The 71,928-nt window shown below is 35.2% G+C and overlaps 1 protein-coding gene across 1 annotated transcript; it reads left to right on the forward strand.

Annotated features, from left to right (window-relative positions):
• Positions 1–15,665: 15,665 nt before the first annotated feature.
• On the forward strand, positions 15,666–59,749 carry LOC145292900 (uncharacterized). Its single transcript, XM_080139035.1, has 5 exons — positions 15,666–15,768; positions 23,500–23,586; positions 38,985–39,111; positions 50,272–50,444; positions 59,478–59,749. The coding sequence occupies exons 1-5, from the start codon at positions 15,726–15,728 to the stop codon at positions 59,633–59,635; spliced, it is 588 nt and encodes a 195-aa protein (XP_079995161.1). The 5' UTR covers positions 15,666–15,725; the 3' UTR covers positions 59,636–59,749.
• The last annotated feature ends 12,179 nt before the right edge of the window (positions 59,750–71,928 follow it).

Genomic DNA, 71,928 nt, shown 5'->3' on the forward strand with positions numbered 1-71,928 from the left:
GTTATGATCACTGATGATGGTTTCCCACTCAGTTTTCTTGAAGTATCTTATTTTGAGAAATGGCTCTTCAATTGCGAGAAATGGCTCTTCAAGAGTGAGAGTTTATAGAGGTGTCTACTAATGTCACAACGTGATCAGTATTCTCGACTGAGCTATGAGCATTTGTATCACAGTTCTTAGGAAGTGTGGTCAGAAGTAGGTCTAGAAGTGAGGTTTGCTTCTCCTCCCTATCTGGGAGACGGGTTGGGAACGTGACCGTCTATCTTATAGAATAGGATATAGAGAAGCCCCCCACTAGAGAAACCAAGCTAATTACCGCGGTAGACATTAAAATCAAATACTAATAAGTAATTGGACGATAGATTGCAATGTAACTGTAGATATCATACCAAAGTAGATTAACGACACCGTTAGCTTCTTTACATTACCAACAATACTAATACTTCAGTCAGTAGTTACGGATGCTTACGTTCGCTTGAACATATGCTACATCTATATAGAAATACCAGGCGTTGTTTGTATACAGAGCTAGCGCCCTTGGTGGTGATTTATTTCAAGCTATATATATATATATATATATATATATATATATATATATATATATATATATATATATATATATATATATATGCATGTCCTCGGCGTTTCCTGGTCCTAAAACACACACACACACATACACACACATATTGTATAATACCGTAAACATCAAGTCCAAATAAATATTAGTTCTAATATTTATAAGACGATACCAAGCAGATAAAGAAAGCTCAGTGTGCGAGATAGAGCAATAATATAAAGGGAAATTGTGAAATAAATTATCTAGAATTACAACAAAATTTATTGTTTTACAAGGAGTACAATTATTCTTTATAAATTTTTTTCCTTAATCCATGGATTTTCAATGAATGGCTCATCTCATCAGAGGAAATGTTGTTAGCAAAATAGGTGTGGGTAATTATAAATTTTGCTTATTAGCAAATAAACTGAACATTAAATTTGAAATGACAGTGTCAAAAAATACTCCATGAATGAGGATATAAGAATAGTTATAAAATCTAAAGCAAGAAATACTGGTGTATTCCAATATGAATTGCGTTTTGCAAAGCAAAATTTTATCTTCCAGCCTGGAATATCCCTAAATAAAAAACGAAATTGAAACGAAGGCTTACATTAATTTTATAAGCTGCTTACCATAATAAAATGGAAAATCAAATAATAAATTGCCGATTAGATTATTTATCTAAAGGAATTAAATTATAAACAAAATATATACATACATCAAAATTAAGTTATTATATTAAAAATAAGAATAATAAGAATGACAAATAAAATGGAAAATCAAATAATAAATTGCCGATTAGATTATTTATCGTTGTATATATAAAAGAAATTAAATTATAAACAAAATATATACATACATTAAAATTAAGTTATTATATTAAAAATAAGAATAACAAGAATGACAAGATATAATGCCGATGATAATAAAATTTACTGCAGAACAATGTAATTATTCTGTAGTAATAAATAATAAAATTAATAGTATAATATAAAAATAATTAAACATTAAATATAATATATATATGCATGTAATAATATCAATAATAATTATTTGATAATCATTAATAAAAGAAGGAATAAAATTTAGGAAACGAGAAGCAATATAGATTTATTTACAATTGCATATTTATGAAATATTAAAGTATTGCACTATACAAGAATTCAATAAAGATAGTACTTAAATGTTTCATAGATATAATTTTAGGTTAACATTTTCCAGAAGTAAAGCAACAAATATCGCCTAAACATGTCTCTAGTTACTTGTAACTGGCTGACCGAAACATGCTCATGAATGTGTAGCGACATATTTTAATGCTTATGTAAAACAAATAAAACGTGTATATATATTTTCTGTATGTGTTAGTTTTACATATATATATATATATATATATATATATATATATATATATATATATATATATATATATATATATATATATATATACATATATATTTATATATATATATAATCACGTGCAGATGGCTGGATTGTAACGATGCTTTGATCCGAGATAAAGCGCGCGCAAAAAAAAAAAAAGAAAAAAAAAAAGGTACTCGTTTCCAAGGAAAATATTCCGATGGTGCATACAGGAATAGGCCGATTATTTGGGCGAGTATTATGCGCTAATAGACTCCGTTTATTTGACGAATGAACTCTTTATTGCATTCTTGACAGTTTAGGCGTTAAGGCAAATTAAGTTTTCACTTTAACAAAAGGAAGCGTCGGCCTTTTTAGTCTTCTTATCTGTTGACAGATGCAGCTACTTTGATACGGCTGAAAAAGTACCATCCCTCTCTTTATCTATCTCTTTGCATCCCTACTCTCTCTATATATCTATATATATATATATAGTGTCTGTAGGTATTTAATTATTACAGTAAAAAAATAATTATGACAGGCCCTTTAAGAAATTTATTTCTTACTGTTGAGCACTTTCAGTTGAATTAAAGTCGGTCAACTTATCTCTTATGCATAGATCATCGTATAACGGTTAGATCACTCTCTGACTGACGAAATGAACATTTAAAATTAAAATGTTTAAAATTCAACGCTGTATCACGCGGTTAATGGTAGCCGAAAAGATACGGTCTCCGCTAATCGAGCCAGAGATGTCTCGTGTTGCGGGGTTCGAATCGTTCAGCTGGTGTTAATCGTGACACTCTGCACTGAAGAATCTCTAAAGGATGAAACACTAGTGTCTGTAGGTATTTAATTATTATAGTAAAAAAATAATTATATATATATATATATATATATATATATATATATATATATATTACAATAAAAAAATGCGAGCGTGAAAAGTAATATGGTTAAGCTTAAACATGGAAAAGTTAAGGACGAGTTGTTAAAACTAGAAAAGAAAAGGACAAGATATTCTAGTAAAAAGTATAAATAAATTTATAACCTAAAATATTGCAGCATTAAGAATTGATTATATAATGTTATAAATTGAATTAAAAAAATTCTTAATGCTGCAATATTTTAAGTTATAAATTCATTGTATTTTTAGAAGAATATCTTGTCCTTTTCTTTTTTAGTTTTAACAACTCGTCCTTTACTTTTCCATGTTTAAGCTTAACCATATTACTTTTAATGCTCGCATTTTTCTATTGTAATCCATGATTTTTCCAGGCTTCCAATAAATTCACTTGTTCTTTGTTTAATTTCAGTCTTATTATCTCCCTTTCATGCTTTTGATAGGTATAGTAGTCACTGAAGCGACGCGGTTGTTATGGAAACCAGGCATAAAAATGTCGCTCACCTTCTTACGTTTTCTTACGCTTTTGAACACCAATAAATTTATCATAACTTTTGTTTCACTGAACGAAAATTGAAAATTTTTTTCACAATATAGCCGAGAAGGTGATCTATAAACTGTAATAATTGTTTGAAATTTGGTTGAAAAATTAGTAAGCGGTGAAGCTTTAAAGCAGTTCTTAATAACTAAGACTGCCACACTTAATCATATATACCGTGTTTGAATGATATATATATATATATATATATATATATATATATATATATATATATATACAGGGTGTCCACAAAATCTGGCTACTTAATGTAGTCAGACTTTGTGGACACCCTGTAGATTATGCAGCCAGACTTTGTGGACACCATGTAGATTATGTAGCCAGACTTTGTGGACACCCTTTAGATTACGTATCCAGACGTTGTGGACACCCTTTAGATTATGCAGCCAGACTTTGTGGACACCCTGTGTGTATATATATATATATATATATATATATATATATATATACACACACACACATATTTATAATATTGTTGAGACGATTAATCGGAATCAAGATCAGGAATCGGGAAAATTGAATCTTTAGAGGGGATCAGTATCGAATCGGCTATTTTCCGATGCTCAAAACGATTTTTTAATTGACTTTTATACTTGATTTCGTTTAAAGCAAAATCTTCCACTGCTGGTATTAATAATTAAATAATAAATATTTATTAATTTAAAACTATCAATAAACTAAAATGAGAAAATATCTGCTTATTTCACGTGTTTTTATGGTAATCGTGAAAAATAACGACTATAGTTAAACATTTAGAGATTTATAAAAATCGGAATCGGAATTGGTAATTGTATCGGAATCGGGAAAAGTATTGGAATCGTCCCATCACTAATTTATAAGATTTTAATTCATATCAATTATTTTTGTGTACAGATACTAGTATTTCGTGCTTATGTAATTTCCAGTGTAGGAAGTGATAATTACTGCTGTTCAAAGAATTCAAATCAAAAGTCTGATATTGTCAAATTAGATGAACGTGGAGGCCATTCCAAATCGAAATTTCGAGAGATTTTCGATCCTGAAACATTATAGTTAACAACTGCTTTTTGGCTCTAGCTGTATGTGCAGTTGCTCTATCTTGTTGCCACCAATTCTCTGACATCTTTGCTAACTAAGGTGGGACAAAATTCACTAGCATATCTCTATATGTCTCAGCAGTTACAGTCACAGCATATTCATTCGGATCTTCAACGAAGAAGGACCCAATAATCCTTTCTGAAGTTACTCCACACTATACTGTGACTTTAATTGGGTGCATTGGACTCGCATGAACTTGGCGTGAATTTCCGGTACTCCAAAATCTGACATTCTGTTTACTGACATAACCAAATGGAAACAAGCCTCATCCCTCATGATCAACTTGTGAATAAATTCATTGTCATTTCTTGCAGTTTCCTGAAACCTGACAGGAGTCACCACTTATCAAGGCCTACAGGCCACTCGAGGATAAGGGTTAAAGAGTGTACAGTATCAGAATCATAGTAATCGTTAGTAGTGGAAATTCGGTAAATTTGTCTGGTGGTTGTAAAGATTGCACTAATTGAACCTTGTAGGATACATATGCAAGTCTCTTTGAATCCGCTGGAGAGAACTTCGTGAGACGGGAAGTTCTTGAGAACGTCTTCGAATGGATGTGGTTGGTTCTCTTCAATGTTACGCCCCACATCTTCAGTATTTTTTTTAGGTGTACGTACGTATAAACGACTTCATACACGTCTAGACTAATCATTTGAAGAGCATTGCTTTTGAAAACGCGTCACTAAGTTCATAATGGCAGGCCTACTAGGAGGATGTCGAACATTGAAATGACGCATATAAGATCTTTGCGTTGCAACAATTGATCATCCATTTTCAAAGTAGAACTCACTTGTCTTTATTGTCCTTCTAATGTAAAGTTATTCATAGCAAAAATTTCCGAACATTCTATTTTATTATTCTGAAATGAGAATTAAAATATATTGATAGTAAAAAAAAATTATTGAATTAAAAAAAATGTAGTTCACCGTATATATATATATATATATATATATATATATATATATATATATATATATATATATATATATATATATATTAACAAGAATAAAAAAGCATTGGAAATGCAAAAGGATATAGGGATGGTATGCCAAAAAGTATACAAACAAGATAGCTATGAATGGCTAGGCACATGGAAATAGAATTGCATCCAAAGTATAGCCCTATAGCTGTTCTCCAATCTTCATTCCGTGCCATCATTACGGTTGTAAAAAGCTATAGGGCTATACTTTGGATGCAATTCTATTTCCATGTGCCTAGCCATTCATAGCTATCTTGTTTGTATACTTTTTGGCATACCATCCCTATATCCTTTTGCATTTCCAATACTTTTTTTATTCTTGTTAATTAGTATTTTTACTTACAGTCTTATTTTTAAACTTACATTCATGATAGTATTGTCTTTTTTAGGAGGCGGCTCATTGCCGTCTCCATTAGTAGCAGGTCGCTTCCTGCTGGGTTTTAGGTCTTTGGGTTTTGGGCCTTAGGAATTGCCTCTTGGTCCTCCATCGGTTCTATATTACATAGAGAGTGCTACCGCCTCTCTGATAAAACAGTTAGAGTATTATAAAGTTCTAAAATGTTCATACCTTCACTATTAAATTTTTCTTGGTTCATTCTTTGGCGTTTTGGCAAAGATTTGGCAGTTTTTGATATTTATATTTATAATAGTTTGTGCATGAGGCAGCTTTTTTCCCCTTGGGATCCCTGTTATACCGTGCTTTTGAGTCAGCACGTGAGGCAGCCTTCGTTTTTCTGGTTCTTTGTTATAAAGAGCACGTGAGGCAGCTTTTTTCCCCTCGGAATCCCTGTTATACCGTGCTTTTGAGTTAGCACGTGAGGCAGCCTTCTTTTTTTCTGGTTCTTTGTTATAAAGAGCACGTGAGGCAGCCTTCTTTTTTTCTGGTTCTTTGTTATAAAGAGCACGTGAGGCAGCTTTTTTCTCCTCAGAATCCCTGTTATACTGTGCTTTTGAGTCAGCACGTGAGGCAGCCTTCTTTTTTTCTGGTTCTTTGTTATAAAGAGCACGTGACGCAGTTTTTTCCCCTCGGGATCCCTGTTATACCGTGCTTTTGAGTCAGCACGTGAGGCAGCCTTCTTTGCCTCAGTATTTGCATGATACTTAATTTTTATTATTTCAGCATTTTTCTGATAGTATTCTTTTTGCTCAGATAATACCTTGACTTTGTTTTTTTCATAGTCTATATTTCTCTGAGCTTTTTTACTACGTGCTGACTTTGGCATTTTTTATTAAATGTAAACATATAACACTTATGTGTATCTTACTATGATATCACTTATCTTATAGCAGGACAACTCTCGTAGAATTGAGATACTGCCCCGTCACCAATAGTTAAAGTGTGGAACGGTATATACACCAATAGTGTAGTTGTTATCTTTATATGAAGTCCTAATCAGTGACAGTGTGAGGGTACTTGGTTAATTTATTGTAGTTTATTTTAGAAAACTTACTTGTTTTTATTAGTAGATTGTGTATAGTAGCTACAATATCTAGTTATTTTTGTGGCTAGGGCTTGGATTTTGATTCTTTTTGGTCAGCTTCCAGTGAGTTCTTAGAAGATGACTTTCTTGCAGTTTCTTTTGCGGTTAATTTAACTTATTTCCTTTGGCGTTTGGTGAGTTCTTAGAAGAACTGGTCTGATCTACTTTTCTTAGCGAGCGAAGAGATTCAGCTGCATTTAACAATGGTTGCTATAGTGTATTTTTGCGCATGCGTGAGAATTTCAAGTTTCCTCCTTATTTTTCAATTGTTTGACAGTAGTCATGTGTCTTTCTGCCAAGAGCGACAGTCGTCAGTGTTAGCCGTGATCGTCTAGAGGTTAGGACCCCACGTTGTGGTCGTGCTAACCTAGGTTCGAATCCTGGTCACAGCATTGACATTTTGTACATATTTTACAGTCCAAAATCTGAAGAATTATTTGTTTTTATAACATTGTTTTTTAACGTCGTACTTGCTGAAAGGTTACTCTTATAACAATTTTGATCAACTGAGATAAAGATTTCGTGGTTTCATTAACGCTGGTGTGTTACTGTTTAAAGAAAAAACCTTAACGTTCACCTCAAATATTCAGCGTCCAAGAAATATAGGCCACTGGTAAACTGGAACGTCTGTGAGCATCCGGTGTATTATTTGGAGCTGTCCCTTTTGAGAGAAGTTCCGTGTTCGAAGTGGTCTATCTACATTGGGTATATAGTGTTTAAAACTTGTTATTACACGTAATCTTATTTAATTAGGGAGTTAGCTAAAAAGCGATGGGTCACTGCACTTCTCCGTGTAAAGAGCAGTCGATTGATGCTTGAACTGTTGTCAGAGACCGTTCGTACACCGAGATACATCGTCTCAAAAGAAAGAAGAAAGAAGAAGAAGAAAGAAGAAAGAAGAACAATTGGCCATTTTTGTACCCTTTTTTTTGCTCTCTTTTGACATTTTAACCGACGTTCTGACACTCGCTGGATTCGTAAAACGCTTCTCTGTAAGAATATGTGCTTTTTAAAACTTATAAGTTGATTTTAGTTGAGATTTGGATAGTTTTGTTTTGTAGGCGTATATAGGCGTGTACGGGCCATCCCTATATAGAGAGTGCTACCGCCTCTCTGATATATATGCATATATATATATATATGATATATATATATATATATGATATATATATGATATATATATATATGATATATATATATGTGTGTGTATGTGTGTGTGTATGTGTGTGTGTGACTCGAAAATGGGTACTCTGATTTTATTTTCACACAAATTTACTTTGTGTCTATATATCATTCAAACACTACTATGTTTGAATATATGGTCAAGTGGCAGTTTTAGTAATTTAGAACTGCTTTAAAGCTTCACCGCTCACTCATTTGTTGACCAAATTTCAAACAATTATTACAGTTTATCGACCACCTTCTCAGCTATATTGTGAAACGACGTTTTCAATTTTTGTTCAGTAAAACAAAAGTTATGATGAATTATCTGATCGTAAAAATATGTAAGGAGGTGAGCGGCGCCTTTTATGACTGGTTTCCGTAGCAACCACGTTGCTTCAGCGACTATCGTTGCTACTAATTCGAAAAGAGAAATAACAAGTGAAACAGAGAGAATGAAAGCATGAAAGTGAGATAATTGGGGGAATTTTATTGAAAGCAGACGAGTACCGTATATTGTTATTACATATGTTATGTTTATGGGGCAAAAATAAATAGAACTAAAATTAAACAAAGAACAAGTGAATTTACAAGAAGCCTGGAAAAATCATGGATTACAATAGAAAAATGCGAGCATGAAAAGCAATATGGTTAAGCTTAAAAATGGAAAAATAAAGTACTAGTTGTTAAAACTGGAAAAGAAAAGGGGCAAGATATTCTTGTAAAGATTATAATAAATTTATAACTTTAAATATTGCAGCATTAAGAATTTTTGTTTAATCAATTTATAAAATTATATAATCAATTCTTAACGCTGCAATGTTTTAAGTTCAAAAGTGTGAAAATTAAAAAAATGGAATTTGCCAGATAAAGATCGAACGACAGCATTACTAATATACATGCATAACATAATAGCTATTTGTTCATGTTTTAATTTTTAGCGTTGCAGCAAAAATGTCTTCATAGGTTACGCATTAACGTCAAAGGAAAAAAATATATCGTAACCTAAACGTTTTGGTTTCGATTCTCGGTTGTGACGCACGAGTCATTTTTTTTTAACATCTTAAATCATTACTATATATTGAGTCCAATATAATATAATAATAAATACGAAATTTGCATTAGTCAAAATATCATATTTAATCGTATATTACGACCGGTCAATGCTGAGCAGCCCGCTGGTCAAGTATATGTTCTGTTTTATGATTTTTTTTTTCTCTCTCACATTTACTCCTCCATCTCTCATTTATCTCTTCTCTTCTCTAAATCCTTTTTGAATAATTACGTCATTCGCACACTACTTCTTTTATATAAGTTATTCGTTTTTGTGACGTCATGCAATGTGCATCACATACTTTTAGCAATATACTAAACCATCCGTGACCCATTGGTCAGTATTTGTTATATATCTTGTACCTCCTCGACGTGCATAGTCGTCTGGCAGCAAAATCCCACCTCCTCACTGTATAGGTCCTTAGCTGTTGTAACGCCATCTACTCTAATAACTTCTTTCCTCTGATTGCTCGACTTTGGAATTCCCTTGCTCTGACTTTACTGACATGCAGAAGTTTAAATATAATGCAAATGGAAATCTTGCTCATGATTCAAATAGTAGCCCCTAATGTCACTTTGATCTTAACCAAAAGGCCAAGCCCCTAATGTCCAAATAGTAATATGCCTTGTTTGGGACAAAAAACAAAAAAATAAAAAAAAAACAAAAACAAACAAAAACAAATATCTTATTAAATGTATAATTTTTTTTATAGATATTCACCAATTTTCAAGTAAATGTATTTTTTGTAAAAAAGCAAAACTTTTACTTTCAATCGACTGTTTCTCTTCTCTCCCCTTTTCTCTTTCCCCCTTTCTCATCTTCCTCCCCTTCTCTCTCAATTACGCCATTTGCTTCATTCCACCATTTCTCTTATTCCTCCTTTTATTCACATGATTCATCTCTTGTGACGTCATCAAGTGTGCACGGCGATAAACAAGCAAGATAGATGACACGATTCACAGGATTTTTGTTAGGCCACCAGTAAAACCTCATAGTGGATCTCTTCTCCACTTCCTCTGGTCTTATGGAAGATCAAATTTTGTTACGTCATCCGCTGCGCAAGGTTATTCTAATCTCTATGCTTTAATCGATGATGTAATCTTTCAATGATGTCATCCACTGTCAACTGTTATGCTCTCCTCGGTTTCAATGGATGACGTTACAAAACGATGACATCATTCAGTGTGCACCGGAACAAGATATATCCATAGAGTTTTAATAGTTTACTAGTGAACGACCTGTGATTCTTCGGGCCATAAGTCGTCTAGATAAAACATCAGTCACCCTTCAATTGAACACTTTTAATGAGTATAAAAATAGCCATGATTGAATTCCTCGGAATTCCCCGGTGAAGACACCACAGGTCAAATATTACCCATGAACTCTGACGTTGATGTATCGTCACTGGATCTGACCATCGTCGTATTACAGGACGTTGTAGTTGAATAGAATGTCGTTTCTCTGTCGATAATGACCGCTGGTGTAGGATCGCGAACTCCTTCAACGTTGTAAAAACGACTTAAAGCCCGGATTCAGATGTGGTTAGCAGAGTTTGGCATCAATCTACGAGTACAAAAAATAATTGAAACTACAAGACATCTTTTTTATACATTCAAAATGAAAAAATATAATAAAATAAAATAAATATATAAATAAATAAAAAAGCATCAGTTTCGGCTGAATCCACACAAAACAGCTGTGAAAAGTCAATAATGATAGAAAAACTGAGGAGTGAGAGCACTAATCAGACATCGATTGGAACAGTGCAGAGAAGACTGGGACCTTGGGGAGGCTTACTGTCACCTAGATCCCAGTGAAGATCAATGGTCGTTGCCAGCGAGAAACCAATAGTAAGTGGCTGTTACGATAACGCAAATTCATTTGCAAAGGCTATCGAAAGGGTAGAGAGTACTGGAAATGTGGCGTGACAACAACAACAATAATAATAATAATAATAATAATAATAATAATAATAATAATAATAATAATAATAATAATAATATAGTGAGTGAATGCAGTAAACTGGCCCCCAAACAATACAAGAACAGACACGACCAAGTGAGAAGGGCAGTACACTGGGAATTATGCAAACAACTGCATCTCGAACGCACGGGCAAGTGGTACAAACATAAGCCGCCAACAGTAGTTGAAAACGAGAATCACAAAATCCTATGGGACATGCACATACAAACTGATAAACCCATCCAAGCAAGAAGACCAGATGTCGTAATAATGAACAAGAAAGAAAAATCCTGTCAAATCGTAGACTTTGCTGTTCCGGCTGACCACGGGGTGAATATCAAAGAAAAGGAAAAACGGAAGAATATCAAAGAAAAGGAATACACAGAGCTAGCCAGAGAGCTGAAAGGGAAATGGAAGATGAAGAAAACCAAAATAATACCTATAATAGTAGGAGTACTAGGAACAATCCTGAAAAACTTTGAAAAAAGAATGAGAGAAATTGGAATCAGAGGAATGACTGGAAAAAATACAACGAACGACAATAATGAAAACAACTGAAATATTAAGGAAAACCCTTGAGTGTGGAGATTAACACATACGAACAACAAGCATAGACCAGAAAAATTACTACAGAGACAAAACATGAAGCGCTACATGGAACCAAGAACATTGAAGCTACATACCTATAAGTTCTCTAACCCTACCACCACCCCCCATCCCCTGATCCACATCACTGCATCCCCCAAAAGAGTGAGACCAAATAGCCAAGTAGTCAAAGAGGAAGGAAACACCGAGGGGTAAGCACTGACCAGACCTCCACTGCATAAATGCGAAGAGAACTGGGACCTTAGGGAGGCTTATTGCCACTCAAATTCCAATAAAGACCAATGGCCACTGCCAACGAGAAATCAATGGCAAGCAGCTGTTGCGATAATGCAAATTTATTTGCAAATGTTATCGAAAGAGGTGGAGAGTACTGGAAAATTTGGGGAGACTTGTTGTCACTCAGCTTCCAGGGAACATCACAGGCTGTATTCAATGAGATCTTTGATGACCTGTGTGAAAGCTCCTTGTGAGCTCATGATAATAATAATGTGCAAAAAGTAAACAGAAAAAGGAACCATCCATAGCAACCACAGACCTATTATATGTTTACCTACAATGTGTAAAATACTAACAGCACCGCTGAGGAAACAAATTTATCATTTTCTTCATAACCGCTAACTAGTTCTATGTGAAAAGAAATGGTGCCAAAAAAGAAAAAGAGAAACACATAAATATAGACCAAGGGAACCTGAAGGACGTAAAAAAATAGAAAAAAAAACTTGGCCATAGCATGGATCTACTACAAGAAAGTGTATGACAGGATCCCGCAAGCATGGACAATAGAATGCCTGAGAATGTACAAAATATCAGACAAGATTATCAATTTGATAGAAAATGCAATGAAAATACAGAGACTTGAACTGACAGCTGATGGACAATACATAACTGAGATTAAAATACAAAGAAATATCTTCCAAGGTGATTCCCTATCACCACTATTGTTCATCATAGTCATGATGCCCTTGAACAATAATATACTAAGAAAATGTCAATCAAGATACAAGTTCATTAATACAGATGAAAAAATGAACCAACTAATGTACATACCTCCGATAGATGAGTGTCAAGAGGACTAGAAACTTCGAGAGGCTTATTGCCACCCAAATTCTAGTCGCTATCAACGAGAAATCAATGGTAAGCGGCTGCTGAGATAACGAAAATTCTTTTGCAAAGGTTATCAAAAGAGATGAAGAGTATTGAAAATCTGAGCAGACTTTTTGCCACTCAGACTCCAGAGAAAACCACAAGTTGTTATCAAAGAGAATTTTTTTTTATGATAGCCTGTGTGACTCTTCCTAGTGAGTAAATAATAATAAAGCGACAATAAAAAATCTCAGCTTTTATTATAGTAGAAAAGGAAATATCTGTGATTTATCGAGAGTACATTAATATCATCAATTTTGTATTTTGGAATAAACTTTTCACATTGTTTTGGGCGGGTGCTTCGAGTTAACTCGAGGCTTTCATTAACTCTAGTTGAATTGTCGGTTGAGTTGCTACAATTTAGCAATTTAATCTTGACTCTCTATCCCTCGGGTGGACCGGTGAAAATCTCGACTAATAGGAAAGGAATCAATTTGCCATACTAATGCGATTCATTATATTCAGGCCAGCAAAGCAATCCAGCACTGTTCGGAATTCCCAATACGTTCTTCCTCCGTACATTTCTTCCAAGAAGTGCTGCTGCTGCTTTGCAAGGCCGTTCACATACGCAATATCTATCATTGCTATTCACCCATTCAACTGCCTATCATAACGACGGTCATCCTCTATCTGGCCTTATCTTTCTAGTAACAACGTTGGACGCATCTTTAGTAATTTGATTTTTCTCTCTTTTTAACTTCAGCACCAGAATTCATTCGTCTATTAGTGTTATGTTGGACCTTTTGGCTATGATCGCAGTATAGTATCTGTTATGTTATAGCAGGAAATGACAAAGGTCTGAACGATTATTATTATTATTGATTTGTTAATAGTTATGTAGAAAAAGATACACAAAGAGAATATTTTGGAAGAAAGGAATGTTTAGCTAAGATATTTATGTTAAAAGTCTAACGGAAGAATTTTAACTTAAATTTATAAACTATGAAATACATTTAGGAATTCAATTTTTATTTATAAACAATAAACAACGGAATTCATCTGGTAAAAAAGAATGAGTATGTGTTGATATATAGACTAGATATACAAGTAAAAGACAGAGAACGAGGTAGCCAGACACGAGAGCAGGTTGACTTTATCAGTTATGGAATCATTCAATTGAGCTACTAAGAGACGGTGTAAGGACTAAAGGGAGAAAGTGTTGTAAATCCCTGAGGGAAACACCTAAATGTAAAAATGAGGATAAACGACAAAAAAACAAAAAGAAGTCCCGTTGTTACTACTTCACAGTGAAAGTTTTTTTTTTTTTTTGCATTGTCCAAGAGACGAAGGAAGCCGCAACCTAAGATTAGTAGTCCGCTATCAAACAGCCATTTTATACTCATCTGTCATGTTTGTTGAACCCGTCCCTAACTAATGAATGATACCCTGTCCATGTTACGTGAACTCTATTTGAATATGCGTAAACACGCATGCACACAGCCACAACGAACATTTATAATCAGTAGACGACACGAGCATCAATTTCATATACACGTATATTTTATAGACTAGACATGCATGAACGCACGTATATAAACTTGTTATTTATACACACCCGATAATACAACATTATCATTGTTATTTGCGTTTTCTTTAACTTACAGCTGACATATAGTCGTCCATTAACGCTATTTTCTTGACTTTCTGACCTCAGTCAATACCATAATCTCATACCAACGAGTGCACTTTTGGTTTGGTTATAAGAATATACGGCATAATCACGTTGGCACACTGGTTCCTGTTAGATCACCGCCATTGGGTAACCATTTAAAAATACTAGGTGCTGTGTGTGCTCTCTGCCTATCTCATTGTTTTCAGCCGCTCTGAACTACTCCTTGCCACTGGACTCAAGTAGTGCCGATTCCGGAGAGGTTGGGTTGGAGATTGCGCAACCCTTGTTTCATAATTGAGCATGTGTCATTCATCATTCCCTATGATCACATGGCCATCACTATTTCGACGGACTAACATCAATAAAAAATTTTGACATACGTATATCATTTTCTTTCATTTATCGCATTTTTCTTCAACTAAGCGCTTTCTGAAATAAAAAATACAAAGCAATTATACTAGCCCTTTTCCTTTATAAACCCTTTCAACTTTCTGTTGTAGCCACACGGCAAGCAAATAATAAACTTATCCCGGTACTTATGCAGAATAGAACACCGGCAATTAAAGAGATTATTGAGTTCTGAGGTAGACAGAACAGAAGAAACCTTTTTAGCAAACAATTTATTTAAACCCCCTTCCCACAAAAAGGCAAAGTTTAAATAATAAAAAAAAATGTATTATTTATTTCATTTAGATTAAAAAAAAAAAGTTTTTAATAAAAAAAGTGTTGAACCTTTTATTTATATTATTGTATACATTTTCTTTTGGCCTTCTTTTTGTAGATATTAGTCCGACTAAAGGAGCGAGAATAATTTTTTTCTGATATGGCTAGAACGTGGATGGAGGGAGGCAGTGGTATTTCGAGGGCGCCCACATTCAGTGTACGAAAATGTGTGCGCGCGCGTGTGCGTTGGAAGGTGTCTTGTCCATCGACCATTTCATCGTCGTTCTTATCTCAACTAAGTACAGAATTTGCCCTCAAATTTCGGGAATTTCCGTAAAATTAGTGCTGCACTATTCTGCACATCTTCGCTCTAAAAATAGGAAATATGAGAAGAGACAAAATATTTTATTAGTCCCGGCTTGGACTTTCATAAAAAAGTCGAATAAGCCGAAAGAAAATCAAATGAAAAAGTAATAATATTTGAAGACTGATGTGTGTGAATCGATGCAAGCAAAACAGCCAATCAAAGTTCAGGTTTATTATGACGTCACTTTCCGTTTTTATTTATCCTTTAAGAGACGCTGATCATTTTATTAAACATTAGACAAAATGTGGATTTTGTATATTTTCCTTACCTTGCTTGAATTATTTGGTAAGTAAAACTTACCCTTAAATTTACATTGACTTAAAGAAAATCATTAATAAAATCATGTCCTCATATTCGAATGGAAACTATTGATTGATTATATTTTCTTTTAGTAAGGATGAGTGGAATGACATCTATTGTGATCTGCTTTTTTTTTCATTTTTTTTTACTCACGTTCACGCCTAACAAGGCATATTGCGACTTGGACGTAAAGGGCTACTATTTGGGACCATGCTTAGGAAAGCTTAGCAAGATGTTGATTTACATTACATTTAAACTTCTGCATATCAGTACAGTCAGGGAAGCAGGTAGCAGGAAGGGAATTCCAAAGTCTAGCTGTTCGAGGAAAGAAACTATTAGAGTAGAAAGGTTTCTAGTATTTACTGCCAGCAGTGAAGAGGTGAAATTTTGTTGCTAAGTGGGTTAGTCGGGGATATGAACGTCGAGGGTGGTACAAGTGCAAGGAGTTCATCGGAGCACATTCCATTAAAATATTCGCAAAACAGGCACAGAGATGCATCATTGCAACGATGGGACAAGGATTGGAACTTAGTTGACAAAGTGGGACCTATTTGATTGAAAACTCTTTTGGTGGACCTTATCCAAGATGGAGAGGCTAGTGGTAGATGCACCAGCCCAGATGTTGCAACAATACTCCATTCATGAGCGAATGGTGGCCTTGTAGAGGTACCGGATACTCTCAGGTGTGAGTAGTCTTCTAGCTCGATAGAGGGGGGAACCCACCCTCTTTGCAGCCGCCTTTGCAATGTCCTCAATTATTTGCTTCAGTTCATATTGCCTGTGAATGTTAGGCCGAGGAGTTTGAAAGAAGAATTCTCAGATAGGGTGTTATTTGTCATGGATATCGATGACTGGAGGCGTATTGTAATTGTTAAGGAAAGCAGCTTAGTCTTACTAGCATTAAATGTTAGCATCCATTTGCGGCCCCATTACACTATGGTTGCTTGTGTGTTTGCTACTGATTTGTTTCATTTGTTTGTTAGGCGATTTAGACTTCTGCATAGAACTCACGTAGATCGTGCCTCAGGGTTGTCTTTTCTACAATAAGGCATCCTCGTTGGTCGCAGGTATTTGTTAACCCTCAATGCCCAGATTAACATGGCTCAATGGTGGCATACGAATTCAGATAAAGTTTGATCCCCGAACACAAAAAGGAATGTCGCAAAAGCATTGTCACCAATTTCTCTTTTTTTGATTTGCGGTGGCGCGCACGACACTTCTTCACTTGTCATATGCTAAAGCAGAAAAAGCCCGAGGACGACGGACCCTGATGCCAACTCTTCCTGGATTTTTTTTTTACCAGAACCCTGTCAGCCTGATAGCTATGCCACTTGCATGGTGAGGAGGAAGGGTTGGACCGTAGAGGATGCTGCTGCGACTGTTGTTGTTGATGACGATTGTCATGATGATGATGTTGTTGTTGTTGATGACGATTGCCATGATGATGATGATGATGATGATGATGATGCACAGTAGCAGTGTTGGTATCATCACTCCATGAATCTGTGGTTTCTAGTTTGACACATAGTTGCTTGCTAAACGCAGAGGTAGAGATAACCATAGGACGACGCATCCTGATGCCGACTCCTTCTAAAGTTTCACCAAAGCCCTGTTAGCCAGGTAGCTTTTTTTGGAGGGTTTGTTCTCTGGTTGCATCAAACTCGTAATAGCATGCATATCTGTTGCTGTTTGGATTCACGTGATCTTTCTTTAGTAATGCGAACATTGTTAGACAACAACTGACTTCCCAGACTTTGGCCTGAGATCAAAGTGCGGTCTATCTTGGAAGGACACCATCCAATCTGCTCCTACCTATTCCATTCTTCCCACTTAAGTCCCATTCCAATTTAGAAAGGCTTGTTGTCGGTTCTAAACAAAACGGAAAACAGTGTGCAGTATACCCTTAAAAAGGGTTGGAATGACCTTACTAACCTGTCCCTGATTTTGGTACTTGTGCATATTTTGAACAAGATGTAATTCAGTGTCTGATCAGCTTTGTTCCACATGACGGCAACCGCCGAACTTCGCCGATTATGAAAGCGTAACAAACGCTGCTAAAAAAATGAAGAAAACATGTAAACATAATAATTTTGACAGAAGAAATAAACAAAACAAAAAATAAACAAAGAAACAACGATCGACCGTAACAAGTTAAACTTTTTTTTTTACTGTAATTTGTTTTTTTTTCTCCAACGAAAAAGTTTTTAAATTAAAGACTCTTTTTTAAAACAAAAAGGCTAATAAATTTTTTTTTTCTTTTTCAAAGAAAACTTTTTTTTTTCAAAGAAAACTTTTTTTTTCAAAGAAAACTTTTTTTTTCAAGAAAAAGGTTGATAATTTTTTTTTTCCGGTAAAGTGGGACTTTTTCTTTTTAAAAAATTTTTGTCAGGAAAATTTGTCAATTTAACAATGAAAGAAACTTATTTTTTTTTTCAAGAAAAAAAGGTTAATAAAGTATTTTTTTTCGGTAGGGTGGGACTGGACAACGTTTTCTTTCATATTTCTTTTTTCGCCGTTTTGTTTACATTGACTTTTCTACGGCCGCGTCAGACGATGGCAAACTGGGGTGAAAAAAGCGAATGCGTAAGAAAATTCATTAACCGGGTAACTATCCGAAATGTAGTTTAGGATGGAGACAAAAAGGATCATGCCCAAATTCGTCTCCACACAAACTCCAAAAGGTAACTGTTGAGAAGCTCCCGGCTGGCCCCGCATTATTTTTTTTATTACGTTGTTTAACTTCCTTTCACATCCGTTCTACATGATTCGTGATCACCTTGGTGTCAGGGTCGACGAAATGAAGACTATGGTTCACCGTTAAATAGTGAAGCCCTTCTCCTTCCACTTTGCTATACGCTTTCCAACAATCTGACATGACCGTAGTCCCCGGCAGAATATATTGTTTTATAATAGGAAGAAGGGGTTCGGCGTTCCTATTTGGCACTGCAACGAGGAATCCATCCTTCTCCGTGGGGTCATAACCGCCGAACACCCATAGTGACTTTAATAGTCGCCCGACGATGTATTTCCGACGGTTGAATACTGGTTCGTCTATTTCGACGGTATACTCCGGGCCACTAATTTGCCGGGGAGGGTTAGGAAATGATTTGCCGGCATAAGTCCTGAATAAAGTTCTTCAAGTCAGTAACAGTATGCAATGACACGACCTCACATTTTCGCGTAATATTTTTTCTGGTTGCCATATCGTAGGCCCACAAATAAATAAAACGGATGACGGTGGCGATCTGCAGCTTTGAATTTTGGAAAAATATGTTCCTGTCCGTATGGACGTCCATTGTCGACATTGCGTGCATGTGCAACTGCAACGCTACCCACAGCCATCTTTCACAGATCTTCGCTTTGCGGTGATACACATTTCGCCACAGGAAATGCAGTTTTTTTTTTTTTTTTTTTTTTTTTTTTGCAATTAGTTTTTTTCCTGACAGCATGATACCGTTAATTCAGGCGTCATCAAAGCTTTCTCCAAACAGGAAATATTCATTATTTTTTTTATGGGGTGGGTTAGACAGTTTACAGAAAAGAGTTTTCATAAGTGTGCTGCTTATTGAATTTAATAATATTTTTTCTTCTTCCAATTTGTTTCGAAAAGTTCGTCTACTAGTTTCCAGCGCATCGATGGACTGTTCGACGTTTTACGTCAGATTACAATCAAACGCGAGCGCATGACGTCATGTTCCGAGCAAACCCGATCGGACGCTGAGTTCTGTTCTTCAGATGCTGCACTTCCATTTCTTGTTCTCTTTCGGTGGAGGAGAAATCCTTCACGACTGAGACAATTTTTTTTTTTATTTTTGTACCTTTTCTCCACGTTAAAAAACGACCCTGGTGTCTAACTCTGTCCCGTGGGGAGGCATAGTAAATAGGTACATCTGGTTCAAATTATGCACAAGTACCGATTTTGTTTATTTATTTTTCTTTGTTTTTTGGGTGTTTTTGTTGTTCTATTCCCCATCATTTTTTTAAATGGAATTTTAAATATTTCTTGCAAATAAAATTAATTTCAAACTACTGAAGTTATTCTACGCCGAGTAATCTACAGAGTAAATGTGGTATTATGGTGTTTGCTGAAGTGAAAATAATGGATAAATGACGAAAGAACTGAAGGGATGCGTCTAGTTAAGAGTAGGATAGGCAGAGGATGACCAACGACTGATTGCCGAGGACATATCCTCGATTCGTATGAACACACCTCATCGCCGTGCATTCAAGAATGGTAAATAACACGATATTGTTGTCGTTGTGCTCGTGGCCGTTGTCGTTGTTAATCGGACTTAAGTATCGAGTCCACAAAGATCGTGCACCAGAATTGTTTGGTCTGCACGAAGTTCTAATTGAATATTAGTGTTTGTTAGAACATATAAAACAATGGCGGTGGAACATGCGAAGATGTTGAATTGTTTTTATCACTCACATATCAATGCGAGTGATATGTAAGAGACCGAAAGATAAAAATCCTCAAAAAGCGGTAGAAATCTATAATATAAATCACACCTGTCTGTTTAAATGTATGTATGTATGTATGTATGTATGTATGTATGTATGTAAGCCGTGGTGAAGGCAACTTTTCTAGGAGAAGCAAATCTCTGATTTAAAAAACCATAAAGCGGGAGACCAGTACCCGCATTAAGCTGGTCTGCAGTTTAACTTGTTGCTGGCTATCTTGCTCTTGCTTGTTGCTCGATCTCAACATTTTGAACAGAGAGAGAGAGAGAGACTTAGCTGTCGTACAAAGCTAAGACTTTGTAGCATCATCTTTGTATAGATACTCCCTCAGGCATTTGGGCTCATGGATTTTAAATGTTTGAGGGAGTGGCACTCGTCTGACAAGACGTTGCAATCATCATGTATGTATGTATGGATGGATGGATGGATTGATGGATGTCTCGCAAAAACTTTCGACAGAAGCGACAGATTTTCACGGATTTTCACGATTTTCACATTGTTTTGAAGTACGACCCTTCGGACGACAAATATCGAAAAATTGGCCAAAAACATTAATTCCATCACCCTCATCTGGGCACTTTTCTACAGAGAGGTCACTTTTTTCGCCGATATTTTCGAAATTTATCGCCTCTTTTCGATTGTCTAGCCTTAATTTAAACCTACTTTTTTTCTGGTTTTGGATGGGCGCAACAGCAAACGCGTCACGTTTTTTTTTACTTTCTTTTTTTCCTCCGCAGTACGGGTTCCAGCCTTCTTGCCTGACTACTACCAATTTTTTTTCGCTCGCTTTTTGTTCTTTTGTTTTTTGTTTTGCTCAATCAACACCCATACACACACCTCCACTTTCTTTTCCGCCTTCGCTTCACGGGTTCGAGCCTGCCTGCCTACTACAACTTTTTTTGTTTGCTCAACACACACCTACAAATACCCAGGCAACGCTGTGAACCCAAAATCTCATCTGTTTGTTTAAATGTATGTATGTATGTATGTATGAATTCATTAGTGGCAATTTAATCGCGAAATGATTCACTCGAACGCTAAAAAGCAAATGTGTCTAATTGCTACATTCTTTTTTTTATTCGTTTTGTTGGAATTCACTTTCCTTTTTTACTTTCCAAAGTTAATTAAAATCGTTTCAAACTCCAAAATTAACAAGTCTGTGTCAAAGTAATAAGCCGACACGAACTTGGAAATTCCTATAAAACGAGGCAAATGCGCCTCGAACTTGGTTCGTTCGCCGCGAGAGATGTTTGTTTATAAATTTTAGTGATCGCTGAGTTTTCTTGAGAAACATAAACCATTATCCTTGAGTAGTTTTCAACCTTGATAAGTAGTTACTCATTAGTAAACAGAAAAACAAAACAATAAAAACAAAAGAAAAAGAGAAACGGAAAATGGAGTAAGCAAGTAAGTTTTTACAGGAACGTATTAAGTATTTTCAATTAAAAATCGTTTCAAACACGAAAGATCTATGCCAAAATAACAAGCCAATGCGAACATAGAAACTCCTATAAGACATAGTCGATAAAGTAAGTTTTATCTAGAATTCTCCAGCCGGCCGCACCTTGAATAGGGTCCAAAGAACATCTGCTCACCCTCCCCGCTCCGTGCCTTTGACTGAAGGAGGCGTAAAGGACTCAATTACTGAGCCTTTTTTTCATGTCGCGCACATATTCTTACACGCTAACAATAGTCAAGCGAACAAAAACGAATTGTCACTTTCAGCTATACACACACCAACAAGAAAAAGTTAAAAAACGCACTCACATACAATATTCCACGCTGCCAAATACTCACATACGTATATTACGTATTATTAATAATATAGACATTTTGAGTTGTGACTACTAACTCAATTTTCTTCATCAAACACGTGTTTGTACTATGACCATTTAGTAATTGAAAATAATTTTGTATGCTTATAAAATTGTATAAAAATGTTTCGTTTTTCTCAAATTTTCATTAATAAAATTGTTTATGCTCTAGTTAGGGTTTACTAATTGTTGATCTTTGTATTCCTCCAACATATACGGCATAATCACGCTGCCACACAGGTTCTCGTTAGATCATCGAAGTTAAGCAATGTTGAGCCCTGTCAGTACCAGATGGGTGACCAATCTTGGAATTCCAGGCGTCGTATGTAGGAGGACGCCGACACCTCCCTGCAAGAGTTGCAAAAACCTAACGTCGTCATCTCCCCTGACAGAGATATACATACGACTGGGAACTGCTTGTGAATTTCTTATTCCCATAGAATTTCTTCCTTTTGAAATTTGAACACCGTAATCATGTCATTTTGTAAAAAAATAAATACATGCATTTATTTTAAAGGTCACAATTTTTCGACATGAATGGCATCTTAAAAGGAAGACTTGTTTTTAAATGAATCAGCAAAATGAAAAAAGTAGCCTCTCTTTAAAAACGGCAACTATGACGAAAGCTTTCAATTTTAATCACATTGTTATTCGTATTTTTTGGATTCATCGGACTACTGTTCTCATTTTGAGTGTGATTTTCACAACGTTTCGGTCGATATAACCTCCAACCTTCTCCAGGTATATCTTGTCGAACTCGGGAATGTTTCTGTCAAATACGGGTATTTGGACGGGATTTTGAGCGGAATCTTTTATTTACTTCACAGGAGTAGCATGCTCTTGTTCCGTCAGCCATGACTGGATAAAGGTCCTAAGTAATTCGCAATTGTATTTTTCGGTCGTCCATACTGAGGATTGAATCTTCAACCTTCAGGAGAATATCACTTCTTACAATTGATTTTTCCAAGTACTCTATGATTAGAGTACTTAAAACTTGAATCACGGGTCTTTGCAAATAAATCTAGTACGGATTTTCGGAGGTTTGAACCTATTTTTATTTCTAGTTGTAAACATCAATATTTATTACTAGCTATTACTCTATCTATTTATCTATCTATCTATCTATATATATATATTATTGTTTTTTACTTTATTACTTGTATATATTATTTATTGTTTATAATTAACGGTTCCTATATCGTATTAAGTTCTATACTAGGTCTACTTAGTAATTGGTTATTCCCCAGCATATGTGCTGCTTCCTCTTACTCTCCATCGTTCTATAATTTTTACTTCACTCAAGATGAGAACAGTAATCCGATGAATTCAAATAATACGAATAACCAATCCTCATCTAAAAAAATCAGAAACGTCGCGTTGTTATGTTTTTCAATTTTCTATACAAAATACTTCATTTTGTTCGTTTATTATTCCACAGGTATAGAAAGTTTGAAAATGCTTAATGCACTTCACAATAAAACGATATTTAAGTACGGCCCCTCCGAAAGACAGCCTTTTGACTCAGGTGAGGATATACTTGTATAATTTTTATTCCTTAATGAAAATTTTATTGAATGGTTTTATTCTTATCGTTTACCAGTGTCATTGGACTCATGTTCAATAACCAGGAGGTTTCTTTTATGTTTAAATGATCTGTGTACAGAGCCAGCGCTGCATACGCCCGAACCACACCGTCGAGGATAATGAATTCTGATGGGAACACAAAAGGTCATTTCAGCAGAGCTTTGAATGTGTCGCAAGATTATATGTGAGTGTGTGAAAATAATGTTAAAAACAATATTTTCCATGTAAGGTTAGAGTTGTGGTAAATTCTATTAGTAGTAATTTTGTTTTTAGAATTAGGACTAAGTGTCAATATATTGCGTCAGAAAGGAAGTCATCAGACGCACGTAGTCCATAAGGCTAGAGTATCTTTCTTTTTCTGTCTACCTTTTGAAATTGACGTGTATATTTTAACAAATATTTATATTATGTGACTGAGTCAATATAAATTTTTCGGACAGCAGCATTTCGCATACACCCGTTTAGAATGAGTATAGATACATCTTTACACCAAAATATCTAAAGATACGCTAAATTTGTAATATATAATAATATATAATATATATTCGTTTAAAAATAATTGCTTACTAAACTTCTCCGCCAGTTTTGATCTATAGACATAAAACTTAATATATAGGGTAATCGAACCCATGCGAAACTTTGTATTTGGATTTTAGCCGGAGAAAATCGGCGCATTTTCCCGTAGGGGCGCTTCTGGCGACTGTCAATAAACAAGACTATTCTCAAATAGATAAGTTGAAGCCTTACAGAGTGCATTTCCTAGAACTTGATCAAAATATTTCTTGTGAGGAGTAAGACGATAAATGTTAAAAAAAAAAAACGCATGTAAAATGTTCGTTAACCTCATCAACAATATGCTTTTCTACATGTTTTTTTTATATTTGACTCTAAAACCTTGACCAGTTTGTTGAACTGACACGTTATGATTGAGCGAGCTCAACACGTCTGTCTAAAAATCTGATCTTCCATTGGATGAATATTCGTTTAAGAACTACTGAAGCAACAAGATTGCGCACAGTAGAATAAGGGATAGGTGTACGTTATATTAACCATGTTAGATTGAATTTGGAATGTAGTGGTTGGTCTTTATGGTATTAATTGTAAATGTGTTGATTGTACTTCGTTTTACTTCCATACATTATTCGCTCTGGTGATAAATATGTTTGGGATATATGTTTAATATAATGCTGTGTAATGAAATAACCTTAAATACTAACATGGAAAAAGTCGACACGAATACTAATCTACACGACACAGATTGGAAAATTTTCGTAAACAAATCCAAAATAAAACCTCATCTACAAGTCAAATCACCATTAAAATATATTAAGACTCAACTTGTGTCTTTCGACCGGCATCGATTCTCAAGTAGAAATCGACTCTGAAATTTTTTGATCTTTCTTTCTCATCAAATCCTTAAGTTCATACATTTTACTTAATTTAAACAAAAAGAATAAAATAGAAAAGGAACCCTTTATCAGTGATTTGCGTATTTCCAATATATATGTAAAGAAAAACAAAATAAAAACAACACAAAAGAAACAAATAAATATTTATTTTTTTATAATTAAAGCATTTTTGTTTATATTTACCCGAGCAACGCCACGGCACATGTCCTACTAGTATATACATAGCTCTCTCTCTCTCTCTCTCTCTCTCTCGCACTTTTTCTCTCTCCACGCACACACACACGCGCGTGCGCGTGTGTGTGTGCTCGTGTGTGTGTGCGCGTGTGTGGTGTCTTGAAAGTAGATGATACCCTAAAGGATGAATGGTAGCTTATGACGTTATGAATTTTCAAATATATATATATATATATATATATATATATATATATATATATATATATATATATATATATATATATATATATATATATATTAGTGATGGTGCGATTTCAATATTTATTCTGATTCCGATGCAATTACCGATTCCAATTCTGATTCTAATAGCAAAAGAGTCCCTCTTAAGAACACAGTCACAGTATAAAAGTAATATAATCCCCCGGCTTCTTTCGAAAGAGTTTATTAAATGGTGTCAATTTAACTTCGTTCAATTTTCAGATAATTAGAGCTTTACTTATCGCAAAGTTTTTTATCATAAAAACACTAAAGTTGAAATATACTAAAATTATTAAAAAAAAAAAATCAACATACATTTTTTAAGCCAGTTTTCATGTAAAAATTTGCGTTGTAACAAAATCTGTAAAAAGCGGATATGGTTATTATTTTTCGTAACTCACTGATAATTTATTCAAAATGCGCATTAAAAATTCTTGTTAATAAATCATTTTTTCATGTTTTAGAAAACCTTTGCATTTTTAAAACAATGTTATAAAGGTCTTTCCGACAAATTTGCCACCAGAAAATTTGAGCAAAATAATTTTATCCAAAGAAATTTGAGCGAACACACATATATTTTTAAAATCCTGAATGTTTTTCTTTCTTATTTTTTTGGTAAGGCGTTAGATGTGAAAATAGTCCGGTGCAAATAATCCAATGCATATATATATATATATATATATATATATATATATATATATATATATATATATATATATATATATATATATATATATATATACATTTGTACAGGTAAAAAGAAAATAACAATTAAGCTACGCAGAATGTTCCGCGTTTCATTCTCGTGAAAATTTGTCAGGATTACGAGAATGAAACGCAGAATATTCTGTGTAGCTTGATTGCCATATATATTTTTATAACTTACTACCTAGCTCTACCTATGTATTGAGCACTGTTGAAGTAAATACTGAAAATTTACGCATGAAATTATATCTTCGTATATTTATGTGATTAAATGAAATAGTCATATATATATATATATATATATATATATATATATATATATATATTTAAATAAGGGAGTAGTCACCAACAATGTGTATTTTTTAACATTATTTTATTATTCCGTGTCTTGGTTTTTCATTGAGAATTATGTTTGGATCATTGTAATAATGTTTTTAAGTCATTGAAATCGTTTACGCGCGTTTCAGACGGTCTGTGATGCGTCCTCGTCAGAAATTATTTGACCTGGTATTTAACCTCGCGGTACATACAGCGCCTCGTCTTCCCAAATGGTCACTCATCTGGTACTGGCGAAGCTCAACGTTGCTTAACTTCGTTGATCTGGCGAGAATCGGTGTGTCAACGTGATCATGCCGTATATTATAGTTTACATAAATCTTTATATTTCAACTGCTTTTAGTCTGACTATCTTTATTTACTGCTCACGAGGCCAGAGTTGGGTACAAGGACGGTTTTTAATGTGAGAAAAATCCAGTTCGTCAAAATTGGTCACTCTGGATTGGGACAAAAATGCAAATTATATAATTTTTTCATCGAAGGAAGACAGAACAGAAAAATTGTAGCATCAAGCTTTAACACAGTTCGTATGAGCGCGTGGGAAAAGATCAGCAGCAGCGAAGGATGGCTGGCTTGCGAATAGATTAGCAGCAGCAGCCGAGAAAAAGGCATATGCAAATTTGGAAGTGTGTGCGAGCAGAAAAGGGGGGATGGAGAGAGAAAAATTCACCACGTGCTAGAAGAGAAACAAAGTCGACGTCAAAGAAAATGGACTTGTAAAACCGAAGACCAGAATGGACCGGCTCCGGAGGAAAGAGAAATGCACCAGGCTAAAATAGGCATGTGGTAGCGAGAGACGTTTTAAGTGGTGTTGAGACAGGAGTGAAACAGTTGCAAATGTTATTGTTAAAAGAGGAAAGATGCCGACCCAGATTTTTATTTATTTATTTCCTTTGTTTGTTTATAACGGCAACGTTACAAGAACATATACTACACTTTGAAATATTTATTTGCACAAATAATAATTTAAAAGTACATTTGAACATTTGAACAAATGCACATGGCCATTCAAATGTGTGGGAAAATGGGTGTTGTTGGTCATCCTTTGTTATGATAATTATGATGATGATAATTATGATGATGATGTTGATGATGATAATATGATGATGATAATTATGATGATGATAATTATGATGTTGATGATGTTGATGATGATGATGATATGACGATGATAATTATGATGATGATGATTATGATAATTATATTTAGAAAATGTCTAACCTATTCTTAACTAGCATTATCAATCACCATAATACCACATTTACTCCAGGGCCTGTCCTACTTTAAAAATTTCTAAATACTTTTAAAAAAGAAGAAGCTAAGGATCGTCTTTTGACGATCAGTTGTACCAATTCATGCTTGAAAACCTGAAATTTCCCTTCGGGAATGTTCTTTCTCTAATTGAGAAAACTTGAATACAACTATTTATTTACTTATTTATTTTGGCAAATGTCTAAATCGAAAGTTAATTACAATAATGCCCGGATGCCTACAAATAATCTGAGCGTGTTCTAAAAATACGTGCACTATGATGCGAAGTACTTATAAGGATCTGACATCAGCAAGAAAAGAACGTGAGTTAGAAAACGAACGTCGGAGCGCCTCGTCTTCTTAGTCAGCATCTCCCAAATAAATATTCACACCACATTACCAGAGAGAGAGAGAGAGAGAGAGAGAGAGAGAGAGAGAGAGAGAGAGAGAGAGAGAGAGAGAGAGAGAAGCAATATCTTATGTGATACAGTTCTTTTTTCTTTTGCAGTTAGCGTCCAAAAAAATCATTAATAATTGCAAAGCAACAGGTATGCCACATGGCGTTGTATGCCGAGAACACATTTGTTAGTTCATTGTAATTAGTTTGAAGGCTGCTTGTTGGCGAAGGTCCATATTATACCGGCTTCTTCTTCTTCTTCTTCTTCTTCTTCTTCTTCTTCTTCTTCTTCTTCTTCTTCTTCCTCTTCCTCCTCCAGGTGGCATCCATTATTTCTAGATAACACGTTCTTCCTCTTCCTCTTTTTTCATTTTCTTCTTTTTACTTTCTTGTTCTTAATAATAGTAGTAATATTTTTTATAATTCTTCTTCTAATGCGCCTGATTTCTTCTTCTTCTTCTTCTTCTTCTTCTTCTTCTATTATTCACTTAAAGTTCTTACACCAGCCTTTAGGAAAGATTTCTAACCGATAAAAAAATGTTTTCCTTCTAAAACTTGAGTGACAGCAAGACTCCAATCCACTCCACACTATTTTTATTGTAACTCGTTTGGAGTTCTCGTATCAGCCATGTATCAACACATTCTTGCTTTTCAGTGGAGGTCGGGATGGTGCTATCATTATTCGGCTTACCATTCTCTAAGACAAATTGCAATTATTTTCTGTGGTACCAGCGAAGTTGTTGCTCCTACCTTCTAAGGGAGAAGAGTCAAATTATGATATTATTTTTCATATATCGGCTTTACCTAGTACTATTAGTTCTCTTTAGTTTGTCAATATATGTTCCATCCATTCTGATATTGTGGATCCAATTGATGACTTCCATTATTATTTTTTATTCACTAACTTATCATTTGAGTTGTTATCCCGATTTACTTACCTCCACAAAGGCAGAATTAGACAAAAGGTAGAGTTTTAATGTGAAAAACCAAGCATTTCCTCCTTCCTCAAAAATGAATCATTTTGGATTTATCCTTCATTGACCAAAGACAGAATAAAATGAACTGCAGTATAAGAATATTGAAATCAAGTCGCTACAAGTGATTTCTAACCAATAATAACCGGTGAGAAGTATCTCTAAATTTCCAGAACTTCCCGGGCCTTCCCGGTCCATTTAACAAACTTGGTCTACTCAAACCAGTTGTTTTCTAGTAACTTGTTATCGATGGCAGTCAGTATTTCCTCTGGAATCCGAGTCATAGTTGTTGGATAGTGGAGGAACTGTTGATTGCCCATTATTTACTACACTATTATAAATTTTCCAGGAATCGCGAGTTCCTAATTTCTGCGACTCAATGCGTTTTTGGTGATTTCGGTAAGCCTATTTTGGTTGCGGATATTTAACTCTGACAACTACTTCAAACTTCTTTATGGCATGAAATTTGAGGAATGCATGCTGCTCTTGAGCAATAGTAGCTGCACAACTGGGGAGAGTGGTATTTGCTATAAAACTTCTGTGTGGGAACATGTGCTTCAATTGTTGCTTTGAAACATTTAGTAGCATCATTTGCACACTGTTCCACAGGAAAAGCAAAGATACTACTTCATGGGGAATTTTTGATGTGATCCCTGATGGCTTCCCAGTTAGTCTTCTTAAAGTACTTTGTCGTTTTGAGCAAAGGCTCTTTAAGTTGGGGCTGAGAATTTAGGGTGTTGTTTACAAATATCACAAGGTGATCATCGTTCCTGAGTAGGCTATAGGCGTTCGTCATAAAATCCTCGGAAACTGGTAAGAAATAGGTCTAGAAGTGAAGCTTGTTGATCATTACAATCAGGGAGGCAGATCATGAACGTGACAATCCGTGGCAGGAAATGCGATATAGAAAATAAAAATGTGCTTTGCTACCAACTGTGTTTGTGTAACTTGAGAAACCAAACCAATTGCTGTGATGGGCATTAAAGTCACCAAATACATATACTTGGGCACTAGTATCTTGGAAGAGTGCTGTGTCAGAGACTTGGTTAATTACAGTACAGTCTTGGCCCGAAAGAACACTGTAGAGAAAATATAACTAATACCATGTTGCAAGGACGTCTGATTCTAGTTTGTGTTCTCTAATCAAGGTGAAGGTGTATCGAATATAGTCTCCAAGCCCGTGTATATGTCTGTCTGAATTTTTACGGTAAAGGGGGAAGGTAACAGACATGTAAAAGTGGTTGGAGGGGATGGAATAGTGTAGGTTAGTTTCACTTAGTGTTAAGTTATATGGGTAATTTGCAGGGAGAAATGATTCTACATCGTATGCAAATTAGTTGCTCACTCATGCAAGTTAGTTGTTTACATATGCAAATTAGCTGCTGACGCATGAAAATTAGTTGATGATTTTTGCAAATTAGTTGCTGATGTATGCAAATTAGTTGCTGATGTATGCAAATTAGTTGCTAACTTTTTCAAGTTATTTGCTCACGCATGAAAATAAGATTGTCACGTATGGAAGTTAGTTATTCACGAATTCGAGTAAGCTGCTCACTTATGCAAATTAGTTACTCACTTAAGCAATCTCGTTTCTCGCGCATGAAAATTAGTTGCTTTATGCCATTTCAAGCGGACAAAAAAAGGAAACCATCTTTCACAGAATTAAAAAATCACGTAGATAGGAACTTGCATTAAGCTTAGATTAGACGCCTTATATCATTTCCATAAAAGAGCCTAACCGGAAGTAGGCAATAAATCATAAATATTTAAATATTATCCGCATGCGTTTCATCTTGTGTGTGTGTAGATAACTTGTTCTTCAATTGGAACCTACGGACACGAGTCACATTTAACGAAGATTTAAACAATTCAACCGATAAGGTTAGTTCCAACAGCGATGAGTACGAAGACTGAACCCTATCCATACCATTTCAAGCGGACAACATAGTAAACTGACTTTCATAGTGCCCAACAAGTTACGTATATATATATATATATATATATATATATATATATATATATATATATATATATATATATATATATATATATATATATATTTATTTATTTATTATTTTTTGATATTCGCTACATTAACTTTGCATTTCTGGACTTTCCATATATTAAATGAAATCATAAATAATGCTATAATATTTATTCATCCACGGACACCTGAGACACTATACAGCTACGTGAAACTGCTTCTTCTTATACTCACTCCTGTCCCCGTTCTTTCTACACATTTCTATTTGTTTATGTATTTATTTAGTTAGAACGTAAGACACAACAATTTTTTTTTCTTCATTTCTTAATTATAATATTTCGTTTACTACATAGCCTTACAGACCACTTTCATTCCAGCATAAACGACAGGGCATGTTAGCACGAACTTGCAGGTTTCACCGACCAGCGAGCAACATACCAAGAAAGCAAATAAGACCACTTAAGAAAGTAAGCGTTTACGCATAATGTCAGATTTTTAATCAAACAAATGGTTGAAACCATTACCAAAAGGGAAAATATGACGAAAAAAATGAAATCTGCTTCATTCGAAACCTTAACCCTGATCTAATAATTATTTTTTAAAGAACACACATTTTCAACTGGTCAAAATAAGACCACTTTAATAAAATCGGCTAGTTTTGAAAAAATGAATACGAAAAGCTTTCTATGTTACTAAAAGCAACGTACATCAAATCTGTTATTTGTTTAAGTATTCAAGTCATTCTTAAGGTCATTCAATTCATCCTTAAGTTCATTAAAGTAATTATAAGTCATTTACTTTCTATTTGTTTAAGTCATTTCAGCCCATTTTTCGGTCATTTTAATTTATCTTGAAGAATTTCATGTCAATCCTACATTCACGCATTCATTCGTTACACGAGAGCACGCCACTAATAGCTATCGGCCTTGTTTAAGGTAAACATCTGATAAGTACGTGACTAACTATGCAGCAATAACATAATTTAACAGACTTGTTAGTCGCAATAGGAAACAATATTGTAATGGATACCTTTTGAAAAGTAATAAATGAACAACTTAGAAAACTTAATATTTAGAACTTGGAAGATTATATATATATATATATATACAGTTCTGGTCAAAATCATAAGACCACTTAAGAAAGTAAGCGTTTACGCATAATGTCGAATTTTTAATCAAACAAATAGTTGAAACCATTGCCAAAAGGGAAAATATGATGGGGAAAAAATGAAATCTGCTTCATTCGAAACCTTAACCCTGATCTAATAATTATTTTTTAAAGAACACACATTTTCAACTGGTCAAAATGATAAGACCACTTTAATAAAATCGGCTAGTTTTGAAAAATGAATACGAAAAGCAACTTGTTAGTGGATAAAAAACATCTTACTAAATTATAAATGGCAAAAAGGAAACCATTATCAGAGTTTGAGAGAGGAAGGATCTTTGAGCTTAATAGGGGTGGACTCTCCACAAGATCCATTGCAAACGGAGTGAATCGTAGCAAACGGTCATCACAAATTTTTTAAGAAATCCAGATCAATATGGGCACAAAAAAAGTCCAGATCGACCAAAAAAAGTAACCCCATCACTGGATCGCCGTATCAGAAGAAGTTTAAAAAAAAAAAAAACTCCAGTATGAGCTCAAGTCGATTGAAAAGCCAAACAGCAGCAGAATGTAGTCCTAAAACCATCAGAAGGCATTTGAAAATGAAGGGTTTCAATCATTTAAAGCGACTGCAGAAATCACGTCTTCTTGAAAAGCACAAAACTAACCGACTTAAATATGCTGCCAAATACCAGACTTGGGATGAAGAGAAGTTTCTTGAGAAAAAGTTTAGTCTAGATGGTCTAGATGGATTTCAACACTATTGGCATGATCAAAATTTGCCCAAAGAGACTTTTTCAACTCGGCATAATGGAGGAGGGTCTTTAATGATCTGGGGTGCTTTTTCGTCAGCTGGGACCCTAAAGTTGCAAGTAGTGAAAGGCCGGCAAACATCATTGAAGTACATTTCAATACTTGAAAATGCTTCTATCAGGACTGAATGTCCACGCCTGTATAGAAGAAATTGGATTTTCCAGCAAAACAACGTTGCGATACACACTTCTCGACAAGCATGAGAATACTTTTCTTCAAATAATATAGAATTGTTAGATCATCCAGCATGTTCTCCGGACCTCAATCCCATTGAAAATCTTTGGGGATGGATGGAAAAAGAAGTGTTCAAGGATGGAACCCACTATGATTGGATAAACAAACTTTATGATTCAATTTTCAGTACATGGGATAAAATTCCTTCGCAACTGAAAAAAACTTAGTCGCAAGCATGCCGAAGAGAATTTTTGAAGTAATTCGTAATAATGGAGGCTATACTAAATACTGAGACTCGTTTTAGTAATTTATAATCGCCTTTTGTTAGATAAATTATCAGTGGTCTTATCATTTTGACCAGGTAAAAATGTTTGTTTTTTAAAAAATAATTATTAGATCAGGGTTAAGGTTTCGAATGAAGCAGATTTCATTTTTTTTCCATCATATTTTCCCTTTTGGTACTGGCTTCAAAAATACATAAAATGACCAACCACTCTCCCACTTATTAACATGGGGAGGTTGGTAGTGTTCATTTTGAAAGCCGTTCTAAACATCAGCAGGTTGCTGGTTGGACTACTACTACTACTACTACTACTACTACTACTACTACTACTACTACTACTACTACGACAACAGAAGTATTTTAATTACTTTGCACGGGGGTGGCGGGCCATACTAACACCGAGCAACGCCGATTAACGGGTCCTGCTAGTATATATATATATATATATATATATATATAAAGTAATTGAAGCCATTAGTATTATACTCTTTGGAGCGAACTTCCCGTTGAGATAGAAAATGTCCAGTAAGTGTAAGTCAAGTTTTTCTATATGTGGTGACATATGTTTGAATAGAGAAATGTTTACATCTTGTGACAAGAACAAGTCTAGGAATTTTGTGAGTGTTAGTTCACCTCATAGCATCTATGATAGGAGTAGAAGACACACCATCTTCACCCCCCCACACACACAGTGTAAAATTCCTATTGTGAGATATCGATTTTCTTGTTGGTTGGATGGCCACACCTCTTGTTCGAGACGAACTATGTTCATTCCATAGTCGGATTTCATCTCAGATTGCTTGACCTGTGTTAGTTAATAGACTTTCTCATGTGTGGCGGGATTGCTCAAATGGCAGCGTATTCGCCTCGCAGGTTTGCACGGGTTTCGAATCCAGAGTTCGGATGTGTCTAACTGATGAGCCCAAATAAGGGCGAAACTCGAGTCTTGGACTTCCGATTTATCATAGCCTTTGTGAGCTGCGACTTTGTTTGACTGCGGAAATAATTATATATATATGAAATACGTTCTGCAGATGTCGACTAAGAAGCATCATTGCTTTTATCGGGTTGTTTGATGTTATTTTAGTTGAAATATCCTATCTTACAAAAATATATTTTCGTTCCTTGTCTTTTAGGCTGTAGCTTTAATCAGGCTTTTCACACACACACACACACACACACACACACACACACACACATATATATATATATATATATATATATATATATATATATATATATATATATATATATATATACACACACGTGCCAACAAGCACAACAAACACATTGCCCAGATTTGGTTTATATATTGTCGGACATTTTTAATTTCAACGGAGTTCCACTCACCTCCATAGAAAAAAAAGAAGGAAAAATATCTATACTCCTATAAATTTGTGTAGTTAGTTTTTGTGTATTGTATTCATATTAAAAAAAAACCTTTTTCTATTTATTGAAAGAGAAAATAAAACTTTGTTATATATGGGTCGTGGAATTGCATTCATCTGTAAAAGATCTAGCTAATTTGCATATTCTTTTAAACATTCATTTTAATTAATTCCCTATTAGTTTTTTTTCGTTTTTTTATGGTGTGATCATCTGTAGTTAACAATTACGTGACATTATATTAATGCAGATATTCTACATGATTTATACTTGCGAAATATTTGCGTAAAAAGGTTATAGTAAACACAACCTCTTTTTGTTACACGGTGGTCACCACTTATCAAGGCCCGGAAGCCACTCAGGGATAAGGGTTATTGCATGTACAGTACGTTGGTGTGGAGATTTAATGAAGTGTTTACTTAAGAGGGCGGTTCATTAGGAATTTTTTAACGTTGGACTTGAAGACATCCAAGTTGTAGTCAGGTGGGAAGCAGGCAGACGGAACAGAGATCCACGGGCGTGCAGTTCTAAGAAAGAAGCTTTGTTCATGGAATCTACGTTTTGATTTAGGCACAGATAAAGAGTGGGGGAAATTTTTCACAGTGGATTCAGCTAGACGGGTGCCTTTCGTGAAGGATTGGCGATGGGGGACCAGAGATTGGAGTTCAGACGAACACATGCCATGGAAATAACGATAAAACAAGGATAGGCTCGCAACGTCTCTTCTGTGGGAGAGAGTTGCAGGGTAGAGAAAAGGGCATCCCCCACTAAGCCACGAAGTCTATTTTGTACTCTGTCAAGGCAGGATAGGCTGTTTTTAGCAGCTCCTGCCCAGATATGGCAGCAGTATTCCATCCTTGGACGTACTTGGCTTTTATATAATAGTGAGATATCTTTTAGAGCGGTAGAAGGATCCCACCATCTTTCCAGCGACCTTGGCAACAGACTTGATGCACGTGTTCTATTTCAGATCAGGAGTAAAAGACAAACACAGAAGCTTGTCAAAACATGGGGCTTCTCCTAGACGAGAGCCATCCATTTCAATTGATGCCAGATGGGGATCAGAGCGTTCATAATGTAAAGATAGGAGTTTGGTTTTAGATGCATTAAAGGTAATCAGCCACGTCTTCCCCCACTGAACCACGCGCTCGAGATCAGAGGAGAGAGAATAAGAGATACCTTTGTCATTTACAGCATTTGATGTGTTGCCGTAGATGGTCGTGTCATCAGCATAGATGTCAACGAATGATTTAAGTATGTGTTTAGGGAGATCATTGATGTAGATCAGGAAGAGAGTTGGGCCCAGGATTGACCCTTGAGGGACTCCAGCATTAATACTGCAGGCCTCTCTTTTTGTCCATCGACCACTACTCTTATGAGCCTATCGGAGAGAAATGATTTAATGATTGGGAAAACATTTCCAGTTATACCGTAGCTGGAAATCTTGTGAAGTAGGCCCTTATGCCATACCTTGTCGAAGGCCTTTGATATGTCAAGAGCAATTGCCCTAGAAAGGAAGCCTTTGTCAAGAGATTCACTAATCCTGTGAGATATAACCATTAGCACATCTGCGGTAGATCTTGCAGAACGGAAACCATATTATGTGTCACTAAGAAGGTTATTTCTGCTGAGGTGGTTGACTATTTCTCTATTTAATATGGATTCCAGCAACTTACTCATAACACACAGGAGACTTATTGGTCTGTACTGAGAGGGAGATGACGACTTATCACCCGAATTCTTAAATACAGGGCATACTGATGAGGTTTCCAGGGAGTCGGAAAGCACTTCTCCTTAAGGCAACGCTTAAAAAGTTTCGTAAGTATGGGAGCAAGTTCTGGTGTAAGCTTTTTTAACGCTATAATTGGGATGTCGTCAGGGCCAGTTGCTTTACTGGAATCAAGGTTCTTGATTAGCTTGGCGACCACATGCACAGATATTTGTATGTTACCTAGCGTGTTCTGTGTTATAGGAGGAAATATGGGGAGTTGATGGCCTTCTTCGCATAAGGTAAAATTAGCTGCAAAGTTATTTGCAAATAGTTTGGCCTTGTCTGACGCTGACGAGATGACCTCTGGTCCGTTGATAATGGTTGTGATAGAACGCACACTTCTGTTCAGGATCCTATTTGTTATTTGCCAAAACTGGTGGGAACCAAGCCGCTGATCAGCTACTTTGGATTTTACAGACTGGGCGTATAACTCTCTTGCACTTATATAAACTCTTGATCTGGAAAAAGCTATATTTAGATAGTCGCAGCTTATAAAAAATAATAATAAATGGTCTTATTCAATTTAATATATAAAGAGATCTGTTATTTTTATTTATTAGCGATATAAGTAGTTTTCATTGACGGAACATATTATTTATTTATCTATATTAATAGGATAGGTTTGTTAATATTAATATATTAATAGGTTTGTGTTATTTATTTTGTGTGTGCATGTGACTGTCGTTTAATTGTTATAGACTTCCATTTCTTGTAATAAATGATTTAACTCATAATTCTTCATAAGTTTTGGTTTCAGTTTCGAGTCTAGCTGAAGGAACTCAATATATATATATATATATATATATATATATATATATATATATATATATATATATATATATATATATAATAAGTTTTGGTTTCGGTTTCGATTCAAGCCGATGCGCCCAAGTCATATGGATATGCAAGAATTAAAATATCATATTTAAGCGTAGTTTAGGACCGGGCTACGCCGGGCGTCTCTGTCATATAAATTATTTTGCATTTTTAACAAAAGAGCTGCAATAATATCAGAGCGTCTCCATTTACACTAAACATCTACAAAATGTCAACATCAATATATTACGTATGAATGAGTCTCCTGTGGAATTTCCACAGATCCCGCTAGTTTATTCATTATTTTATTCAGATACTTTTTTTTCAAAAATATTTTTACGTGCATAAAAATTATCCATGGCCACGTGTGTTTGTGTATCACCCGTCCTCAGTATTACTACACATTCTGCAATATATATATATATATATATATATATATATATATATATATATATAAAGTGTGTGTGTGTGTGTCTGTCTGTGTATATTTCCCTACACAATAACTCTGTCAATTTTCAGTCTACAGACTCGAAATTTGACATACAGGGTAGTGAGATTTGAGAAAATCTTTGTAATCGGTTGTCGGCCAGAAATTTGGCTGTTAAGGGGTACAAAGTTCAACGATTTAACCTTTGAGAACTCTACCAAACTCCTCCGTCAATTTTTGGTTAAACAGTTGAAATTTTAGATATAGATTCATTGGACATGGATCTAACTTTATAACTGGATTTGAGCCCAAAACAATAAATGTTAAGGGGTCTTTAAAGTTAAAAAAAAAAATTGACCTCTGCGGTCTCTACTTAATTACTCAGACAATTTCTGGTCTAAAGATTTGAAATTTTATAGGAAGGGTATTCAGAAATAGAGCAAGCTTTTTAATCGGTTTAAGTCGAAAATTTGAGCTACCAATATATAAATGTATGTATGTATGTTTGCATGTCTGCCTAAAACCTTCGACGGACAAATACCGAAAAATGAGCTAAAAACGACGGACAAATACCGAAAAATGAGCTAAAAACATTAATTTCTTCACCCTCAACTGGGCACATTTCTACAGGGAGGGGTTGCTTTTTTCGCCGATATTTTCGAAAGTCATTCCCTCTTGTGTACGGTGGCCCTTCGGAATACGATGTTTTTCCGGCTCCTGGTTATGGTATTTGCTCTGTCTTATGGTATTATTTATAATGTTATTTGATTATATACATCTGTATAAAATATCAAACTGTATTTCGTTACTAATTTTTAATGCCGTATCTCGGTGTTTTACTCTCTCTCTCTCTCTCTCTCTCTCTCTCTCTCTCTCTCTCTCTATATATATATATATATATATATATATATATATATATATAGGAACAAGTGTAACGTCTCATGACGCAAAGTATAATATATATATATATATATATATATATATATATATATATATATATATTATTTTGTGCCATGCGACGTTACACTCGTTCCTTTTCTAAATATTTAATCAGATTTTTTCTGTTAATTTTAGGCACAGATGAAAATGGGCCCTGCGAGAGGAAATTATATCACAATGGAAGACCGATGGGAAAAGATACTTTTCATCAAGCTCTTGTGGCTGACAAAGATACGCAAGTTTCACTAGTTTGTCATTACTGGTTTGTATGAGAATATTTTTACCCTTCTTTTTTTAAGGCGGCGAACTTTAAATTATATTAAATCATAGAAACATACTTTTATTATAGAAATATGTCGTTTATTAAAAAAATTATGACATAATTTAGAGATATAATTTTCTCAAACTCTACGCAGAATCATCATTTAATAATTTCTTTCCCCCGATGAAAAGATCGCATTCTTTGAAATTCCAGGGATTAAGAACATTTTAATTCTTTTTGAGTATCCTGTCGAACAAATTTTTTTTATAAATTATAATTCATAGTCCTTAATTGCGTCTCTTATGACAAGCTAATTTTTTTTATTACATTTTCACCCCAAACAAGGCACATTGCGACTTTGGTTGAGGAGGCTACTATCAGGGGCAACAACTACTGGCGCACTATGTTGGGATTTGGGCAGCAAAATGTCGGTTCATGTTACACTTGAACTCCTGCATGTCAGTACAGTTAGAGAAGCAGGGACCTGGAATGGAATTCCAGAGTCTAACGGTTCTGGGGAAGAAACTACTGGAGTAGAAATATATTTTACATCTAGGGATCTCTATTGTGTGGGGTGGGATTTAGCTGCCTGTCGGGTTTGTCGAGGGTGTCTACGTCTTGGGGGCACAAGTGTCTGCAGTTCGCCAGAGCATTCACCATTAAAATATTTGTAGAACAGGCAGAGGGATGCAACGTTTCGTCGATGGGACAGAGGCTGAAGCTTAGATGCCAGTTCAGGGTCTATCAGATTGGCGACTCTCTTTTGAACCTTTCTAGGAGCGAGAGGTTAGTAGCAGATGCACCAGCCCAAATGTGACAGTAATACTCCATACATGGGCGAATGGTGGCCTTATAGAGTTACAGTATACTTTCGGGTGTTAGTAGTTTTCTAGCATGGTAGAGAGAACCTACCTTCTTCGCAGCGGCCCTGGCAATGCTTTCAATGTAATCGTTCCAACTCATGTTTCCTGTGAACGTTAGGCCAAGCAGTTTGAAAGGTGTACTCTCAGATAAAGAGTCACTGGCATTGTTATTGGTGGCAGAGAAGGTTTCTTGTAATTATTGAAGGAAACTAGTTTAGTCTTGGCAGCATTGAATGTGACCATCCATTTTTGTCCCCATTCCACTACAGATTGGAGGTCATCCTCTAGTGTTTTTGCTATTTCTTTAGATATGTGTTCATTTGTTTTTCTGTTATGCCTGTTATAGAGTGTGGTGTCATCAGCATATATACCCATCTCAGAGGCAATTTTTTCGGGGAGGTCATTAATGAATATTAGGAACAATAGAGGTCCAAGGATAGACCCCTGACGCACTCCCGCATTTATATTATATTGTTTAGATGTACGACCGTCGAGGACAACCTGGATTTTTCTTTTATCTAAGAAGGATTTAATTATGTTAAGTATTCTACCAGTGATACCGTATGATCTAATTTTCCTGAGGAGACTCTCATGCCATAATATTTATATTCGCTTTTAGTTTGCAGAAGCTTTTGGCTTGTAAACTTAATTTTTATTAATTTTCATTTCATATATATTTTTATTTCATATATATATATATATATATATATATATATATATATATATATATATATATATATAGTTTTGTTGTTGATTGTTTAAACGATATTAAGGTTATCACCACCTTAGAGATCCGGTGTTTTCTTAGAAAGTCGCCCTCTTTTTATTTAGACGTATTTATTATTTATTTATTTATTATTATTTTTATTTATTATTATTTATTATTATTATTTAAAAAAAAAACAGTAATCTACGTACACGCGTATAATAATAATAATAATAATAATAATAATAATAATAATAATAATGATAATAATAATAACAATAATAATAATATATTTATATATATATACATATATATATATAAAGTAGAAAATTACATTCTAGTGACCGTTCGTTACACCCCGTTTCATCTTCACTCAGACAAACAAATTACAGAGTTATATATCTTGGATTTGCAATTAGTGTTGTTGGGTAGCAGAATATCAAATTATCGATGAACAGTGTTTTGTTTGACTGAAACAATGACGTGGGCATATATCGTCATATTAATTTGTGGGGATAACAAATACTTGTACATGAGCGACTTCAAATGACGAGAGGAAACAATGTTCCATGGATGAAGAGTTAGACAAATGTTCTTTGGGTAAAAAGAAGAGGAGTTCATATAATAACAACAGTTTATATTACAGACAGTGTCCGTGGACATTTAAGTGCCAAAGAAACATTTAGCATGACAGTAACAACCGGGGCGAATTAACATACCCGTTTCTTTGAAAGATGACACCACACAAAGTTATATTTCATACAACATTTATTCACACACCGTGTCACATTTTGGATCTTGATTTCAACGACTTCCGCAGTATCTTCTCCCCATTCGGTCTTCTTCGACTGACCTCTACGACCCCTTTCAACTTTTCTAACTAACGTCCGTGTGTATATAAAAAAAAACTATCCCTTTGTGATTACGTCATTTGCACGTTCCATAAAGGATCCTATCAACTAACATCTGTATCACGTATCTAGGTATTAATACTACTAACGCCACATTCCTTTTTCTGAAAACATATTTGTTATTATTTATCTAAAATTTCTTCTTGTTATTGTTTATAGAATCTAGTCAAGTTAAATCCCTAAATCGCCATTTAACAATATTTGTCCTTGATTTCATTTTTTCTCTTTAAAGCAAATCTACAGGGTAGAACGATAAATTTCTCGCCCTAAAGAAAACAACACCACAGCTTTATTTGAAAACTTTTATTGAAAAAATCAATTTAGGTATCTTGATTATGTATCTATTCTATTCAATTTAACCGCTTTAGCCTCAGTCACCGCCTCGACATGGGTCCGGAACTGGGAGCATGTCTTTCCCACAAGGCGGATGACGGCGAGCAGGATGGCTTTCGTATTGTGGGAGGTCATGTTGGTGATATTCTCGACGTATGACCAAACGAATTAGTTCATCGGTTTCAGGTCGGGTGCTGAGAGGGCGGCAGTGAGAGAAGGTTACAAAGTCGTAGCACTTTTTCTGAAACCAATCCCGGGTCTCTTAGGACTTGTGGGCCGGCGCTGAGTCCTACTGCCACGTTATTGCACCAGGAGATCACCATATTCTTAAGCACATCGAGGTACACTTTGGTGTTGACTTTCAAGCCGACTTCGAAGATGTGAAGTGGCATGATATGGCCCTCATTTAAAACCACATCAAAGACCATAACCGTTGCCGGAACCTTTGTTTACATCACCCTGAGCACGTCCCTGTTATTCGTGGCAATCCAGCTATACATTTTGAGGGTGCTGGCAATGGTCCTGTTGTCACAACTTGGATTGGTAGAGAGCAGGAGTTGTTCAATGTCGCTTGCTGAATATTGTGTCATTTTCAGACATGATAGAAGACTCCTATCACTGTTGGGATTTGTTCACAACTTGTTAACTAATAGATGGTCTGCAACAAAAAAATAAAAATGAAAATAAAAATAAAAATAAAAAGAAAACTGGTTTACATCAAAGGGAAATGGAATCATGTCTTTTTTAGGGCGATAAATTTATTGTTTCATCCTGTAATTCAGTCTACTCGAGAATAATAATAATAATAATAATAATAATAATAATAATAATAATAATAATAATAATAATAATAATAATAATAATAATAAATAATTAATAATAATAATAGCAACAACAATAATAATTTATAATTAATAATAATAATAACAACAATAATAATTTATAATTAATAATATTAATAATAACAACAACAACTATAATAATTAATAATTAATAATAATAATAATAACAACAATAATAATTAATAATTAATAATAATAATAATAATAACAACAATAATAATTAATAATTAATAATAATAATAATAATAATAACAACAATAATAATTAATAATTAATAATAATAATAATAACAACAACAATAATAATAATAATAATAATAATAACAACAACAATAATAATTAATAATAATAATAATAATAATAATAATAATAATAATAATAATAATAATCGGCGATGGTTCGAGATTGCTAACACGCAACAGTGTACCTCATCCGAAGAGAAGTCCAAAAAGAACAAATGAATCACAAATTATTCAATTATTCTATGTATAAACATAGAGGTTCATTAGAAAATGGATCACTTTTGACTTTCCTGCATCGCCGCCATAATTAATACTAATATTTTTCCTAAATACATCATTTTAAAGTAGATCACAAAAAATCAAATCGAATTAAAAGAGAATATATATCTATATCTCTCTAAAGATTGAACTAAATTTTCCAATTTTGTAATCAAATATGAATATTAATGACACTTTCATTTAGATAGCTCGATAGTGTAATACTAGAGCTATAAATACTTTTAGAATATATAGCTTCACAGGAAACTGACACGCACTTTTATGCTCATCTAAAACGGTTTCAGTTTATTTACTATACAAGCATACAATTGTTTCAGCCATTACTGATATTTTTACAAGTAATTCTCTGCATTTATGTTTTTTTATTATTCTTATATCAGTAGGACATTTATCAGCACTAAGGATGTACATAAGAACCAAACAGCAATTTGCTATTTTCCAAAGAAATTATTGTTCGTATTTCTTATATTATTTTCTCAAGGTCAACATTGCGTTAGTTTACAACAAGCATGTATAATTATATCTTTACTACATATTTGAATTACTCACCTATTAGGTTTCGACCTAATATCCAGAGAACAAAAAGCAATTTTCATATGTACACATGGTTCATGCAGCAAAAGAAAAAAAAATGAAAAAAAAGAAAGAAACTCCGTTAGTAGGGGGTTAATACCCTCGCGACGTAATGTTTCTTTATATCTTTCTCTCTCTTTATATATATATATATATGTATGTATATATATATATATATATATATATATATATATATATATATATATATATATATATATATAAAAATAAAAATTACAATTAAATTTACCAAAATGATTCAAGACGGTATAATTAAAGTATATTATAAATATTAAAGAATTAATATTTATAAAATTATCTCAGCCAGATGTAAAAGCTCGATGAAACCAAATAGGAAATAGAGCTTATAATATAATAATATATAATAATTAGGGCTGTGACAAGCATATTCTTTTACAAAAGAATATTCTTTGCATATATTTCGTTCGAGAATATTCCTTTAACAAAAAGCCTATTCTCTTAAAAAAAAGAATATGCAAAATATTTATGGAATAAGTTGTGCCGAAAATATGTTGAAATAATTATTTGCATACGAGTCTTAATTTTACGAAGTTTTCTTTTTTATATAAATTAAATTAAACATGGTAAAACCTTCGTAGTTGTGAATTTACAATAACCTTTGGTTCCTAATGAGAGCCATTCTATTAGAGGATTATATTAGGGACGAAATATCCGCGTATCCTTTTTGCCCTAGGTCTCCAGGGCCGATATATCGGCCCCGTAGTGTCCAAAGGATTGTAACGACAATTTGTATCGAAAAGATAGCCAGGTTTAAATATGGTCCAGTAATCTCCTACGATTGGAACGAGGTTTTTTTTCATTATAAGGCTATTTTAGTGGACAACCAAAGAAGCTTAAATTTTGATAATTTAAAGACTAATTTAATTATAAAACGCAATAAATAAAATATTTAAGTTCCATAGAGTGTTGAATTGTTCACAGTATATAAACAGTATATACATTAATGAGTAGGGCAATGTCAAGAATATTCTTTAATAAAAAACAATTCTTTACATATATTAGGTTAGAGAATATTCTTTTGATAAAAAGCATATTCCTTAAAAAAAAGAATATGCTTTTTAAAAAAGAATATGCAAAATATTTATGGAATAAGTTTTGTTTTGCCAAAAATATGCTGAAAGAAAGTATTTGGATAAGAGTTTTTAATTTATTCATTTTTTAGATGAATTAAACGTGGTATAACCCTAACAGATGTGAATTTACATAAAAAGGGTCTAAAATTTGGTCTGTTGAAAAAGAGTGATATTATAGGCATATATATAAATATGTACAGACATCTCGTCCTTGTAGATACTCAAAGCGTGTTAGTACCCAGGACGAATTTACAAGATCTAAAAAAACTAAACAAAAAATGCTGAAAATAATTAGCACTCCTGCTGAACGGATGGCAAGATATGCTGATGAATTTGAAGATTACCAGTTAACTGGCAATTGCTTAACCTGCAAATACTGCAATATCCAGGTAGGAACAAACTTTAATACATAAAATTTGCAATATAGTTGACTAATAGATTGGCGTTGTTATAGTAGTTTTGTTTTTGAAATTCTATAACGGTAAATCTAGCTGTATTAAACTTTGATTGAACGTTGAAATTTACAATTTATTTTATCTACTTTTTGCGTTAATTAATAAATGTTAATCGGCTTCAAATAACTTTTTCCTCCCTTCCTTTAAATGTATATATTACCATTAAATAATTGATTTTTATTTTTACAGATAAAAAGTTGTAAAAAAATCTCTAATAAAGCAGCATTTAAAAACCAACGCACGTCTGGCAAAAAAGACCTACACGGCAACGTTAGGCGAAGTTCCTACTGCAGCAACTGATTTAGGAGCCAGTACGAATAATTTGTTCAACGCTGACTTATGCAAAGCGTTGATTGCAGCGGATATTCCGTTTCATAAACTGAGCAATAGTGTGTTCAAAGACTTTCTTCATAGGTACACACATAGAAATATTCCAAATCAGACTACACTAAGAAAATATTACGTTAGTGAAGTGTACGAAGCAAAAGTGAAGTCACTCAGCTGCTGGAATGAAACTGTGGGTCTCGATTGATGAAACCACTGATGCAGAGCAGCATTTTATTGCTTGCTTTGTGTTTGGCATTCTTGGGGTAGAAGAGGAACGCAGCAAGTGCTATTTGGGAAATATTGCATGTCTGCCAAAAGTTAATCATTCTACAATTGCTGCTTTTTTTTTAATGATTCGTTGCAGTTTTTGTGGCCGCAGTAAGTCCTTTATAATGATGTACTCCTTGTAACCACTGATGCAGCTGCATATATGTCCAAAGCTATGAATGCTTTTCAGGTTTTATACCCGAAAATAGTGCACGTTACTTGTTTGGCCCATGGCTTGCACAGGGTTGCGGAATTAGTCAGGTAGGCGCACCCAAAAGTAAATAAACTGATTTCAACTGTAAAAAGTATATTTTTAAAAGCACCCAATCGGATCGAAAAGTTCAGGGAACTAGCCCCAGGAGTGCCCCTTCCACCGAGTCCCATTGTAACAAGATGGGGTACGTGGTTAGATGCAGCGCATTATTACGCCAAACATTTGCCCGAAATTACTCCTGTCATAATGTCTCTAGATTCAACAGAGGCCCAAAGTATATTGGAGTCCAAAAAACTGTTGGATGAGGAATCACTGCCATTTACTCTCGGCTTTATCGCCAACAGTTTTTCCATTTTAACAAAAAATATTGCAAAGTTGGAGATTAAAGGGCTGAGTCTTTCAAACTCTATTGAATTAATTAGAGAGGTCGAAATGACACTTGAGGAGATGGATGACTCCCAATTTCGTAAAAAGCTGAAGAATATCATTTCAAAGAACAAAGGTTTTGCTACTTTAAAACGTCTCGATGCACTTATTAGTGGGAAGGCTTTTGAAAATGGAGGAAATTTGGATGACATAGATCATTTAAAAGTTTTAAGTGCCGAAGAAATGGCCAGCTTGAAATATGCCCCAGTAGTCTCATGCGACGTGGAACGAGTTTTTTCCCAGTATAAGACCGTTTTAGCAGACAACCGCAGAAGTTTCAATTTTGAGAACTTAAAAACGCATTTAATTGTAAAATGCAATGAATAAAATATTTGTTTAAGCTTGATAGTGTTTAATTGTTAGAAGTATTTATAGCATAAAAATAAACGTTTTTTCTATATATTTTCTTGCGTTTTCGGCATTAACTGAAGCTTTTACAAAATCATCAATAGAATTCATAAAAAAACAAATAATTAACCCTTTCGACCTCAACATTGCAAAATTACCAACTACTCAACTATACCCGTTCTATTAAAATACTATAGTAAGGCCGAAATATCTGTAGGTCTTCTTTTACTTTAAATTCCCATGGCCGATATATCGGCCCATTGGAATCAAAAGGGTTAATATTGTTGCAAACGTAAATCTAAGGTACATAGCATAAATATATTCGCTTGAAGTACAGTGAAAATATGCGATTTATAAAAATAAATATACGGTAGCCAAAGAGAATATTCTGTCTCAAAGCAGCATATTCTTTTTAAAAAGAATATTCCTATGCAAAAAAAGCATATTCTTTTTAAAAGAATATTCCCGTGTAAAAAAAAAAAAAAAGCATATTCTTAAAGAATATTCCCGGCATATAAAAAGAATATAGAGCATATTTGAAAGAGAATATTGTCACAGCCCTAATAATAATATATAATTCTTGAAGTTTTACATTTGGATTTTACCGTCACTGGATTTTTTATCTTTCACCAGACTATCCATTCATGTGTAATCACCTTTTTCTTCACTATATTCCCTCTGCTTCACTTTTTTTGTTTTCAAGTAAGATCTTTAACTTACTTGTTGTTTCATCAAATACTTCTGCATGCAAAATCCGATCCCGCATTTTGCTAATTCCTACCCTCTGATGAGAAGGAAAGTATTTCTTCGAAACTCCGCGGATTAAGGACTATCCATTTATCTAGTGTCTCCTTTTCAGATTAAATATGTTTTTAACTCATTTCAAAGTGTTTTTTAACATATTTTATTAACTGTTTGTTCATATATATATATATATATATATATATATATATATATATATATATATATATATATATATATATATAAATTAGTCCTCAAAATAAAGACCACCATTTTCCAAGACTTTCTGCAATCGATATGCAAGCTTTAAGGTCTGGTCAAAGTACCATTTAGCCGGCTTCGAATCAAAGAATTTTTGACACGCTTTCCCAACTTTATCGAACTAGTCGAATCTGCAGTCCTCGATCTTATTTTGGAATCGACGGTGTTGCTTGCCCCTTCTGACCCCATCACTTTTTCCGATAGTGCTGAACCAGATAGACACATTTCTCGTCCGATGTTTCACTGCGCTCCCCAAAACGCTCGTCCAATAGATTGCTGAGCAATTGACCGCAAATTTCAACTCGTGTGTTGTCTTTGCTTCGGTGAGTTCGTGCAGATATTGGCGTAGCTATTTTGTGAACAAAATAAAGTTGCTTCAATGTCAGTGAATTGTCGATTTGCCGACTTCAAGCTCATCAGCCAATTCTTGAGTGCTCGATGAAGGCGCAATGTCCAACTCGGTTTGCAAATCTCCATCATCTAACTTTAACGGTCGACCCGAACGAGGCTTCTCTTCAGGATTCATAATGCCAGAATCGAAACGCTTGTACCATTTTGAGATCGCCGCATATTTTTTTAAAATTCCAAACAAGGCACAGTGCCAATTTGATGTAGGGGACTACGTTGCGGGGATACTATGTAGGGAGATGAGCAGCAAAATGTCTGTTCACATTACACTTGAACTTCTGCATGTCAGTACAGTTGGGGAAGCAGAATCCCAGAAGGGAGTTCCAAAGTGTAACAGTTCTAGTAAAGAAACTATTGAGTAGAAAGCTTTTAATAACAACTAATAAAATATCGCAACATAATTTTGTCAATTGCCAGCTGGATGAAGATCACTATAACAGTATAACAATATAACACTATAACAATATAACAATATAACACTATAACAATATAACAATATAAGAATATAACACTATAACAATATAACAATATAACACTATAACACTATAACACTATAACAATATAACACTATAACAATATCACAATATAGCAATATAACACTATAACACTATAACACTATAACAATATAACAATATCACAATATAACACTATAACACTATAACAATATCACAATATAACAATATAACAATATAACAATATAGCAATATAACACTATAACAATATAACACTATAACACTATAACAATATAACAATATAGCAATATAACACTATAACACTATAACAATATAACACTATAACAATATAACACTATAACAATATAACACTATAACACTATAACAATATAACACTATAACAATATAACAATATAACAATATAACAATATAAACGCAAAAAAAAAACATTAAAAAATTAGAAATTGCATAACAATTCAATTTTCGCAAGTGTTTACGAACTTTTGGGACAACCTGATAAAATAATAATAATAATAATAATAATAATAATAATAATAATAATAATGATAATAATAATAACAATAATAATAACCAATGCAAGCATAAGCCAGCAACAGTAATTAAAAACGAGAATCACAAAATCCTAATGGGCATACAAACGGATAAACCCAGCCAAGCAAGAAGACCGGATGTCGTAATAATTAACAAGAAAAGTCCTGCTTAATCGAAGAATTTGCTGTCAATTCCGGAAAACTTTGAGAAGAGAACGGGAGAAATTGGAATCAGAGGAAGGGTTTGAAAGATACAACGAATAACAATAATGAAAACAGCTGAAATATTAAGGAAAATCCTGGAATGCGGATACTAATACATGAGCCACATGCGCGGGCCAGACGAGCTACTGCAGAGAAAAAATATGAAGCGTTACATGGAACCAAGAACATGTAAGCGGCATATCTATAAGTTCACTATCTCCTTTCCCATTACCCAATCACCCTCCCAAAAGAATGATGCCAAATAGTCGAGAAGGTTCAAGGAGGATGGAAAGACTGAGTAGAGAGCGCTGACTAGACATTCGCTGGACAAATGCCAAGAGAACTGGCACTTTGGGGAGGCTTATCACCACTCAAACTCCAGTGAAGACCAATGGCCACTGCTAGAGAGAAATCAATAGTAAGCAGCTGTTTCGATAATGCAAATTCATTTGCAAAAGAGGTGGAGTACTGGAAATCTGGGTAGACTTGTCACTCAGCTTCCAGGGAACACCACAGGTTGTTCTTAGGGAGAAATCATTTATGACCTGTGTGAAAGCTACTTATCAGTCGTCAATAATAATAATAATAATAATAATAATAAAAAAAAAAAATAAAATAAAAAACAACAACTATTTCTTTGTTTCAGCAACGATTCTGATGCCGTTGTTTATGGTAGCATTCTATGGTTCCGCGTGAGTCGTGGCGTTTCATCGCAAGTTAGCATCACCGAAGTCATACCGGATATGCACGATGAAGAAGACCAGAATCGTGTGGTCATTTCACCAACACACACGCTCACATTCAAGAGTATAGCGACAGGTAAGACTGCTTCTTATGACCATCGGTCTTAAAAATTATAAAGGCTAAAAAAAAAAAGACATTAAAAAACATACAATGAAAACATAAACACTAACCGTTCTTCTAATCGCATGACCTTTTAGCTAGGCACAAAGTGTAGTTAGTATCTGTTCTGATACTACATTTAATCTTTTTCTAGTCTTGATCAATAATGGAGAAAGCCATCTAAACTTTTGTCCTAATACGAAGTGCCCATTTATTGGAAGCTGGATTTTATTCCAAATTAAAAATTAACCCTGTGTCTGACAAGGATTGAACGTTCTTCTGGCATTTTATTACCATACACATAGCGAAAGTGATATAGGCCTGCATTTTATAAGTATGCTAGTAGTGAGGGAGACACGATGTTGGCCAGCATTAAATGAAGATAAACAAGCCAATATTTATTGTTGCTGAAATCGGTGAAATGGCCCATGTTTCAATCAAATTCATTGACTGCTTACTCTAGTCGAGGAGTCACTACAGTGCATCTGAAAGAAGTTTCATATACCTCTCCGCAGTTTACTTAGTCCACAAGACCACGACTACCGAGAGAGTAGGCCAGTGATCATAACACCGTGACGTCATTTCCAGATCAACATGTAGGTATAGAAAGTTTCCGGTGTTCAACCACGTGGCCATAAAAATATTTTTCGTTGCCTTAGATTGTGCATGTTTTTTTTTTATTTTCGTAAAGAAAAAAATAAACTCTCGATATGGATAATTATATAATTGCAATCATTATAATAATTGTACATTGGGATAATTTTAATCTAACAAAATATAAAAGTAAGTGGGTTATTTTTGAATAACTGCAAAACAAACAATTTTTATGAGAATATTTTTCAGTTTATTCTTTTAATAATAAATAAAACTTTTACTTGAGTATTTCCAAATATTTTAAAGTTAGAAGCATTTTTCACGACAGTTTTCTTTTTTAAACTAAAATAATTAGTGAAGTCAATATTTTAGCACTTGACGTAATTTATTTTTTGAAATATATTTAAAACTTAAAAGTTTTTAGTTTGTTTGTTTATTTTATAACATTTTATCTGTAAATAATTTACATGACTGAAATGGGAAATAAAATAGGAAATTTTCTATTCTCTCGAACACTTTATTTATACGACAACAAATTCATCTTTAAAATTCATAAACTAATCAGTTTTAATTAAAGTTTTGATATGAACTAAAAATAAAGTTACTTAGTTTTTAGTTAACATATTTTCTTGTGTTTATCTTATAAATAAATATTGTTTGGTATTTGTGCCGTGTACTTACCGTGCTGAAATAATAACGTTATTTAGAAAGCCATTTAACTATTCTGCACTTTCATCTAACAATTTGATGAAAAAATACCATAAAATTTAACTTTAAAATCCTATCTAAAATATAGCCCGGTGTATACACTGCACAAACACCATTATTATTGTTGTTGTTGTTATAATTATTATAACAACAACAACAACAACAACAACAATAATAAACTTCACGGGGAACGTGGACCCTGCATAAACGGGTTTTAATTTAATGGTTGATCCCTAAAAAGCGCATACACAAAAGGTTTTCATTCGTTTATTTAATCAAGAAAACTTTTTGGAAGGTACTATTTGAGGCAAAAAAAAAAGGCCAAAAGCATTATTTGAATATGTATGAAAAAAAATGTAACTAAAAATAAAAATATTTAGTGTGGGAAATATAATAATAAAAATAAATTAAGATGAAATAAAATGAAAATAAAAACAAGTACGAAATAAAAGTATGAATCAAATTGAATTAAAGAAATAAAAAAAAACTCGAAAAATAAAATAAATACACGCTCGATTACAAAAAAATTAAAACCCGTTTACGCAGGGTCCATGTTCCTCTTGAAGTGTCAAAAAACACTGCAGATAACCTCGACTAGCGCTACACCAACTAGTTGTGAAGGATCAGGGAGGATGGAAAGTCCGAGGTGGGAGAGTACTAACCAGATCTCCACTGGAAGTGTGCAGTTCAAATCTGGTACCTTGGGAAGGAATTTTGTCACCCAAACCCCAGGAAACACCAATGGCTGATGCCAACGAGAAATAGATGGCAAACGGCTGTTGCGATAACTTGTAATCATCTGCACGAGTCGTCAAGAGGTGGAGAATAATGGAAATCTGGGAAGACTTGTCACGCAGTCTCCAACGAATACCATAGGTTACTGCCAGTGAGCGATCACTGATGATGGCCTGTATGACAACTCCTAGTGAGTGAAACAATATTAATACTGTCCCCCTCCCAAATTCACCACTCCCTGATTTAATATCGTAGATGTTTACTATATTTTCTTAGTTTTTAACTAATGTTCACGTTATGGTATGATTATCTTTTAGTATTTATGTGAACTTCATTTTCGTATTCATGTATTCTGCACTATCAAAATGAAGACTATAGCGGAGTATAGGATTCCTAACCATGTAACTGATGAAAATACGCTACACATTTTGATGAAAAACATGAGGAAAAATGGACACAGAAAAACAGAAAACCAAAACTTTAAATATAATTTCTCTATTAAAAGTAAGAGTTATTCAAATATTTCAACATATAATCTTGTAGGGAAAATCTAGCTCCCAAATAAAGGGCACTCTGGATAGAAACAAAAATAAAAATTGTTTTAGTCATGAAGGAGTTCTCCACCGGCCGAGGACAGAAAAGGTGAATTGTAGCATCAGAAAAGATACTACTACACGGTCCCAAAGGCCAACAATTGTTTGTGTTTTATATTTCTTTAATTGTTTGTTCCTTAAATTCATAATTCAGTTTTATCAGTATTAGATTGTAAATTGCTTTAAAATTAAGTAATTTTACATAGATAATATTTATATTTTATATTGAATAAAGTTCAGTTTCATTATTATTTGAATTGGGTGCCTTTATTTTCTTTTTTAACATGTTTTAATGCTCTTTTTAAAAATGCCGTCATATGGTATCGACAGTAACAATTCGACAAATCTTACCTAAATTGCCTGCAGGTGTTTTTCAGTTAACAGGCCTTCAATATCTCGGTGGCCGTGACAAGGCATTGTGGTTTACTTTACACTGTAGAGAAAATATTGTTGATTTTTAAGAAATATTTTTATATAATGACTTATTAAAGTTTAAGATGCTAAAGTCAAGTATCATGGTTCAGTTGTGCTCTAAACATAAACATTCATTTCAAACGCGCCCCTGTCTTATCAAAGAACCAACTGTTTAGTTTATACATCGGACCTTTCTGTCTGTGCGGTGATAAAACTTCCCAAATAAACTTGTGATGTTAGGCTGTATAAAGGTGTTAACTTTGGTCAAAATCGGATCGGTCATTGTTTAATCTGATTTTTTCGATTATCGATTTTCGGTACTTATCGGTGGCATTCCGATACAAAACCTATCCAATCACACTCCCAGACACATAAAGTACATTTGTGTGAAATTTGAAAAAATCAGCCCAAGCATTTCGGAATTCATAGGGAACGAACCACACGCAGACATACACACACAGAGACAGTGTCTTTTTTTTTATATACGTAGAGATGTACAAGATGATTTGAAAGTCTTGTCATAATTTCGAAGTAGTTGTTTTTCTACTTATTCTTAAATAATTTTTTTCAAATATTTTGTAGCTTCGCAAGCCAGTAATAATCAAGACAACCACAGTTAATAATAAACAAAAGGTGTATTAGCAAACATATGTTATAGAAGTACACGTCACTATTCTAGACGCCATAACTGCCACGAATCGCTACCTAATAACGTGTAAGTAACTATATTTATAGTCTCTGGGTAAGTCTATTATTCTTAAAATAGGCATATCAGCTTACCCCATAACAAATAGTATATAAGGTGATCCGAAAAGTAACAAGAATAGAGAAAGCGGTTTCGCAATCTTTTTGTTCAGATCAGATTTAGTATATGATTGCTGAAGAAACGGGACATGGTCGGGAAGAGTTAAACGATTACAGACCCATAATTCTGTTAATGCTGTGAAAAAAAATCATATAAAAACAATATGCGTCTGATCCGTACGACCCTTGAGGGGGTAAAAGACGTCAGATGAGCTGCGCTGATCAATTTGGATTAGTCCAAAGCTTTTGACAGAGTCGACCTTCGATTTTCAGCATCTGTTTTAGAGAGCACCGGCATTAAATCAGACTTCCAAAAACGGAATCCTCGTTCTATATCGTTGGCCGACATCAGTGTGCAGATAACCGGAAGGCGTTCACAATCTTTTGCTACCTCCCGATCGATGCGTCAATGTTTCTGTTGTCAGCCTTGCTCCACATTCTTGCATTAGTACCGCTATTTTGCAAACTAAGGAGCAGAGCGGCAAATTTGGTTCCAAGTGGAATCGCTTTGCCTAACGGGGTGTGAGGCTAGGTTTCCGCGTTCGTTAATAACATTATCGTCTTTGTGTCGTGCTTTCAAGAGGTCAAGATGGTGACAGAGCCTATCATACATTATTGAACGATCAAAGAGGCCGAAAGTAACCGCATCAAGTCAATCGGTTTGCTGTTGGCTGCCTGAAGCGGTGACACCAATCTTTCGACTCTTTTCTACTAGATAAATGGCCCAATTCGAATTTACGGTATATGGTTCGGATCGGGCCCCCAATTCGTGATTATTAGTTGGAAGTACAGTCAAAGATCAAATCCTTGCTTAAGTCTTGGCTTTGAAGGAAACATTCCTTAATGGGTAGAACTGAGGCGTACGCCACTTACGTGTTTCATATCCATTACAGACTTTTCTTGCATGCGAACCATCTAAAGGTCCTCTGACGCTTTCTGTTCTCGCTTCTTTAGGACAGAAGAAGCTATTGGGATCAACCAGATCTGTATTCAATACCCGACTTAACTTGAATTAATTTAAAATATAATTGGCTTATTTATTGTAGTTAGAGTTGGGACCGTGAATCTGAATCGGGAATCGGAGTATCTGAAACTGATACTTGAATCAGAAGAAAATTGTGCTTATTTTTCGATGCTGAGAACGATTCTTAAAAAAAATTTTTTTTTGAGTTTGTTTAAAACTTAATCTTCCATTGTTGGTACTAATGAAAGAATTAAAAAAATTATTGATTTTAAACTACAAGTAAAAGTAAAATCTATAGATTGCTGCATGTATGTTTTGTGAGAAAGATATATACACTAGTATATAATTTTTAAGGTAATCTTAAAAGTAATCTTAAAAGTAAACAAAATATACTAAATATTTAGAGATTTTAAAGAATCGGAATCGAATTCGATATTGTATCGGAATCGGGAAAAATATTGGAATCGTTCCATCACTTATAATACTGGTTTTCTAATGAAATAAATCAAGTTTTCCTTAAAATAAAATTGAATTAAAATAATAAAAAAATTCATTATAAACGAGATCCGAAATTCGGAACATAATTTTCCTCTTTTTTGTGTAAAATAAAAAGGCACACATGCTTTATTTATTTAAAATATGGTTATAATGATTCCTCTTTGTTTTGTATCACAGGTTTCAAAGTGTTTATTTTTTTTTTAACCACGTGTCTGACAAAAGCATACGACGAGCCGAATTTGGTTCGAGAGCCATAGGTTAACGATCCATGCATTATTATGTAGATTTTTTCTGTGTAGGCGTGTATGGTTGTGGATTGCATGTGTGTATATGTGTGTGAGAAAGGAAGAGAAAAAGACAGAAAAATAGAAAGAGAGAAGGAAGCGAAAGGGAGTATGTGTGTGTGTGTGTGAGAGAGAGAGAGAGAGAGAGAGAGAGAGAGAGAGAGAAGATCGAGGTCATTTGTTTTAAATCACCGCTTCTTCTCCATATAAAGCAATGACCGATAAAGACGGAATACGCACTGATAAACACTTAACATTAAAAAAAGGTAAAATGTCTACAAGAAATGAACCGTAATTCTTCCGTATCAAACGATAAGCGGTGCCTTTCCTTCTGATTATACAAACTTCACAAGGAACTGTTTTTCTTCTTAGTTACATCCACCACACTCTTTATGAGAACGGCAAGGCCGATCCGCTCCAGAAAAGAGATATATTTATAAACCAAGCTGCCGAAAAAGCAGAATATCTGCAGAATGGAAAAGGATAAGGTTACGCGGACTTATATTGACCTGAAAACTTTATACGAAGAATTCAATTTACCGCTGAATGTTGCAGGAATGAGGCTTTGTACCAAAGTTAACTTTATTTAACTCCCCTTCCCTAAAACAAGATAACTGTGTTCTTATCTTTAGTTATGTCTTGTAGTAGTGGGAGATTGGTCTAATGATTATAAAACCGAACTAAAGAACCGCTAAGTTAAAATCTATAGGAGTTAATCTTCACTTACGTGAAAAGACTAATTTCTATAATAATTTATATAAAATGATTGCTAAATGAAGGGAAAACAAGGCTTTCATACAAACAAAACCATGTATAAAATGAATTCTTTTAATTGATTGCACATGTTATGCATTGTCATGAGATGTGTTAACCATTCTACACACCTGTTGATAATCGATATAGTCTTTGTCATCTCAACACCGATTTTACACGGACGTAGAGAACTATTTCAATGGAAGGTTTATTCATACTGAGGTGGATAATTACAAGATATCAATGAGAAAGAAAAAGAGGGAGAGAGATAGGGAGAGAGAGGTAATCGTTAGTTAATGCATCAAAAAAAAGAAAGAGAGAAAGACATACACAGAGAATTTGAAGTGGACTACTGCAACATAGATATAGAGATGGGCAGAAAGACATTAAACGTAGACAACTATATTAGAGAGAGAGAGAGAGAGAGAGAGAGAGAGAGAGAGAGAGAGAAGGGTACTTTGAACGTGGGCTACTGTAAAAAAGGCAAACAGAGAGTTTACATTATGCTATTGCAGCAGAAAGATATATATATATATATATATATATATATATATAAATAATTATTTACTATAATAATTATTGAATACCAACTATATACACTAGTTGTTGTTGTCACAACGTTTCGGCCGTTTTGCCCTCCGGCCTTCGTCAGGTGTTTTGTATCGAACTGGGGAACCGTTTGTTAGGAGTCTCGAACCCAACCCTTTATTATTATTACGGGGGTACCGTGTTCGGACTCCAGCTAGGCTTTGGGACATAGTTGCTGATTCTCTGTTTTGAATGTTACTTTTTCACTGCCTTCGTTCAGGATTGAACTCAGCACCTTTGGGTAACTGTAAACTTTGATACAACGTCTAGGACCACTCGGCCATATGTCATATGATATGTACATTAGATTAACAGAAGTTGTAAAAAATATTTTGTGTCCTGGCGCTTTCGCGCGGAGACAAAACTATAAGTCGCAATGAAGAGTTTTCTTTCTATGCGGAAAATATACGATATTTTTACTTATTTTTCTGTAAACTTTATACTTACTTAATTATTGTAACAATAAATTAATATCTATATACATATACATATCTATCTATCTATCTATCTATCTCTCTCTCTCTCTCTCTCTCTCTCTCTCTCTCTATATATATATATATATATATATATATATATATGTATGTATCATGATGTTACAACCATGAGATCACTATGAACGGAGTCTCGACATTTAATAATGAATGCTAAATTACAACGATATTTCTTGCGGTTAAAGTTGCCCGTATGGTTTGTTCCTTGCTAATGAAGTCAGAGATGGCTTCGTGGCCGGGTTCGAATCTCCCGACCGGCTGTAGTCGTGACACCCTGCACTGATAATTCCCGAAAGGATGAAACACTAGTGTCTGTAGGTACTTAAATATTATATATATATATATATATATATATATATATAAGAGCAAATAGTTAATAAAACATGTTAAAAAACACTTTGAAAAAGAGTTAAAAACATTAAATTTGAAAAGGAAACACTAATTAAGTGGATAGTCCTTAATTCGCAGAGTTTCGAAGAAATACTTTCCTTCTCATCAGAAGGTAGGAATTAGCAAAATGCGGGATCGGATTTAGCATGCAAAAGTATTTGATGAAACTGCAAGTAAGTCAAAGATCTTACTTGATAACTAAAAAGTGAAGCAGAGGGAATATGGTGAAGAAAAAGGTGATTTCACGTGAATGGAAGTCTGGTAAAAGGTAAAATATCCAATTAAGGTAAACTCCAAAAATGTAAATCAAGAAAGTTAGTTAAATTTCCATTCGCACAAGTAAAATCCATATATATATATATATATATATATATATATATATATATATATATATATATATATATTGAAATTGATGCATGTTATATCAATCCATGAAGAAAGAAATTGATCTATCTTAGAGCCTTTGTCACCTTTCAGTACAATATATTATTTTCATTTGTTTATCAGTCTTAAGGTGTAAATACTATTTTCAATGGTCTATCAGGCCTAAGTTCGAAGTAGCATTTTCGTTAGTCGATAATACTTACGATTTAAATATATTTTCGTTTGTGTGAGTGAAGGATTTCTGTCCGTCTCCCATGCTCATAATTGAAATAACATTTAATTTGGTTTGGCGTGGTTAATTTTAAAATATATTTTCTTTGGTTTGTCATGCGTAAGCTTGAAATAGTATTTTCTATGATATGTGATGCTTAAGTTTGAAATATATTTATTTTTGTCTATCATGCTTAAGTTTGAAATGTTATAGGTATCCTTGAAATATTCGTTCTTGTTTCATTACCCTTGTCTGCAAATAATATGGAATTCGTGAGAACGGAAGTGCTTAGTAATTAGGCAGACGTGACATGAGTTTGTTATGTTTAAGTTTGAAGTAATATTTTTATAGTTAAACGCACAGATTTTATGGGCGCATCTTAAGAATATCGTTCTTGTTATATTTATGTCAGATCATGCATATTCCTTCTGGGATAACTTCGGGTGTCTTTACTAACATCTCAGAAATATTGGTTCACTTTCTGTTTTTGATTCTTTCACATTTTTGCACTAAGTTTGTTGATCATATTACACACGCATAATAAGAAGACTTTCTTTATTATATATCAGTGACGGTTCTTCTTTTTCTTTCTTTTCAGCCGATGCCGGTGGCTATTTCTGCCTGCCTAGAGAGAATTCCGCCATTTTGAATTCCGTCGCCATTAAGACAAATGCTTCTTCGACTTTAACGAAACTTCTCTCCGTTCCTGGAAAAATTCGCTTCTTTTATCATTTGGACGGTAAAATACATTCTTGAAAATAAATAAACGCAGAAACCAAAAAGTATTAAAAGAAAGCTGAAGTCTTTATTTATCCCCAAATTCTCGAACGACCCTAGACGACTTACAAAATATTTTCTCTAATTTTCAATATCATTTACTCATCAAAATCTAATATGATTTTATGTTTCGGAATTTTTTAGGATTTCTCATTTGTATTATTTTCATTTTGAGTTTTTCTGTCACAATGTTTCGACCTCCTTCAGGTGTAACTTATCGAATCCGAGAATGTTTCTGTCAAAGTCGGGAACTTCATTCTGTCAGCTATAGCCGTGTAAAAATCTGAAGTAATTCGCAATTGTATCCTTAGTATCAACCGCACCGAGGACTGAACCATCAACCTCTAAAAGAGAGTCGCTTATCCATTATGCCACGGGTCCTTGCGGACAATTCGGGCATAAATTTTGGGAGCCTTAAATGTATTCTTGTTTTTTAGATATATAATATTACTACTTGTCTCTTTGGATCACTACTTGTTACACACACACACACACACACACACACACACACACACACACACACACACACACACACACACACACGTGCGCGTGCGCGTGTGTGTGTTCAGTGCGGGTGATACTAAGAACACAATTGCAAATTACTTAATATTTCTACCCGCTCATGCTACCTCATAGATTAAATAAAGGATTCTGTTCGACAGAACGATTCGGGAGTTTGACAAGATATTCCTGAAGAAGGTCGGAGGTTACATCGACCGAAACGTTGTGGAAATAACACTTAAAATGAGAACCGTTATCCAAATATCCAAATAACACGAGGATTGATAGTTTTGTATTATACGTGGATTATTCATTGCAGACGATTGTAAGAGTAAACGTAAAACTTGCCCACTTAGGACTTCTACTTGGTCATGGTTGGCGGAACGAGAACGATCTACCTTTGGGGATTAAATAAAGAGTTCAGTTCGAAATTCCGTATAGATTTCTGAGTTTGTTATAAAGATTTTCGAGTTCGATAATATGTAGCTGAAGATAGGTCAGTTGTTTTATCAGCCGAAACGTTGTGAAAATATTATCTTAGATGTGAATAGTAATTCAAATAATATTTTATATTCAAACTTTTATATTATTTTTGCGACCACGTTCTCGGATGTATCTTTCTCCCGCGCAAGTTGTCGTCGTTTTGTGTGATCGTGGATAACACACACGAGTATATGAAGGAAAAGAAAAGGGCAACAGTATTTAGATACACGAACATATTCACGGATAAACAGTGTGATGAAGAAAAATGTAAAAAGGGATTGTGGAAACATATCAGGTGGCACACAATATTATATACAAGTGGACCACAACAGGCATACCTACTTAAAAATAGATACATTATGGTCCCAAATGCAATGATAAAGAACCCATTTTTCCGAGTCGGAGATAGAGAGTTACACGTAATAAATATAAAAGTATATATTACTCACGTTATTTTATGCATGTTCTGAGAGTCTATGCGACTACTTCCAGAAAAGGTACATGGAGGATACAACGTAAACGTTATGCACACGTCCGACGGCTTTAAAGGACCCACAAAAAAGTGAGTAATATCTCGTTCTAAATTAAGTGGGCAGAACAAAATTTCAGGCTTTCGCGTAAATTCCTTAACGTTAAACAGAATAAATCCAGAGGAGAATAATAAGATATAAATTCAAGGGAGATAAGTCATATAATTGTGCCACGACACACTGATTTACAAGTAAGTAATGATTCGTCATTGTGCAATAGTTTTTTCATTCATATTCAAATTTAATATTGAAGAATCTTGGTAAAATCCTTCTAAATACAGATGGCAACCAAGATCTAACGGGAACGCACTTTTTTGCAAACATTCATATCGATTAGGATTTATTTTCAAAGATACCTAAAATAGAAGCCTTACAACAAATCTGTTGCCAAGATCACTGGAAAAATATCTGTATCATTATACAGTTCCTTATGATATCTTACTCTCGATGCAATCCTCTACATGTACATGAGCCAAATGCACGCTAAGATGGAGTACAGTTGCCACAGCTGCACAAGAGCTGTTGAAAACAGCCTTTCCTGCCTTGACAGAGTTCAAAATCGGTTTCGAAATCAAATAAGCCAAGTTCTTTTCTCCTCCGTACAACCTCTTTCCCCGCAAAAGAGTTTATTTCTGCTCTATCGTCATTTTCTATGATTCCTCTGAAAAATATTCACAGCAAACACTCGTCTAACTACAACCACTATCAACAATTTCCCCTACCTTCTATCTGTGCTTAAAACTAAACGGAAATTCCATGAACAAAGTTTGTTTCCTAGACCCGTCCGTGGAATTCTATACAGCAGGGTTGCTTTCCAGATGACTACAATATGTTCGTCTTCAAGTTCAATGTAAACAAGTTCTTTTTGAGCCGTCCCTTTAAATAATCAAATTCTACCCAATTTCTACCGCTACTCATCATTACGGTATTGCCCCAACGATCTTATGACACTCATTAACACTTATCCTTGACTGGTCTGACAGCCTTGATAAACGGTGATTTCTTGTAAATAAAAGACAGTGTTTGGGTAATGTTATTCGTAATCTTATTTAAGACACGTTAATGAGAATACATTAATAAAGAGTAATAAAATCAAGAGTAATAAAATCCTTTCACACACACGCACACACACACACACACACACACACACACACACACACACACACACACACATATATATATATATTTATATATATATATATGTATATATATATATATATATATATATATATATATATAAGAACAAATTTGCCAAGTTGAGTTATACAAACGGTTTTTATTGTTCGGTTTATTTCGCTAATAATTTCCTCTGATGAGAAGAAATAACATTCTTTGAAACTCCGCGGATTAAGGAAATGAAAACCGTTTGTATAACTAAACTTTGAAAATCTGTTCTCATTATTATTTATCCTAAGCTCTACCACCCTCAGTGATTGTATTGAGCTTTTTCATTTGGTTGGTATTAAAATATAAATAACTATATTTATATTTGATTTTGGTGTTTGCTTCTCTTTGATTAATAAACTCCTCCTCATAAATCATTCTGATATTTATGTATATATATATATATATATATATATATATATATATATATATATATATATATATATATATATATTATATACAGGGTGACCCACAAAAAACAAAAGCTAAATGGAGGCCATCTAAAACATATGCTGTAGAACCAAGAAAAAAAGGTCAAAGACCCTACTGTTTTGATGTGATGTTTTGAATATAATAAACTAGTTATTACCAAAGTTTCATTTCATTCGGACAAAACACTAAGAAACGGGACCTAATTAGAGTTGGGGCCCACTTATTTTGGGTCACCCTATATATATATATATATATATATATATATATATATATATATATATTGTATTTAATCAATATTCTTACATTTAGAGAATATATATATATATATATATATATATATATATATATATATATATATATATATATATATATCTGCCCTTTTTTATATATCATATGTATTAAAAGATAATAAACATAATATTTGTAAAATTGTCTATTTTCTCTCTAATTACAGTCTTACCACCAATCGGTTTCCAAAAAATAAAACAAGGTAAATGTTATCAACTTTTCTTTATTTATCTTTCATAAGTTTCGATGAAACTATTTAATACTACATTTCAAAAATGAGCAAGATGAATAAAGAAAAACATGTAAACAATCCCGAAACAAAATATTTAAAACCTTGCATTATAATAAACTAGCAGCGCTACTCCGCGTTGCCCCCCCCCCCTCGGAGGGCACAAAATAAAACAAACAAAAAACAAAAAATAGAAGGTAAAAAGTATGTGCAACATCTTTATATTAAAAATCATGTATTTCCACCTTTCTAAATCCGTCTCGCTCTTCCCTCTTTTTTCTCACCTTCATCTCTTCATACCTCTTTCTACCTCTATAACATTGAAAATAACTGACCCCTCCCGAGGATACCTGGTCCAGTTGATCCCAGTGGATGTTTGTTTAATATTTTTTAAGCTTTAACACATATATGTTTGTCGTTTATATAACAGATAACACACTTATGTTATTTTTAAATACGTAAAACCTTTTAAGCAAACCGGTGACAAAATCGAGGCCCAGGATTAGCACAAGGCTTCATTTTGGCTTAGATCTGCACAAGCATTTATTTAAAAACCTTTTACTCAACTCAAAGAAGCATATTACTATTAAGTATAAGAAGCTGCTCTGATAGAGGCCAAATTTATATGAAATAATCTTCGTGAGGAGTTGAGCAGCAAGATTTGATGTTACATGATAAGGGCTGTCCCCTTTTCATGTAAGTATAAAAATAGAGATTACTTAAAATGAAAATAAAATTAGAGAAAGCAGAAATCAAACCTTGGATATAATTTTTAAAGAACAATAGGTTTAAATGGAATGGCCAGTAAATTGTTAATTCTGATGAAATAAATAATAAATAAACTATGTGGAGAAAGAAGTGGCTTACCGTTAAAGCGGTTGCGCGTTTGTGCCTGCAGAGCACAAATTGAGAATCAAGATGGCGCCCGCATGCGTTTATGTGGAAAAAAGTCTCGCTGAATCTCGGGGAATCTCGGAGAATCTCGTACCCTGATTCCATAAATAACGAGGAAAGGAAAGCGGGAAGGGACGATTTTTTAGTCACTAAAGCGAACGGAAGTATGTAAAAGAAGAGGTAGGAGAAAAGAGTGTGGTGAACGAAACAAACAACGATTCGGTTGAAAGTAGAGTTGTAACGAACACAAGCTATTTCGGCTTGACGTCAGGATTTGACCCCAAGCTAATTCCCCTGTTTGATGGCAGTAGCACTGATCACTCAGTGCAGGAATGGGTGGAAAAAGCAGAATTAATATGTCAGCTCAGTGGGGTGAAGCGTATAGAATGCGTGGTCCCAATGCGCCTCACTGGGGGAGCATATGCAGTATACCAGCAGTTGGCTGATGAGGAAAAAACAGATTTTGCCTGCATCAAGCGCGTCCTTTTTACAGCATTTGCAGCAATTACTGCATGGAAGGAATTCATGGCCCGAAAATTACATCCCGGGGAAACGGTGGATGTGTATCTGGCTGAGCTAAAAAAGCTATCGGTCCTTTTTGGAGGGATGTCAGACAAAGGCTTGGTGTGCGCCTTTGTTGCAGGATTACCTAAGAGTGTGGAAGATCTGCTCCGTGCCTCATCCCAAGATGGACATATCGGAAGTATTGGCGCTGGCACGAGCAATACTAAAGAAAAGCCCTAACACTATAGACCAAGTGGCAGCTGTACAACCATCACAGGTTGGATTGCAGGACCTGGGCGCAGCTACAACCTGCTATAAGTGTGGAGGACCCAACCATTTGGCCCGTGATTGTCTTTCGTCACGTCAACTAACTCGGAAACTTGACGGGCCGCAGTGCTACAAGTGCAAAAAACGCGGACACCTGGCCCGCACCTGTCCGGGAAACGGGCAAGGGGAAGAAGCTACAGCACCAGTCTTCTCCCCAGATCGTCATTGAGCAGGGCGCTACCCACTGTAAGCATACACATTAATGGAAGCGAGCGCCTCGCGCTTGTGGACACTGGGTGCACCCAGACTCTCGTAAGCAAGATATGCTGTGCCACTTGGAAAGCAGAGAGAATTCCGGTACTAACTGTAGGCGGAGGTTCACTATCCTCTTGTGGGGCGAGCATTATCCGTGCAAGCATCAACGACGGGCCTGCAGTAGCCGTGCGAGCCCTGGTGATGGAGGGAGAGCTTCTTGGGTACGACCTACTCCTGGGTATGGACTTGATTACACAACTGGGTGGAATTACCGTGGACAGAACCGGCAAGGTACAGTTCTCCCGATGTGAGGAACATGTTTGTGCTGCCATCTCTCGACGAGCCTGACTTTCATGCAGAGTATGATAGAAACACCAATGCATGGACAGCGTCTTGGAAGTGGTCAAACGATCAGCCACCAATATCCTTGCAAAACCGGTTATCGGAATATCCCCCACCCATGTGGCTAAGGGAACAGTATGAAGAAGAACTGTAAACGTGGATCGACAATGGCTGGCTTCTTCCATACCCAGAGGATGAGCTTGGCCCCCCGCGAGGACTGATTCCCTTGATGGCCGTCGTACAAGAGACCAAACAAAAGGTCTGCCCCGTCCTAGACTACCGTGAGCTCAATGAGCATGTCGACCCAAATTAAGGGAGTGGCGACAGCAGGGATCGAACGTGGTAACTTTGGACCTACGCAGGGCCTATCTGCAAATACGCATTGAGAAGAAATTGTGGCCATTTCAGACTGTGGAAATTAGAGGAACCCGATATTGTCTAACCAGACTAGGGTTCGGTCTAAATGTGGCCCCAGGCATTATGACAGCAATCATGCATGCTATCCGGCAGCAGGATGAGGCAGTGCAACAAGCAACATCCTCATACATCGATGATATATTCGTCAATGAGAACCTCATGTCAGCGCAATCGGTTAGAATGCACTTTGAAAGCTTTGGACTGACATGTAAGGAACCAGAGCGTCTGTGCGATGGAGCAAAAGTTCTCGGCCTGCACGTGCGCAATAGCAAGGAGGGACTTTGCTGGAGAAGAGGAAGTCACGTTCCCAAGGTCCCATCAAACATAACTCGACGAACAGTGTTTTCACTTTGTGGAAAGATGGTAGGCCATTTCCCTGTGTGCGGTTGGCTCAGGGTGGCCGTGGCAGCCATAAAGAGACGTGCAACAGCCGTGTCGTCGGGATGGGACGATGCAGTACACGATGTCACCCTAAGGAGCATGTTGACAGAGACTTTGTCCAGAGTGACCAGTGATGACCCCGTTCAGGGAAAGTGGTGCGTCAGCGGGAATGAGTTCACGGTCTGTGTGGATGCTAGTTCACTGGCCCTTGGAGTTGCCCTTGCAGTTAATGATTCCATTATTGAAGATACCTGTTGGCTTCTGCCAGAGAATGATTCGAGGCACATAAACCTGGCCGAACTTGATGCCACATTGAAGGGCGTTAACTTGGCGCTTCAATGGCACGCCAAGGTTCTACATATCATGACTGACTCGGCATGCACTCATCGGTGGATAACCGATGCATTAAGTGGAAGAACACGGCTGACGACACGAGCATCGAGTGAGATGTTAATTCGAAGACGGCTTGCCACCTTGGTCGACACCATTACAGAGTACGACCTGACCGTGGACGTAGTGTTGATCAGGTCTGCGCTCAACAGAGCAGATGCTTTGACTAGAGTCCCTCAACGATGGCTTCTGGCTGGTGCTCGGAGAGATGCTGATAATCTGCAAAACACATGTGCAGCAGTTGTGTGTAATGTGGATGCAGCGCGCATCATGGACATTCATCGACAGTGTGGACATCCTGGCATCAAGCGGACACTGTACTTTGTCAAGATGATTGATCCAGGAGTAGGAAAAAAAGATATCCGAAGAGTGGTGGAAAGTTGCGAGGCCTGCCAATCCATCGACCCAGCTCCAGCACGATGGAAGAAAGGGGAGTTGGGAGTGAGTGGTAAGTGGCAGAGAGTGGGCATGGACATCACACACTACGGTGGCAACCACTTCCTTACCCTCATCGATTGTGGGCTTACACGTTTCGCAGTCTGGAGACTCATCGGGCGCCAGAACTCTTGCAACATTATTCGCCAGCTGTCATCCGTGTTCTGTGAAAGAGGTGCGCCCGATGAAGTGCTGACGGACAACGACCCAGCCTTTTGCAGCTATCAGATGAGGCAGTTCTTACAAGAATGGGGTGTGCGGCTGCGGCTTAGATGCGCTTATGTGCCTTCTGGCAATGGTATAGCTGAGAGAAGCCATCGCAGCATAAAAACAATTGCAGCCAGGAAGCAGTGCACCATCGCAGAAGCTGTGTACTGGTATAATCTCATGCCAAAGGATGGCGTCTCTCCAGGAACGGCGCCTGCAAACGCAATCTATCAGTACCGTGTCCAAGAAAAAGGAATCCACCCCGATACAACGGTGGCCACTGAGATAGAACGGAATCGATATGCCAAAGGGGATACTGTCTGGGTGAAGCCGCCAGGAAACCGATGTACTGACAAGTATAAACGAGGCACAGTGACCGATGTGGTTAGTCAGCAGTGTGTCCAGGTTGATGGCGTACCCCGTCACGTTAGGGACCTACGGCCGGCGACACATGTACCACCTCCAGTGGACGATGAGAGTGATTCTGACTCTGAGACGAGTGGGCCATCACTTTGGTTTGCACCACCCCTATCAAGCAGTGACTCTGATATCAGTAACCTCCATGGAGATGAAGCCTTCCCCGACCATCGGGCGGTGGATGAGAGCGCACGAGAAGACGAGAGCAGCACTGTCCCCCTTCGTAGAAACACCCGACGGTGGCGATCACCATCCCCCTGTCGTCTCTGTGATCATGAGATCAGGGGGGAGTGTGGAGAAAGAAGTGGCTTACGGTTAAAGCGGTTGCGCGTTTGTGCCTGCAGAACACAAACTAAGAATCAAGATGGCGCCCGCATGCGTTTATGTGGAAAAAAGTCTCGTGGAATCTTGGAGAATCTCGTACCCTGATTCCATAAATAACGAGGAAAGGAAAGCGGGAAGGGACGATTTTTTAGTCACTAAAGCGAACGGACGTGTGTAAAAGAAGAGGTAGAAGAAAAGAGTGTGGTGAACGAAACAAACAACGATTCGGTTGAAAGTAGAGTTGTAACGAACACAAACTATTCAATTGTTAGAAGAATGTGGATAATAAAATATGGGTTAAATAAATTAGATATGTAGGTTGAATTCCTTTGTAAAAACATCAAAGAAAAAATAGGTTATTGGGAAATCATAATGTCGGAAATGTGCAAAGTCGCGCATGTTGAAACACGTGAATTTTGCTCACGTGGCCGGACATGCATGGATTTATCAATATAGGAAGTGAGAGTTAGTTAGTTAGAGATAGTCAGTCAGTGAGAAACTCAGAGAGGGTCTGGGAATTCGAACGTCTAGGAAGCGAGACGATCACTTTTAAACTAAAATGTGAAGCTTTGAATTCTTGATGATGAAAACCACGGCCGGCCGTGAAGAAATAAACCCATCATGTATTTTTGATAAAGCTCTTCCTTGTGTTTGTGATTCTCACAAAAAGGTAAAGTGAATTGTTATTATATGTCTGTGTTATAAAATGTCGTGACATACACATCTCATATCCACAATGTGAATCTACATCTCATATCTACACTAAGACTGTCTGAACACTATCTCCTCACTCTAAGAGCTTCACATAGCAACACATCTATTAACCTAAGAATGAACATATTTTTAATATACATGAATCGTCATAACATGAACAATCTCTTACAACAACATCTCTCTCTCTCTCTCTCTCTCTCTCTAAGACTCTCTTTTAATGAAACCCAAAATATAACATTTTGTTCACATTGCATTTAAATTTCTGTATGTTGCCGTGGTTGACGAAACAGAGAGCAGGGTGGGAATTCCAAAGAAAAGCAATTCGAATGGAGATGTTCGAGTAGAAAATCTTCTAGGGACCTCTACAGTGAAGGGATATGATTTTATTGTCCGTCGGGAAGGCCAGAGTATTTAAATTGAGAGATAGAAGTGCAATAAAATAATCGGGAGACATTTCGTGGAAGAACTTATAAAACATTTCATCATTGCCACGATTCAACAGAGGCTAGAACTTGACAGACAAATTGTAGTCTAGAAATTCTTTTTGCATCCCATCAAAGAGAGGGGCTAGCGGTTGCTGCACCATCCCAGAGTTGGCGACAATACTTCGTGTACGGCGAATGGTGGTTGTGCAGAGATATAGGATACTGGCCAGAGAGAGAGAGAGAGAGAGAGAGAGAGAGAGAGAGAGAGAGAGAGAGAGAGAGAGAGAGAGATTATTTTGTTTTTGTTGGGTTTTACGGCATGTCAACCTTTAGCTGACGTATAAGTGACATGTCCTTTTATTTTTTTTTTAAAGGCTAATTTTTTTAGGTATAAAAGTATGATATGGGGGGTTATTTTAATAGATCCTAAATATTTTTTAAATAAAAATTATCTTTTGTTGCTACAAAATCAGTGCAATCATGTAGCATGTGTTGAATGTGAGTTGGATTTGATATGGTAGACACATTTGGTTGGTTTTCTTTTCACAAGAGATATGAAAAAGAGATAGTGAATTTGTATGATAGATGGTTTGGATTGCATAAAGAATTGTCAGTATCCTATCTGTAACATTTTGAGGTTATCCAGACTGCTAGAAAACTGCTTCTATGGTACCAGTTTTCAGGAATTCTACAGAAAGAACTGATCCATTAAATTATCGTCCCTTTAGCCTCCTCCCGTTTTTCGCCAAAATATTTGAGTCCATAATTAATCAAGTTCTAGTCCATCACTTTACAGCTGCTAAACTTCTAACCCCTTATCAATATGGATTTAGGCAAGCTCGTTCCACAGCAGATATCTTAACTGTATTCTCTGAACGTATATACCATTCACTGGGCAAAGCAAGGGAGGGTAGAGCGGTAGCCCTTTATATATTTAAGGCTTTTGACAGGGTATGGCACGATGGTCTTCTAAGGAAAATCAGATCATATGGTATCACTGGAAGAATACATAACGTAATTAAATCCTTCTTAAGTAAGAGAAGAATCCAGGTTGCCCTCGACGGTCGTACATCTAAACAATATGATATAAATGCGGGAGTACCTCAGAGGTCTGTCTTAAGACCTTTATTATTCCTGATATTCATAAATGACCTCCCTGATAAAATTGTTTTGGAGATGCGTATATTTGCTGATGACACCACGCTCTATAACAGGCACGAGAAGAGAACAAATAAACACATATCTAAGGAAATGGCAGAAACACTAAAGGAAAACCTCCAATCTGTAGTGAAATAGGTGAAAAATGGATGGTCACATTCAATGCTCCCAGGACTAAACTTGTTTTCTTCAATAATTACAAGAAACCTTCTCTACCACCAATACCTATGGCCAAAAACACATTATCTGAAAGTACTTCTTTTAATCTCCTCGGCCTAACGTTCACAGGGAACATGAGAGCATTGACAAGTTTACAGGGAACATTGAGAGCATTGCCAAGGCTGCCGCGAAGACGGTGGGTTCTCTCTACCGTGCTAGAAAACTACTTACGCTTGAAATTAAACTGTACATCTCGAAGGCCACAATTCGCCCATGTATGTAGTACTGTTATCACATCTGGGCTGATGCATCTGCTACTAGTCTCTCAGTCTTGGACAGGGTTCAAAAGAGAGTTGCAAACCTGATAGATCCTGAACTGTCATCTAAACTTCAATCTCTGTCCCATCCACAAAATGTTGCATCCTTCTGCCTGTTCTACAAGTACTTTAATGGTGATTGCTTTGACGAGCTACAAGCACTTATATCCCCTCGACGTAAATAACCCTGGCAAACCCAACAAGCAGCTAAATCCCACCTCTACACAGTAGAAATCCCATAAGTGTAAGAAAGCCTTCTACTCCAACAGTTTCTTCCCTAGAACTACTAGACTTTGGAACTCCCTTCCGGGATTCTGCTTCCCCAACTGCACCGACATGCAGAAGTTCAAATGTAATGTGAACAGACATCTTACTGCTCATCTCCCTTTATAATACTCCTGCAACTTATGTCCCCGGTAGTAGCTCCATATTTTAAAGTGGCATTGTGCCTTGTTTGGTGTGAAAATTGAATTAAAAAGAGTACAAAATGAAAATGAACCGAAATAAATCCAACCTATTTGTGTCCATTGAAATGTTTTAAAATTGTACCAAGTTCCCCGGAGAAAATTCATATCAAAGGTGAAGATGGTATTAGAATGTGCATTCATATTCTGGATTAAAACATACAACGTGTGTGTGTGTATGTTTTTTCCTCCTCTTCTCTTTTCTTCATTAGTTAATTATTTTATTTCATTTATTCATTTTATCCTTTTCCAGTGGTTAAAATTTATAACATCCTGAAATGTTTGTAAAGTTATTAAAATAAATAACTCTACAAACATTTCAAAATGTTATTATTATTACTAAAGTTTATTTTATTAATAGTAGGTTTTTAGATATTAACAGTAATGCTTCTAGTATTTCAAGTTTTCGTTTATTGTTGGTTTGCTCAAGTACAGATGTGTTGTCAATTAAAATCTTCCTAAATTGGAATAGAGGTCAGGAATGTTGGTTAGTCATGTGGTTAAATATTGCGCTGTTTTCTAAGCGATGCATGGTTAATCTCCTGGACAAAGTTTTGATAGTCGAACCTATATAT

Source organism: Euprymna scolopes, chromosome 14, assembly GCF_053919585.1.
Source record: "Euprymna scolopes isolate OS-2025 chromosome 14, ASM5391958v1, whole genome shotgun sequence".
Taxonomy (NCBI): domain Eukaryota; kingdom Metazoa; phylum Mollusca; class Cephalopoda; order Sepiida; family Sepiolidae; genus Euprymna; species Euprymna scolopes.

Coding starts and splice junctions, on each gene's coding strand:
- LOC145292900 (XM_080139035.1), top strand. CDS start 15,726: ATGTGGATTTTGTATATTTTCCTTACCTTGCTTGAATTATTTG. Junction 23,587..38,984: donor AAGACAGCCTTTTGACTCAG/GTGAGGATATAC, acceptor TGTTAATTTTAG/GCACAGATGAAAATGGGCCC. Junction 39,112..50,271: donor TCACTAGTTTGTCATTACTG/GTTTGTATGAGA, acceptor TCTTTGTTTCAG/CAACGATTCTGATGCCGTTG.